General features: G+C 38.8%; 1 protein-coding gene and 1 long non-coding RNA gene across 3 annotated transcripts; both read right to left on the bottom strand.

Moving 5' to 3' along the window:
- Positions 1 to 26,671: 26,671 nt before the first annotated feature.
- On the bottom strand, positions 26,672 to 68,118 carry NUCKS1 (nuclear casein kinase and cyclin dependent kinase substrate 1). 2 transcript variants are annotated; one of them, XM_021002937.2, is made up of 7 exons: positions 68,013 to 68,118; positions 43,048 to 43,097; positions 41,607 to 41,712; positions 33,596 to 33,651; positions 31,261 to 31,413; positions 30,411 to 30,560; positions 26,672 to 28,998 (listed from the first exon to the last, which is right to left on the bottom strand). In XM_021002937.2, exons 1-7 carry the CDS (start codon positions 68,027 to 68,029, stop codon positions 28,799 to 28,801), a joined length of 732 nt encoding a protein of 243 aa, XP_020858596.1. In that variant the 5' UTR covers positions 68,030 to 68,118; the 3' UTR covers positions 26,672 to 28,798. The 2 variants fall into 2 exon arrangements, with proteins under 2 accessions (XP_020858596.1, XP_078012499.1); XM_078156373.1 differs by having other exon boundaries at positions 30,411 to 30,557.
- LOC110219542 (uncharacterized) lies at positions 62,541 to 67,569 on the bottom strand. The gene is made up of 3 exons (XR_013487319.1): positions 66,402 to 67,569; positions 66,159 to 66,221; positions 62,541 to 64,229 (listed from the first exon to the last, which is right to left on the bottom strand). It is a non-coding gene; the product is annotated as an uncharacterized LOC110219542 (long non-coding RNA).
- Positions 68,119 to 72,089: the final 3,971 nt, after the last annotated feature.

Raw genomic sequence — 72,089 nt, 5'->3', positions numbered from 1 at the left:
AGATCACAGATGCAAGAAGTAGGACCAGAGCCTGGAAAAAGAACCAAGAAACCCTAGTTTCTGAAGTCTAGCAATGATGGACAGCAAAGTCTGTCCACAAGGTCCTATAATTTGCTATCATATGTGCTTTGCTCTTATCCATATCTTCATCACCCTCTTGTGCTTAACCTGATATATCCATTTGATAGGGGCCCAGATCTTCCTACCACATAGCTCTGGCAGTTAGATGGTAGATAATAGTTCTGCCTCCTGTCAGCTCCTCACTTTTCCTAGGCCACCAAGATTTACTAATCTTCACTGAAACCTGAAGGGGTTGTGGAGGCAAGGAAGGAAACCTGGATGATGTCCCATTTGGTAAAGGGGCAAGGGCTATTATTAGCTTCCCCAGGAGATCTAATAGAAATCAATCAATCAATAAACATTTATTTAACACCTCCAGGAAGGGGGTGGGGTGGCACAGCTGGGTGGAAAAATGGATAGAGCACTGGGCTTGCAATCCTGAAGACCTGAGTTCAAATCCAGCCTCAGTGATGTCTTAGCTGTGTGACCTTGGGCAAGTCACTTAACTTCTGTTTGCCACTGGAGAAAGTAATGGTAAACCACTCCAGGATTTTTGCTAAGAAAAATCCATGGACTGATGTCCACAGAGTGGACAGTGCCAGGCACTGAGCTAAAGACAAAAATTCTCATCAATCCTCACTTGTAAGGAACTTCCATTCTCATGGAGATGGGGAAAAGACAATGAATACATGTGCAAATATGTATAGCACAAACATAAAATAAAGTATTTCTCAGTCTGATTTCATAATGAATTAGAAGAGTAACAGACTCTTAGAGCTGGAAAGATCATAGATTTCATCTGGTTTAACTCTGTTATATTAAGGATAAGGAAAGTGGGGCCCAGATGGGCTCGGTGATGTGGCTAAGGTCTCACAGCTGCACTCACTCTGATCCAGCACCTCCTGACTCAGCCAGGACACCGACACAGTCTTCTTGCCATCAAGCCATCCTGTCCTCCTGGTTTCAGCCCCAGCTAGGGTACTTAGTATGTGACTTTGGCCTCCACTTGGAGTATATGAGTTTCTCCTCTGACACAGAGCTGGCAAACAGAAAGGAAAGATTATTAACAATTACAGAGAACCTAGGATGGAACAGATCCCCTTCAGAAAGAGTCAATTCCTTCCCCCACTCCACAGAGATCTTTGAGGAAAGTCCATTTGTTAAGGAGGTCCTAGGTGGGATTCAGTTTGCACAGAGCTTTTGTTTTGAAAAGAAGGAAACTGAGGTCCGAAAGAAAGGAAAGTGACAAGTAGGTTTTGAGCAGAGACAGAGGAAGCAGGCAAGTGCTGGATTCAGATTCAGTCTCTGGGTTCAGATTATAACTCTGCTACTCACAGGCTATGTGTGATCTTAGGCAGTCATCTTCTTCAGCCATCTGGGCCCGAGTTTCCTCAGCTACAAAATGAGGGGGTTAGACTAGAGGACCTCCAGGGGTCCCTCCAACTTTCGATCTACAACATACAGACAGATAACAGAACATAGACAAGGCACAGTGTCTGGCATATAATAGGCATGAAATTAATGGCTGCGGATTGGATCAAATGTAATTTTGAGAAAGCGGGAGCACTAAGAGTCGCATGAACTAGCCTCTACGCAGTGCTGTGCATTTCTTTGATTTCGTCTAGGGAGCCATGTCTGTAGGGGCATGGGAAAGGCAGGTGACAGGGACAGGGAGGGAGATGGTCATCTCATGCCTGGGGGGGGGGAAGGTCTTCCAAGGCCACACAGGACATAAGGTGTCCAGAGCTAACTTTGGAGCTCCTTGCCTGAGGGAGAGCCAGGAGAGGGGGGGCTCTCTGAGATGATTACAAGCTCCCCTGAATGCCTTGTCATTAGCAGCAGACTTCATTTTCCCACAGGCTCCTGGCCATCTTGTTAAACTGCCTTTTTAGAAAAAGTCACCAAAGCATACACCAACTACCCCTCTCACAGCTTACATCCAACAGCCCCCAGCAGGATATAAAGCCTAGGAACCTTTCCTTGGTTGCCTCCCAAACATGGAAGCTAATTGTATAGGCCGAATCACTATCCCAAAGGGAAAATTAAGCCTAGACCATAGTGAGAGTGGAGGGCTATGCACAGGGGCATCTCTCCAGGCATTAGTCTTGTTTCTGCTTCCAAAGGTATGGCAAGTGGGCATTGCAGCTCCAGTTCCACCCAGGGCTTTGAATGCCTCTGGCTGGTCTAGCTCAGCTCAGGAAGCAGCTGGAATGCTGTCTGACCTTGGGGAAGGCCCTTACCATTCTGGAATGAAAAGATTGCTGAGGGCTTGCTCTCCCCCACAGAGCTCCTTCTCAGAATCCTTGGACTAGAAAGGACCTATAGAAGTCACCTCACTCATCCCCCTGCCTTCAAAGACTTTGTCCTGGATTGAATTCTGAAACCAGGTTGTGTGTGTGTGTGTGTGTGTGTGTGTGTGTGTGTGTGTGTTCTTTTGTTTTGAGGGAAGTGCTGTCATCAATTTTCCCTCCCCACCAGAATTCCCTGTGACTCAGCTACCTTTAATGTAAAAGCCAGTCAAGCCTGATTCAGGGAGAAGAGGTGAGATGAACGTGTCTTGCAACCTGGTGTGCAAACTGGCTGCCTCCTTCTCTTCCTGACTATTCCTGTTGATTTTACAAAGAAGTTGTCGCTGATTCTCTTCCTCCTTTCCTCTCACCACCCCCACTCCCCACCCCAACCTCAGCTTCAGCTCCAGAGTCCGCCAGAGACATCATAGATGCTTAACGAGGGTCTGAAAGAAATCAGGCAGAGACAAAACAAGCCAATTGTATTTAGGATCTTAGATCTATAGCTAGAAAGGAGCTTAGAAGTAACCCCTTCATCGTACAGAGGAAGAAACTCTACCCTAGAGAGAGTAAGTGACCTGCTCATGGTCACCCAGGTGAAGAAGCCAGGATTTGCCTATGACTCCACGTCAGCTCTTTCCTCAGAACTCCCTGGCCTCTCTGCGACATCCTTCTCAAGGTAATTGCTTTGCATCTTTTCAAGGTGTTACTGACTGCCCTCCTTAAGACTGGTCCTTGGACCGGCTGCGAGAGCTTGAGGAAATCTTGGGGAGCATACCGCAAACTTTATGAATTTGAGACCTTGTTTTGCATTTTGGTCCAGTGACACTAGCCTCCTGGCTATTCCATGAACAAGACAATCTGTGTCTTGGCCTGGGCATTTTCTCTGGCTGCCCCCATGCCTGGAATGCTCTCCCTCCTCTGCTCAGACACTGAACTCCCTGGCTTCTTTTAAGTCCCATCGAAAATCCTACCTTCCATAGGAAGCCTTTTGCAACCCTTCTTAATTCCAGTGCCTTCCCTTTGTTAATTATTTCCTGTTTATCTTGTACATAGCTTGCTATGTACATATTTGTTTGCATGTTGTCTCCCCCATTATATATAAGCTTCTTGAGGGCAGGGAGTCTTTTGCTTCTCTTTTTTTTTTTTATCCCCAGCACGTAGTACAGGGTCTAGTACATAGTAGGGACTTAATGAATGTTTATTGATCTATTGGTTGAATCCCCACTCGTAGCCTGGCTATCTTTTAGTATCCAGCACATTACAGGCAGTTAATAAATGTTTGTTGAATGAATAAACTGATTTCTGTATGCCTGGGTTGGCTCGTAAGAGAAATGATGATCTCTCCCTTCTTGAGTATCTCAGGCCACTTTGCCATCTCCTATGATCTTAATAATTTTAAAAAAACCTTATATAATTGTCTCTCCGTCTCATCCCTCTGCTAGACTGTAAGATCTCTGAGGGCAGAGCCTGTGCCCTCTTCCATCATTGTGTCCCTGATACCTAGCAGTGACTTGCTTTGATTAATACGTTTGTGGAATGGAATGCCGTTCCACTCACCTAGAGTTCAGTAATGGACATTGTTATTACTATCATCATCATCACCATTTATTGCTTTTGGTCAGACCAGTGATTTTACTAGTATGGTGAACTCCCCAGAAGTAATACCCTTTGCCAGTCAAGATTGGCACCTACTTTGCAGCTTATAGTCTTAGAGAATTGTCTGAGGCACTGAGAGGTCGAGTGACTTTCCCCACTCCTAAAGCCAGTATGTCAGAGGCTCTCTAACCAGTATGCCGTGCTGTTCCTAGGATTATATCACCCACGGCTGGGATTAGAACTCAGGCTCTTGATCCCTAGTCTAAATTTTTTAAAAGAAGAAAGATTATTTGCACAAAATTAGCAAAATACTACAGGCAGCTGGTCACTTCTTCTCTTCCCAAGTGGGCATTCTGTCTTGCCTGACACACCTACTATCCATCCCTGCTTTGATAGGCAATTGGCTGGTACCATCCAATGATAGATTTAATCAGTCTTTTGTTCTTAAGTACCAGTAGCTACTCCAGGAAATTTGAACTCCTTTTTAGAAAATATGTCTTTTCATCTAAGGTGAAGAGAAAGTCTTCATTGTCTTAATTCTTGAGCCCCTTATGTTCACAAGGCAAGAATCCACAAGGAACTAAAGGAGGCATTTCTCCAGTCTACTGTGTCTCTGCTGCCTGCCTGGAAGGCTGTTGAATCCATCTATATTCTACCTGCAGGCAATTAGTGATTTTGTTTTCCGGAAGTCTGAGTATGGTTGGTAGGGATCAAGCTGTTTCTTTGCTTTGTTTTCCTTTTGTGTGTGTGTTTTGTTTTGTTTTCTTTAAATATAACTTTATTTTATTTTCAGGTTTGAATTCTTCCCCTCCTATGTCATTCCATCCTCCCCACCACCTACCCCAAGAAAGTAGGAAAAACAAAACCTATTACAAACATATGAACATGAGGTGGGTCATTGTGTTGTTCACCGTTCTCAGGCCTTTCAAATTCGATTGTCTTTAAATATTGTTGTTATTATATAAATTGCTCTTCTGGTTCTGCTCACTTCACTTCGTATCAGTTCGTACAAGTCTTCCCAGGTTTCTCTGAATCTCTCCTTTTCATCATTTCCTACAGTACAATAGTATTCCATCACATTCATATACCATGACTTGTTTAGCCATTCCCCAGTTGATGGGAACCCCCCCACCACCCCAGTTTCCAATTCTTTGCCATCACAAAAAGAGCTGCTATATTTTTGTACATACGGACTCTTTTCCTCTGTCTTTTTACCGCTTTAGGGTATAGACCTCATAGTGATATTGCTGAGTTAAAGGGTATGCACAGTTTAGTAGGAAGGAAGGAAGGAAATAAGCCGTTATTAAGCACCTATTGTATGACAGGCATTGCGCTAAGTGCTTTACACACATTATCTCATTTAATCTTTACAACAACTCTCAGTTGAGGAAACTGAGGCAGTTTGACTTGCACAGGGTTGCACGGTAAGTATCTGAGGCCAGATTTAAACTTAGGTCTTCCTGACTCAAGGTCCTATCTTCTATCCACTGGACCACCTGGATGATTCAGCTAGTTTTTTCAGCATAATTACAAATTGCTTTCTAGATTGCCTGGACCAGTCCACAGCTCCATCAGCAGTACAAGAATGTACTTGTAAGCACCAGCTCTGGAGCCAGGAAGATCTGAGTTCAAATCCAGCCTCAGACACATAACACTCACTGTGTGACTCTGAGCAAGTCACTTAACTCCAATTGCCTCACCAACACCATCATCATCATCATCATCATCATCATCAATATACTTGTTTTCCTCCAGCCCCTCCAGCATTTGATATTTTCCTTTTTTGTCCTTATTGCCAATCTAATGGGAGTGAAGTAGCATCTCAACGTTCTTTTAATTTGCATTTCTCTAATTATTAGTGATTTAGAGTATTCTTTCCATATATCTATAGATAATTTAAATTTCTTTCTCTAAAGCAGTAGTCTTTCCATTGAGATGCCCTAGCCTATTCTTTAAATACTCATAGTGGAGTCAGTCTATAGAATCCTCACCATTCATAGGAATTGGAAAGTACCTCTAGAATAAGGCAGCACTGAGGCTTCCCCAGTGCATCCTGTAAAGGCCTGTGTGGGTCATGATCATGTAATCAGCCAACAGAACCCCCAGCTAAGTCCATAAATAGCCCCAATGCCTACAGTTGAATTGTGTCTCAGGGAGGAGGCCAGCACTGAGGTGACCCAAGTGGGTTTTAAGAAGACAGAAATTGTGGATGAGATAAAATCAAGGATCTCAGAACTTAGTTGATTTTATTTTAGAGGGAGACTCAGATTGTCTATCCTTAATTTCAGAGAAAGGCTAGGAGAGCCACAAAGGAGGATCTGAAAATGATAGAGGGAACAGGACTGGGCGGCTATTATTACAGTCTAGGGGTGGACAGCCACATTGCAAGGGCATGAAGTCAGCATTATCTGGTGGCAGTGAATGCTGAGTGGCTGGCTGCTCCAGTAAGAAGGTAGATTTCAGGAAAGGGCTAGACACCTTTCTGAAAGGGAGGGGTGGAAGCAGTGGTCCAGGGGACGGAAACACAGCAGACTTTAGCTCCTCTAGTATTTAGGCAAGGAGGTGAAGAGCAGGGAGAACATTTAGCAGCAGGCCATTTTCTAAGCAGGATCTTTATTGAAAGACTTGTTTCTCCTGATCCCTGGGCCCTTTATTTATTAAAAAGAAACACTTCACTTTTTAGACACAGAAATGAGAAAGCAAGACTTAGAGCATCCGGCCAATGAGGGGTTGAGCTGGGTCCCTGGACGAGCAGGGATTCCAGTTCTCCGTCATCTCGGTCTCATGTCTCCCTCGGGAGCAAAGATGAATGATGCAGAGTTTTACAGTTATGGAAACCATAGAATCTCCTAGTTGGAGGAGGCTTCAGAGGCAAACTAGTCCTTAGTCTTAGCGCCTTCCCTCTAAGGTTACCTCCAGCTTTTCCTGTGTAGATCTTTTTTGTTCATAGTTATTTGCATGTCATCTCCCTCAATAGGCTGTAAGTTCCTGTCGTTATGGGTTTGGTGGGGTTTTGTTTTTGTTTTTCCTTTGTATCCCCAGCTCTTAATACAGTGCCTGGCATACTGTAGGTGCTTAATAAATGCTTGCTGACTTGAGTGAACTATAAAATACCCAGCAGTGCTAATGCAGGCTTTGCTAGAGGTCCAGGGAGGAGGGAGTCATTGCCCTTTTAGGGGGCTCTAATTATTAGGAAGCGTTTCTTGACACCAAGCTTTTCCACTCTGCAACTTCTACACAATGCTCCTGGTTCTGCTCTCTAGCATCAAGCAGATCGAGTCTAATCTCTCCTCCTACACAGGACGGCTTTTCAAATATTTTAAAGGGAGTATTATGTCTCCCCTAAGTCCTCTATTCACTAGGCTAAACATTCCCAGTTCCTTCAACTGATCCTTTCACCATCCTTTTCACCCTTCTCTGGACACTCTCCAGATTATTGTCCCCTCTGAAATGTGGCGCTCAGGATGCACACAATTATCCAGATGTGATCTGACCACAGCAGAGTACAAAGCGACCATGACCACCCTGATCCTGGCACGGTGCTACTTTTCACGTAGGCTAATTACATTAGCTTTCTTGGCTGCCATGTCACACTCTTGACTTTGTTTTCTAGCCCTCATGCCTCCCCCATCTTGTATTTGTGAAGTGGACTTTTTACATCTACATTTAAGAATTTACATTAATCTCTATTAAACTTCATCATATTTGATTCCACCCAATAGTCTATTCTATCATGATTTTTTTGGACCCAATATCAACTATCATGTTATCTATTCTTCCTTCCTAGCTTGTGGCATCTGCAAATTTGATGAACATGTGACATATGCCTTTATCCAAATCACCAGCAAAAATGATCCACAGCACATAGACAAGCATAGATCCCTGGGGTACTCCACTTCAGACTTGCCAAATTTACATTGAACTAATGATTATCCTTCCTCTTTTTTTTCCTAAATGTTCAGTATTCCCTTAATAACATGCTCTAGAACAAGGATTAGTAACCTCTTTTGTATTACGAATCCTGTTGGCAGACTGGTGAAACCCATGGAAGTCTTCTCAGAATGTTTTGAAGGAAGGAAGGAAGCTTTTTCTAGGCACCTACTATGTGCCAGGCACTGTGTTAAGCACTTTATAAATATTATCTCATTCGATCTTCACAACAACCCTGTGAGGTAGGTATTATTATTATTCCCATTTTTTTTAACAGTTCAGGAAATTGAGGCAATCTGAGGTAGTTAAGTGAGTTGCCCAGGGTCACACACACACACACACACACACACACACACACACACACACACACACACACAGCTAGTGAATGTCCAAGGTCAAGTTTGAACTCAGGTCCTTCCTGACTCCAAGCCCAACCCAGCAACATAAAATACACAGGATTACAAAGTAACTAACTATATTGAAATGGAGTAACACACATACATATATACATATCCACAAATCCACACATACAGATGCACACACACACATATCACAGATTGCCAAGTTAAAAAACTCTTTGCTCTAGAATTTTCCAGGGAATCAAACTAACTGTTCTACTTGACTCCACTGCCTTCCTTTTTGAAAACTGAGGCATAACAACAGCATTTACATAGCACTTTAAGGTTTGTAAAGCACTTTACATGTTCACTTCTGTGGTACTTGCAATCTTCCAAAGATCACTGACAGCAGCTCTTCAAGGACATAACAGTTCTTGCCAGTTTTCAACACCAGGTGTGGATCTAAGCCTGGCAACTTGAACGAATTAAGGTCACTAAATGCTCTCTTTCCTATGTCTCCCGCCACCCTCACCCCCACATTTCTCTTGGGTATCTCCCAATTAGCTGTTCTTGTTCCATCCTATTCAATTCAACGATCATTCTCATTGGCAGAGACAACAGAAGCAAAGTAAGAGTTTAACAGATAGTACTCCTCTCCACTGTCAATTATCATTGTTCCCAAGCAATGATCCTAGACTTTCTTCGATCCTCCCCGTTTCCCTAAGACAGCTTTTAAAAAATCCACCCCTATTATCATTACCTTCAGCTTTTTTGCTCACCAATCTCAGCTCATTCTGGGTTTTAGAAATACATACCCACTTAAAAAAAATAAGTTTTATTGGTGCTCTTAATCTTTTTACATCACAATCATTCCCAGAAGTACCTTTCCAAAAGAGTCTTCTCTTGTAACAAAGGAAAATAGTTAAATAAACCCAGCTGACACTGTGAGCTTGTCATAGCAAATACAGCAATCGACACCTGTAGTTTCTCACCTCTTTACTAAATGGAGGGAGGCAATGCCCATCTCTTTTCTGGGACTAAGAGAGGACCTTATAATCAAGAAGCATCTGACTCAGTTTGTGTTTTAATTTACATTATCATAGTCTCAGTGTCACAAGTATTTTTTTAATCTAAATTTATTGAAGCTCATTTTTAGTGGTGGTGTTGTTTTGCAACTTGGCTAATGTGGAAATGTTTTTCATGACCTTATATGTATAACAGGCATGGTATTTCTTGCCTTCTCAATGGATGGGGGAAGGGAGAAGGGAGTGAGAGAATTTAGAACTGAAAAAATTTTTTAAGTGATCCATGATTTCACTGTGCATCTATTCACATCTCTCCTTTTCTTCTTCACTGGGATGGTTTCTCTTTCTGCAGATTTTTATCGTTGAGAGTTTCCTATCCTTCTCGGGCTGACTTCTCCCGTAAAATTTTAGGTCATGGGATCCTATGTCTAACTTCACTGGGCCTTCTGAAATCAGTTCTCTCAAATTCTAGAGGAGCTGGTCTGGATTCTGGTTTCCTTCTCTATCACAAGTTTTACAATGAACGGTCATTTCCTTACAAGCTTTCCATCATTTCTACCCCCTCACCCCAGTTATTTTTAATTGGCAAGATCAGATCTATTACAGAATAACACTTTGTTGGCTCCTTCAATTTTTGAAGGAAAAACCTATCATTCAGGCAAGTCAAGAAGTCATTAGTTGCTATGCTTTTAAGTGGAGAGACCCCAAGTATCTTTAATGGGGCTACATTCCATCATCACTATTCCATTACATTCCCTCATCAGGGTTTGTGATGTTTTGAAAACTTTGGATCTATTTTCTTTCTGTATGGTTGGTATGCAGTGTATTCCTTTTTTTTTTTTAAAGGCAATTGGGGTTAAGTGACTTGCCCAGGGTCACACAACTAGTAAGTGTCAAGTGTTTGGTCTGAGGCCGCATTCGAACTCAGGTCCTCCTGACTTCAGTCAGGGTCGGTGCTCTATCCACTGTGCCACCTAGCTGCCCCTATGCAGTGTATTCTGATGATAATATCAATAGTTTCTGTTTTCCATGAGCTTTACTAAAATAGTCTCCACCATACTTCCTCTCTGGTTACAGTGTTTCCTCAGGAATATATTTTCTTAATATAACAAGCCTACCTGGCCACTCTTCCTTTTACCCATCTTGTTTCGTTTGAATAAGGCAGACTCTTCCCAAAGCCACATTCTATCCATGAGCCCCAAGCTAATCTATCTCAGAAATACCTTTGAGGTCAAATTTTACAGCTTGAATTAAGATCATGAGTTCATCTTTTTGGTTTCCCATATATCCCAGGAAGACAAGTTGGACCTGGAGTGGTTGAGTCCTGCATACCATTGCTATGTAATACCTGTCAGTTCCCTCTTCTACACCTTCTTAATACCTTTTCTGCCAGTCTGTCTGTTCCCTTACTTTCTTTAGGAAGCCTTCCTCCAACAACCAACCAATAAATAAATAAATGAACGAATGGACAAGGAAGGAAGGAAGGAAGGAAATAAGGAAGGAAGCAACTCTACTCTGCGTGCTCTCAATACTTTTGCATGTAATGGAAGGAATCCTGGTCTCATGAGACCTGGATTCAAATGTTATCTCAGACTTGCTAAGTAACTCTAGGGCAAGAGATTGCCTTGTTTTCTCTTCTGTTAAATGCGGATGATAATACTGGCATTATCAGGTTATTTTAAGGTTATTTTAAGAATTACAAAGCTGTATAGCTGTAAACTAATATTTTTGTTAATCACTGTCACTTAATTTCAAGGGGTAGAGTTGTTTTCACAATTTAATGTAATTCAAAGACACTCCTTTAGCAACTATTATATATTAGAGATATTGGGGTAGCTGGAGATAAAAAGAAAGTCAGACCCAGTAATTTTACCTGGGAGTATACATCAGGAAAGTGTTAGTAGAGGAGGTAAAAGCTGAGTTGGAAATCAGGACCATAAATTTAGGCCTGAAAGGGACCTTAGAGGTCATCTAATCCGCCTTCTTCACTTTACAGCCATCCCTAACTTTGGCAACTTTGCAGGAGAAAGCAGATCAAAAGGGCATTTAGGCCTCCAGGTCAGCTGATAACCCAGGTGGATGTGAAGAGGAAAGACACAAAGAACTTACTTCCTAGAAAGTTACATATTCTGATTTCCATGGCCTCTTCAACTGGCTTGTCTTCAGTTCACTTCAGCAGGAAAGCTGAAGGAAGGGAATGGGAAAGTAACATAGAACAATGATGGGGAAAAGGTGAGAGGGAGAGTGCTGAATGAAGATGCTTCCAGAGTTGGGAAAGGGGAAAGCTGCCTATAGCCTGCACATCCTGGAGTCTGCCTTCTGAGCGACCTGCCTAGGAAAGGGGTCACCCCAGCTGTTTCCCGTCCTCTGTCCTGTTCTTTTATCACACCTATGGTCCAACAGTTTCCCAGAACAACCATCCAAAAACTTCACTGAACGAGAAGCCATAGGGGAAGTAGAAGATCCTGTAGCCTTAAAATGGGACTCCAGCCAACTTTTCCCTCTCATGACTTCCCCTTCACCCCCCCAACAGCCAACAGCCTATAGTCTGAAGTAGCTGTTCCAGTCCCCAGCAGCTGTACCCAGCAGGAATGGGGGTGTGTGTGTGGGGGAACTGCCTGCACTCCAGACCCTTCCTTCTGAATCCCAGGCAGCAGCCAAGAGGGGCCATGGGTGGAAATGTGGGCCTCCTGGTGGGGTAGGATGCTTAAACACACAGATCATCCTGTATTCATCAATTCTGGGAAGAAATACTCCCTACACAAATAACTCTCCTTGCCTCAGCTTTTTTCGAATCATCCCTTTGCATGGCCTGCAGTTAGCCCTATAGGTTTTTCAGGAGTCAGTTTCTGAGCTGGGTTAGGCCAACAAAGGAGGGAAGAGTGAATAGGAGCAAGAGCAGCTGCTTTATTTCTGCCCCATCCTAATACCCCTCAACAAGGAAACACCAGGGACTTTGTTTCTCAACTAAACTGAGTGGAGAAACACTTTTTATTTCAGTAATAAATTATGTAATTATTCTGGGAAAGGGGAGGTCCTCAAGAGTTTCCACCTCCTTCAGATAAACCGGGAAGGGGTGTGAATAAGGAGTGGCTGGTGTTTTGGAGAGTGTTAAGCCACTAGGCTCCAGAAATAACTTTGAACCCACACTGCTTCAAAGATGATGACCCTGGAACCCTAGCACCCAGTTTCCCTGAATTAAAAAAACCTCTAGAATTAGGAGCTACCTTGCAATATGAAGGTTTTCAGCGACCTATACAGAACTTTCAAGTAGGAAGGGACTTCAAAGGTCACCTACTACAATCTAAACCTGGCCAAGAATTCTGGAGTCAGAGGAACTGGTTTCAAACCTTTCTGTCACTTAACTACTGTTGTGACTTTTGGGCAAATCATTTAAACTTTTCTGGTCCTCAGTTTCCTTATCTGTAAAATAACGGGGCTCTAGATGGCCCTAAAGGTCCCTTCCACATCTAAGTCTATGATCCCAGTACAGTCAAGCCTTCAAGCCAAACTTCAAATGAGGGGGAACTTACCACCTCCTAAACCAGACCAATCAACTTTTGAAAAGCTCTATTAGTAAACTTATTCTGACATCACATCTAAATCCCTATTCTTTCTGCAACTTAAACCCATTTCTACTTAGTTCTGTCCTCTGGGGCCAGGAAGAACAATCTAATCCATCTTCTGAGTAACAGCCCTTCCAACTGAATACAATTATCACATCCCCTCTAACTCATCTGTTCTCCAAGCTAAACCACCCTAAGTCCTTACATGACATCATCATACCATGGTAGTGTTCCTTTGAACACACTATCTAGCACGGGGTGTGCCTCCCATATCCAACCTGCCCCAGGCTTCAGCTCAAAGGATGGATGGAACTGGGATCAATGCTACCTTTGTCCTGCCTTGGACTAGCTTTTCCCTCATCAGTTAGTCAATCAACAAACATCAACAAAGCACATTTTTGTTTCCAGAACAGTGCTAAGTGTTGAGAATACCAAGATACAAAATCAGTCAGTTAATAAGCATTTATTAAATGGCTAATATGTGGTTGGCACCATGCTAAGCACCAGGGATAAAATTAAAGTCCTAGATCTTCAAAGCCTAGTTCATGCTAAAGAGCCTCAAGAAGCTCTTTCTAGGCCAGTCTTGTGATAGAGCAAAGGAAAGGCTGGTGGGTTCTGGAAGTCCTAAAAAGACTTTCTCTGAATTCCTGTGAACTCAACAAAGGATTGTCAATCTCAGTGAAACCTATGGATCCTTTCTCCGAATATTTTTAAATATATAAAACACAAAGGATTACAAAGGAAACCAATTATACTGAAAGTTATAAAAGTATTTTTAGAGTTCACAGACCCCACATTAAGAACCCTTGCCCTAGTTGGGAACAACTATGCCTCTGGCTCTTGGATAAACCCTTTGAACAGGAAACCTACAACTGTGAATCACTGGGAAACATTCATGCAAACCAACCGTTTTCTGGCTAGTACCTCGTTCATTCCCCCACCCACCAACCCCCTTTTGGCTAGGAGAATACAAAACCCCCAACTCTCGAGATACCTATTATCAAGTCAGGGGGTCTTAGATCAACTTTTACCCAACTCACTCAACTTCCACTGACTGCATTATGATAGGGGCGTGGTCGGGGAAGAAGCAAAATAGATAAAAAGACATTTCTTTCAAGTAAACAGCAGTCCTGTTTACCTAGGTGGTATAAGCTTCTCGGTGTGTTTATTCTAAAACGTTTACATAGCTCCAGAAGAAAGTCAAAGCAGCTGCACTTGGAAGGGAAATCTCTTAGTACTTCCGCCTACTCAGTATAGTGGGCCTGGGGAAATCAGCAAGACCAGAGTCCTGGAAGCTAAAGTCAGGAGAAGGCATGGCACCCGGAAATGGAACTCAACTCTATCACAGAAGGAGCAATGAGAACCATTTCCAGTTAACGTGTAGCAGCCTGGGCTTCTCCTGAGCAATGAATTCAATGACCACTTGCAATGTCTTACAGCTGGCAGTGCAAAATAAGCTTTTCAACAGGTTATATCCCTTCTCTCTACCCCAAAACCCAATTCTTGTGGGGTCTACCCTCTACAGGAAAGTGGCATATGAGGAATGAAGAAGCTGAGACCCCATGTGAACAGGAAGAGATCTTACAATAAGGCCATGGACCAGAGTTGTAAGTTTAAATTCCAGCGGCGCCCCCCCCAAGAAAAAAAATAAATTCAAAGCACCCAACAATGGGCATTTCCCATGAATCCTGGGTATCCTCTTGTTCACTGTAGGGACTGCTAGGTGGCAGTTATGGTTACATGGCCTGACAATGGGCATCCTATTTCATCTAACCCTACTACTATAGCTTTACCCTAAGCCAGAGTTTTTGGCTCCCAAAAGTTCTCTCACTTAGATTTATAGGATTTAGTTAGAAGGGACCTTTGAGATCTAACCTGACCCCCTCATTACAGATGAAGCACTTAGCACAGTGCCTGGCACATAGAAGGTGTTTAATAAATGCTTACTGTTTGATTGAGATGAGAAAAAAGCCTGAGAGATGGAATGACTTGTCCAGAGTAGGACCTAAGTAGCAGACCTTCTATTTCAACCAACCCCCAGTTCTTCTGACTCCCAAAATATAGAGATTTGTCCTTCACTTAACACCTTGACTGCTGAATAACTTACCTCTCATTTTAGAGAAAACTGTAGTGTTTGAGAGCTATACAGAGGTGACAGCTTGGAGAAAAAAACTCATCTATTTGCAAACAATTCTGTAACTCATCCTTAACCTTTCTTCCTTAGAAAAAATTCCTGCTCTCTAAGCACAGATTCATATATCAGGGACATTTTGATAGACCCTGAGGCTTTTCACAAAGTATATCTTTATCAGGAAGAGACAGGACAAGGGGCATGTATTTGGGGAAGCAGTGGGATATGCCCGGTGAAAGCTGATGGGCTTCCTCAGATTTGGCCCACTCCCTTCAAAGCCCTAAGCACTGAGATGCTAAAGCATCTGGGGTCTATGAAACTGTTTTTTTTTGTTTTTTAATTTTGATGACTATATTTTAATAGAATTTCTTTCCTTTGTAATCCTATGCATTTTATTTTATGCATTTACAAATTATTTTGAGAAGGCCTCTCTAAGTTTCACCAGATTCCTTAAGGGGTCCATGGCACAAAAAGATTAAGAGCTCCTGTGCAAAAGTGTTCCAGGGGTGCCCCATAATCTAGCTGTCCTTGGGCATGAAGTACCCACAAAAGTACTCTATTTGCCAGGTATAACATAGGACAAGAATAAATAAACAGCTAGAGCCTGAGGCAAGGCAGACAAGGAGACAGAGGAACTGAGACGTGTTGGCTTTATGAGGCCCAATTCCCATCACTCCCTTCTATTTACCTGGGGATTGCTTAATCATCCCACCCTCTATAAGAAAATAAAGGCACCTTCAGAAAAATGTCATTTTCCTTTGCACTGGGAATGAAAGGCATTATGGCCCTTGAGACTCAAGCCAGGGTTTCTCGCCTTCTGTTAACATTCAATCAGCTCCTCATCCCTTATAGGATGATTACCAGGGCGTGGATTATCGAGGACACTTTGCTTCTATGCCTATCTACTGCTTACTTTACATTAGAGGCTGAGTAGGGTAAATAAAGAGAGCTGACTCATCCAGCCAATGTTATATCCCTTGTTAGAAGCAGCCTTGGTGAAAGAGGTGATAGCAGCCAAAATATATGCGTGTATCTAAGTATTTAAGGGTAGGGGTGTTGAAAGGATAATCTGTGGGTTTGGGTTATATAAATTCTCTTCATACCACCCTTGCACAAACAATGATCTAGAAGAGGGTTTTTAATATATATCTGTGTGTGTGTGTATGTGATGGATCTCATTGGTAGTCTACTGAAGCCTATGAACCTCTTCTCAAAATTATGTTTTAAAGTTACAAAATATATAGGGTTATATAGGAAAGCAATCATATATATTTTTAAACAAGTTCATGGACTGCAGGTTAAGAACTCCTGACCTGGAATGAAACCACTCCCCAGCACAAGGCCCTGACTCTTTAGAAAGTACACAAACAATAGTTAGTATTTCAAGAGAAAAGCAGTAACTTTAAAAAAGGTGATGATGGGAGAGACCTCTCCACTCCTTCCATACAGGTGGAAGAAACATCTGGACACTGAGAAAAATAATTTCCTAGAATGACACATAGGCACAAAGGAGAAGGATTTGGTCAACATTGCTTAAAAAGCCCTAAAAAAGTGTGTGATAACTGCCTGGTATGGGTAATACCACTCTTAGCCAATTGGCTTTGTCCAGTGGCGGGACAAAGTGGTGAGGACTTGAACAAGCTGATTCTTTGGTATAGTTTTACATGCCCTCTTGTGTAGGACAGAAGGGTTTCAGGTTACAGCACCTCCATGCCTGTTCACTCATACACATAATCTGATGCAGTTAGTTCTCAGTTCCGTTACTAGCCTCCCTACTCCCTCCCACCACACTAAGTAAAAAAATGGTGACAAGGAAGTTAAATTTGAGGCTTATGCAACAGAAATTCACTTTTAAAAACAAAAATCTTAACTGGAGCAGGAAGACAACAGAGCTATTGAGGAGGTAGTTTAACAGGGTTGGAGAGGTAGGAATTCAGGGCTCTTAGTCTGCTCTTCCACAGGCCCACTGGGTGAGTTTAATTTAGTGTCTTGCCTGTTTGAGCTAATTTACTCACTGCACAAAGATGTTGTGAAATGAAAGATCCCCGGGAAAGTATGGCTAGCCTGTCCCTAAAGTTATTTGCGCTAATACTATTCTTAAGGAACAGAGACAGTTCTCACGCCCCCTAAACTGACATCTATCCAAAACTCTTGATGAGGGGCAGGGTTTGTCATGTACAATATTAACAGAATCCTGTGATGGTAACTGGTCTGATAATGTGAAAACTTCACCACGGTCAAGTGGCCAGTTATATCTCCATAAGCAAGATAACATGACAACAGAAACTTTTGGCTTCTGAGAATCTTATCTGTCCAAGCACAAAAATGTTATTAAAATCTGACAGAAAGAAGATATCAAGCTCCTGATCAACTTAAGAGTATTAGCACATTCTGATCATTACACAATTCTTGCATAAATCAAACTTGGTACTTTTTAAGTATTTTAAAACTACCAAACCTCACTCTGTCTGGAGAAATTGGTTTGGTCCATTTTCTTCACAACTCTAGGGTTGATGTGTTGCAAATTTGTAAGAAAGTAAGACCCAATTTTCTGTTTAATCTCAGCATTGCTAACAACACACTTTAATCTTACCATATAACAGAATTCAATGTAACATGCGGTCATGCTGGGCTGTCAGTCCAAGATTTGATTACCAAAGTATCAGAGACTTTAGGAGGCAGTTTTGGCTTGTAAGTAAAGAGGTCCGAGGTATATAAACCCCAGTGACAGCATTAAAGCTCTGAGGTAACAACGACATGAGTGGGCCAGATTCCATGATCTATATCAAGCCAAATTATCTAGACTTTCTGACAAGTGCATTAATGAGCAGGTCAGTTTTATGAGATATACTTATCTCCATGCAATCAACTTATAAAAATAAGCCCTCTTTCATCATACATAAAAAGGTGATGCTATTGACATTCACTCTGAACAGTTTGGTTCCCAACCCCAACCTCCTCCTCTCTTCTCCCACAGCCCCTCAAGTAAGGTGTTGGGTCACAATCCCTTTACCTGATCCTCATGATCACAGGCCTGAAATGTGTACCCAAGGTTAAGAAATGCTGGCTGCGAGCCTACAAGTATCTTTTTTTTCCCCCTACCCAAAGTGCACTCAACCATCATGTTTCATACTCTTAGCCAAGCTTGACAATTTATGCTGGAGAAAACAACCTGAACATAGCATGAGTGACTTAGAAGTAAATTACACGCATACCCCTCCCCCAAATGTGAATTGGTTAAAATTTACCCACTGCAACAGTGTTCCTACTAACGAATAAACTCATTTGTGCTTCAGTGAGAAAAGGGCCAAAGTGCTTCAGGAATGAGGTACTGGCCCAGGGCAGTTGGGTTGCCTAAAGGAACATCATTAGTCTCATTCATCTTGGAAGCTGTCACTGTTCATCATACCAACTCATAACTCAAAGGGACTATTCCTGAGGAGCTCAAAGCACATTACAGACATTACCTCACTCTCACAATGTCCCTTTGAGGTACGGTGGAGCCAGCTCCTTCTTACTATCCCCATTGTGCAGAAAAGGGAAAACAGGCATAAAGGCCTGTTAACTTACCTAGGGTTACATAGCTCATACATGGGGTCTGGTTGGTTGGGTCCAATCTCCTGACCCTGTCTTCACCTACTACTAGCCACTTGACCTCTCAAAAGATCATGAGGTGAAAAAAAAAATTTCAAAAAATATCTATACATGGAACCAAATCCTTTAAATAATACTCTAAGGGGCAAGGCTTCCAATTTCTATTTCTGTTAATCTGATTCCTTTCTCCATATACCTGGTGAATTTTAATCAATATAAGTATTAGTGATTGACAGGTAAATACTTGCAAGAACAGAAGCTTCAGAAATTCTCATTTGGCTAAACTTGATGACTTTAAGTTGTACCCTAAGTTCACTGACCTATTTTTCTTCCTTTGTATAAGTGGGGAGCATGAATACTTACCTGTGTTCCCAAATAAACTAAACTCCCCTGTGGCAAGGACTACCACATTCTTTGGCATTCCTCACTTTGTGTGAATTAATGCAGACATTTGGGGCAGGATCTCACAGACAAGGTCCTAAGGCCCACTGCTTACCTTGAGCATGTGCAAAGACAGGACAGGAAATGGAAAACTTTGACCACCTCAAGACTTTCCTGTTAACTGGTACGCCATTGTGTATCAGAGTCGTGGCAACCACCATCTCCTGTAACTGAACACTGTTTATGAAGAGCCACACCACAAACTCCCTACAACAAAGAATTAGAACCAAAGCTCTATAGTGTTCAAAATAAAAAAAAAAGTGTCTCAGTCTAAGACTGGTGGGCTTCCTATCCATATCTTTGGCTACCCGGTTTAAGAGATTTTCTTCAAAAAAACACCAACCCCATGAAAACAAATTGATTTTATCCACCTCATTCACACACAGAAAGAGACAGACAAAGAAAGGAGACACAGGGATAATGGTGAAGTAGGTCAAAGGCAGGGCTGAAAAGAGGAAAAGCAAAAGTGGGAGGAGGTAAGTCTTTGCAACAGAGCCATGATATATAGTAGATATAAAGTTACTACTGGCTCTGATTCTAGTTATAAGACAAAATCATGGAATGAAAAGTCTTTCAAAACTTGTGAATATGTTTAACAGATCCATTCCACAGCATTATCTTAAAAGGTGAAATTATCTTTGAATAAGAGATACTTAGTACTTTAAAGAAAATGGGAGGAGGAAGGGGTGTTAAAAGACAGTACAAAGCCCAGCTCACAACCGATACTTAGTAAATGTTTATTGAGACCCAATTTGCAACAAATTGACAAGTTCTAATCTACAGCTCTACTGGGCATTTTCCAAAAAATAACTTTCACTATTTTATTCTGATGAAAAGCAACCTACACATGCTTGGCCACATGACCTAATTGGCTACAGTTACCAAATTGCCTAGGGTGCTTCTGTATCTTGTAAACTACCAACTTTTAAAACTGCCTGCCAGGCTGTCCACTCCTATCCTTAAACTGACCACTAGGGTATATCCTGTCCACTCCTAAGTAAAAATGGTTTCCAGAGGTTACACTCCATCCAAGCCAACATAAGGGTTGTCAACCACTCAGCCTTTATAAATGCTCAATTATTGTCCACTCTTAACATTCAACTAAAAATCTCTAGGCAGAGTCTTTAAGATTAACAGTCAGACATTTTGTTACTGCATTTGTAAAGTTATTTGCTTTACTGGAATGAAAATACCAGTTGTACTAGTTCACCCTTTGTCCCCCTAGAATATTTCACAATATTTGCCCCTCATGTTACTACTAAAGGGGGCACACCCACAAGCGATGTGACTGTCGCCACTGGTGACCTAGGCCAAAGTCAGGCACAACAGATATTCCGGCTTTACACTCCATTAAGCAACCTGAGAGGGAATCCCGTCAAGACAATGAGACTTAAGACCACTGGACAATCCTGAAACAAATTTCAGTATTGCCTACATGCTCAACACATACCTGTGCTGTTTGTGTAACAATTCAAGCTTGAGGGCAATTGCAAAAGACAGCACCTGTTTCAAAACAGGGCCAAGAGTTCACAGCTGCTACTACTTGGGAGCTCAGCTTGTATTTCCTAGCTACAAACTACTTGAGAAACACCTGGATGGTAAGAAAGGGCTATCTGAGAAATCTGGTATTTTGAATCAGGTGGTCCCATTCTGGGCTAAAAATCCTTTCAAAGATTGGGTGCAGAATATTATAGGGATGCTGTGTGGACCTATTTACCATGAAACTGGGAAAAGCCACAAAGACAAAACCATCCTCTAGCAGAAGACACTGACATGCAATGGTAAAATTACAACTTCAGACTACCCTGATCAAATAAATCAAGTGAGAACAAACACCTCCCTCTGCTGGCTAAAGATAATCCTTACACCAGATGATGAAGATGACCTTGTGCATTCCTTCTATTAATAACTCAATAAAAATGGATCTTCATACCAATCTCAAGAAATATACCTTTGAATAGAACAACATAAACTTTAACTAATTTTAAAATTGTGCTCTTAAAGATTAGAGAGCCAGGCAATGAAGTCTTCCAAATCTCATCAAATTCCACAGATTCCAAGTTAGAAGGGAACTCCAAGGTGACCTAGTTAAGTTACTACAAACAGTAATTCCCTCTATATCATTTTTTGGTGAGGCAATTGGGGTTAAGTGACTTGCCCAGGGTCACACAGCTAGTTACTGTCAAGTGTCTGAGGCAGGATTTTGAACTCAGGTCGTCCTGACTCCAAGGCTGGAGCTTTATCCACTGCGCCACCTAGCTGCCCCTCTATATAATTTCTAATAGATATTCATTCATTTTCTGTATTAAGGCCCTCTCAGGAGATTGGAAACTCACCACCTCCCAAGGACGCCAATTCCACTTGTTTTTCCTTAAAGCCAAAACCTTTATTTCTGACCTCTGAACAAGTCTAACCCTTCTTGTTAAGTGACAGCTCTACCAAGGCTTCATACTTCCCTTTCCTAAAGAGAAAAATGATCATAAAGCCTTAAGCAGGAAGGAGAAAAGTCAAGCAGTCTGCGTAAGTCCACTTATCAGGCTTGGAAAAATTAAAATTTGGCTTTAATTCTAACAAGTTATAGAATGGTTTCTGTCCAAGTCTCAAGTCACTTTGCCAAATATTAACTTTCAACTTTAAAAGACAGCCAAAATGTATACTTTGCCAAATCTGTTTCAGTCAAGTTGCAAATGTTTCTCTGCTTCATGTGCTATAAAATTCAGTGTCTTCGCTCCTGTATTGTGTGCATTAGAGGTAACAGGAAAATTTGTGCATGCTAATTGTAATATCTAGAAAAAAAATCTTCTACAAGCTGCAAACAAATGCTTGTAGCTCCTATTCCCTTTGAGTCTGAAGTTAACTTTGACTCAGACTATGCAATCCCATCCACAAATAAATGATGGTCAGCTACCCCTGTGGGGGAACACAAAAAGCATTACATTCACAAAATTACAAACTGAGTTTGGTTCAACCCCATTGCAAAGAAGCACAACACTCATATTTATATAGCAAGAAAAATGAACTGAAGCAGACCAAATCAGCACTAAGCTAACAATTCTATTGAACCAAATACTGTCATGTTCTCTATGCTAACAAACCTAGCAAGATTTCTAATAACCTTCATCTTTTTGGCAGATCCAGGGCTCAGTGGATCAACTACGGGACATCCGTGTCAGGAAGACCTGAGTTTCAGACACTGGGGAGCCAAGTGACCCCGGGTAGTTACTCTCTCTCTCTATTTTCTCATCTGTAGAGTGGGGATTGTGACAGCACTGAACTCATGGGGTTGTTACGAGGATCAAATGAGTTAAAACATGTAAAACACTATGTAAACTTTAAAGCTCTACACAAATAATCATCTCAGTATTACACATTTCTAGCAAAGAACCAATTGTTGCATGGGCTACAACAGGGAAGTGGAAGGGGAAAATACTGAATCTTTTAAGAAAAAGCATTTTAATTTTAAAGTTACCTGAAAATCAAGTACATTTTCTGTGAACATGTGTAGATTATATGAATTCAAAAGTCTTGGCAATTTGTGTATTAATTTGTATACCCACAGCACTGAACCAAGCATTATTTCAAACATGTAAATGAGTACAGGGACAAAATTCTCCATAGAATAAAAGAATCCTAGAGCATTAAAACTGAAAGGCACCTTAGGAATTGTCTAGATCAACCCATTTGTTTTAGAGTACAAAACTGAGATGAGGAAGATGAAGGTGATTTGCTTACTCAAGGACAAATTATCAGCAAAGCTGAGATTTGAACCCAATTCTACTGACTACACAGTACTTTTTTCTTTAATAAACACATCATATTCACTGCCTCAGGATGCTTGATGTCATCCAATTCCCCTAAATTAACTCTACAAAAATGAAATAGCAATCTGTTCAATTGATTATCAGAAAGCATAAATTCCTCATTTTCAGACAAGACATGCTTCTCTAGTTGCCAATGACAGAGGTGGTTGCTGTAAATATTTATAAAGGATTATTTAGGGAACACTTATTTTCCAAAGCCAGGACTTAACTATATACTAGAAATATTTTTTGAAAGCCAAGGTCACTTGTTGTAGCACATCAAAAACAAGTCACCACAAACTACCTGAGAGCATGAGAAGAAGTACACGGAGGCGCATATCTGGGTTATAAAAGCCCTTTTATAAAGCCATTTTTAAACAAAACAAAAAAAAGTTTACAAAAGAAAAAAAGATACAGAAAAAGAATAACTTGCTTCATATATTCCAAAAAGAGAAAAAAAAAGAGGGGGGCAACAATGCCAACATGCTCAACAATTAAGGGTTCTTTTTTTGTTTTTGTCTTTTTCTTTTTTTTTTTAATACAAAATACAAGCAAAGGATACACATACTTAAAACAGAGCTCAGGAGCAGGTACATGGTCCTGGAAACTCCTTCAATAAAAGCAAAGCAAAGTTGATTTTTTTCTTTCTATGCAGGTACATACAGAGACTGGAATATGTAAAATTAAGTATCACAAAAGACCATCACACAATTCTACCAATGCATGTTGCATCTATAATTCACGAACATGGTCAACAAAATCATGTTCACTTCAACCCTGTTTTATTTAAAATTTTAAATCTTTTTAAATAAAGCAGTTACATTCAAACTTTTAACTTCCTTAGTACCATGCTGCAGGTGTCAGCATTGTCAAGGTATTGCAAGAATGCCCAACCCTCAAGTGTCTGACCATATGTCCAGCAATGATGCTGAATGTAGGAAAGGCTATTAATAGTCTCAGGCCATGGACAGACCTCTTCTATCCCTTCCTCTTCAATAGATGGAAAAAGATGAGGAACTGAACTGGTGAGGAATGGTTTTTGGGTGTCCTTCTGGCTGGTTATGTGAAAACCCCAAATAGGATGACAAATATTCAAGACAAATATTACCTGCAAATCGTTGAGCTATGTTTGGCTAACCTGGGTGCCATTCAAGGATTACTGCTTATTGTGAATTAAAACAAAAAACAAACAAAAAAAACCTTTGGAGTAGGATATGCAGGGTTTGTTGTGAAGACATGCTTATGGTAAACAAAGTAGTGCTCTTATTTACATTTTTAAAAAACAATTGATTCTGCAGAGGGAAAAAAGTAAAATTCACAAATTTCTAGAAGAGAGAGGATTTAAATTGTCAGACACATCAAACACTCGCATTCACACAAAATATTTCTGGGGATTCTATACATGTTATTTGTGGCATAAGCTGAGTATTTTCCCCCACCCCACCAAAAAACAAACAAAAAAAAGGAACCAAAAGCCCTTAATCCTATTCCCACCCCCAACCCTTTCCCACCCAAATCTAGAAAACCCTCCCCTCACCCTGATAATACAAAGCATATGCACAATGGTGACTTTACACCAGTCACACAGAGCATGCTCAGAGAGATGTCACCATTTAAGTCATTGCACTGGCATTGTGGTGGGCTGCATTAGAGGCTTTCTCCAATAGTGGTTGGATACACAAAGTCAGCACCACAGTGAACTTTGTAACTAGGCTTTCAGGGGAAAAAAAAATCAAGTTTTAATTTGTGGGTTTAGGATTCTGAAAGAATCTTGGTGGCAGAAAATCCATTCCAAGGCAACTGCAATCCCTCTACACACATCTCCAACAAAGGAAAGGAGAAATGGGTTTTATTTTCTCTGCAGAATCTTGAAAGTATAAATATTTTCTTCTTCCAGGACCCAAACTGTTAAATTATCCTATTAAATTTCCCTCAAAAAAAAATCCCAAACCCAATTTTCTTTAATACTATGACGAAGTTTCACACCCCACTATCAGAATAACGTGAAGTAATTTTCTCTAGTTGTGAAGCAACTAGCAAGTTGTAGTATCTTTCTGTCCCTTTGTAAATGACCATAACTTGCTCATTTCATCATTCGTATGTATGTATGTATGTATGTATGTAAGAAGTATTGCAAAAACAACACAAAGAAACAGAACCTGGGTTTCTCATGTTTTTCCAAACCATAAGTTTTTTTTTTAAATGCAGCCACTGAGCATACTCAAAAAGAATAATTCAGCCTTACATTCACTCCTTATTACAACAGACACACACAGTAAAAAGAAGCCATTTTTTTCTCCCACACCTCTAACATGAGATAGTCTGCTCAAGCACATGATCATTTTAAAAAGCTTTCCCCAAAGTTCCCCCATGCTAAATTCTGTTCTGGCCCTCCAAAGACCCTATAACCTGACTAAGTGAAGCTTGTTTAAAAAAAAAAAAGCCCAGAGTGTTCTAAAATTCATCTTTGTTACTTTAATGCTTCTTAAGAAGTAAAATCAAGAAAAGCAGTGAAAAATCTTTCAGTGTCATGTTCAGCCATAGTTGTTCAGGTCTGTAAGCAGTATCAAAGACTTATCTGGCTAGGAGCTCAAAATTCAACTTTGTATTGAATATTTACATGCAAACATCAATAAAAGAAACCCACAGGAAGCCAAACTATTCACAAGAATAAGCTGCTAAATGAGAGTTGAGTTTGGAAGCAGCAACTACATGAGTGAAAACATTATTGGCCATCAAAGCTTCTTCATGGGAATCAATACAACGTACTCCTTGAGATTAAAACAGCCCTTACAAACAATCTTATACCTTCCCTAAATGGGATAAGATCCAAAACTTTCCTTCTTGGAATTAAAGTGTCAGGAAATGGTACAGACAGGATGATGTTTTAGAAAGTAAAGTAAAATGTACTCTCTCTGTTATTAAATTTATTCCTTAGGTCCAATCTCACACCTTCTGGGGAGGGAAGGTAGAACACATTATATATAGACTGGTTTCACGATTTTAACTGGATAAACCATTAAGCACAGCAACATTTCCAGCATATCAAGGACAACCTATCGTCCAAGAGTCTGGATCCAAAAGGTTCTAAAGAACCACAAAACAGTGTCAGAATGGGCAGCTGAAAAACATGGAAGGTAAAATTATTTCAAAACTAAATCCACCCTAGTCAGAGAACTGTGTTCAGGGGATGATACATACTAGCATGTACATGTTTAAATAACCATCCAACTTACAAGTGCTGCAAGTTAAAAAGACAGTGGACCCTATATATATACATATATATGCATATGTATGTATATATACATACAGTTTATAACCATGGACACAGAGCCAACCAATTTGCAAACACTAATGACTATGGTCAACTATACATACTTCCTTAAGCCAAGGTCACAGTATCAAGTACACCTCAACACTAAGCACCTAGGATTCCAGTTTGAATTGTAACTATTCCATTAATAGGGTGGAGAATTTAAGGGAATGACTCAAGTTTGATAAAGTTAAAAAGCTCAACACTTCCACTGTGAAAACATATGACTTTTAGAGTGTAGCTACTCCATCAGGAAATATAGATATTTTTTCCAGTCTATCAGAAATGCATATGAAGAATATTTTCAGCTTTTCCAGTCTAAGAATTAACTGTTTTATAAAAGAACCCTCAAACAAAAAAACCCAACCTGGATGCACATAAGTAACCTAATAGAAAAGAGTAACTCTAATGTACAAGTAGATGACAGTCATACTATGAGCAGAGATGTTTATGGAGAATATATTAAAAAAACCAAATATGTTACACCACCACAAATCATTCTGACATAAGCTATGATTCAGGAAATTCTCCACCCCCATCCCCAAACTCCCAGCTCAAAGAAATAAAATTTAAGAAAACTCACAAATACTGAGAATACAAGAATTCATTTTCACTTCATTAATGGAAGAAGGGGTACATGGATGTATGTGTAGGGGAGCAGGAATTAGCTATTTCTGGACTGAAGCCCAGAATGAAGTTGTACAGCCAAGTTATAAACCCCTAAAAATAGAGGTTTGCAATGGAAACACTGATATATCTTTTATTGTAGTAACACAAATATAAAAAATGAAGGGGGTGTGTGTATGTATAAATTGAAGGGACTGAAACTTGCAGAAACCCACAAATGCAAATTAATCACCCTCATTATGAAGCCCACAGCTATGAATTTAACCATCATACAAAGCAATAACGTCTACACATTTGGCTCTGCACTAAACTCCATGTCCTTCTTAAATGCACAAAGAAGCCATATACTACTTCGAGCATGAGCAGCTAAAAACCAAAGTCTAAAAGCACCTCCTTTGTTGAGTGTGAGGCCTTTGTTCTGAGAACACTTGCAAGATATTGACTAAAAGAGAAAATTCTTACAAAGGTCAAAACAAAAAGACAAAACAGCAAGCAAGGTATTTGGGAGAAAATCCCAGAAAAAAAAAGAGGTTCAGTTTTTCCTTTCATTTCAAATGTACTAGTATATCATATCCCTACACCTTATTTCCATCAGGACTTGAAGGAACAAAGTTCAGGGAGGTGCAGGGGCTTTCATGAAGGCCTGGAAAATAACAATCAACTGCAAACGTGCCTCCTGAATGCTGAGTTGGGTCCTCCCCTCCTTTTCTAATGAACCCATTAATATTTCAACTTTATGTGATCAATACCTAGACAGAGGGCCAACAAGTCAGGAGTAGCAGTAAATAGTAAACCCCCATCGGGGGCAGGATGGGAAGAAGATAAACTGTAGGTGAAGAGAAATAACATCCTAGAATAGGCAATGAAGGGGCCTGTGTCCCATATTGCAGTAGGAAGTTCACAGATGTACATACCACATTTCTGGGGAGAAACAGGAGGGTGGGATAGGAAAACATTCTGTTCCCAAATTACCTTATGAATTAACCAAAGCATGACTCATGGGATCTGAGCGCATGGATATGCCATAACAGAATTCCACTTCTTAAAGGAAAAAGCCCAACTCTCTGTGATTTAGTTTCACATTAACTGGTTCTTTATTGGCTTAAAACCTAAACATTGTCAGTTTGAGAAGAAACCCACTTTGATGTGGTACAGCAATCTTGCTGTTAAAATCTAAATTCCTCTTGATTCTTGGTAAAATTTATTCCAGGAAAAAGAATAGATACATATTTATTTTAAAAACATGAACCACGGATATTCAGATCTGAAACAAAGTCACTTAGATTTTGAAGCACTTGCTCCCCTGATTTTTAGGTTGAGCATCATTTAATTCCCTAAAGATTTTAGTAGGAGAAAAGGAGTTCTTACTGGTTCCTATTCTCCTTGAGATGACCAGGAGTGAAACAGAACAAAACAAAACAAAAAACAACAACAACAAAAAAACCCACACCAAAAAGTCATGTGGCCTGGTTGTTCCCAGATAGGGTTAGAAATATGGGAAATTTAAGGTTGTATTCACATTTATCACCTTCCTGCCTAGTCAATGATAAGTTTAGTTCATGATTAAAAAAATTATACACATTTTTGTCTTTGCTGACTGATTTTTTTTTAAAAATTCAGGTAAATAAGGAACAACCATTGTCATTTGGAATCCTTACTGTTTTCTGAATTCCTGCTCACCTTGGTAACTTTAGTAAAGTTAAAATTCCAATAGGGTTTGCCTCAAATCTTATTGCTTTACCTGTAATAACCCTTTCTTTTTTTTTTTTTTTAAAGTTAGGTGGTAAATTCATTGGATATTTTGTCATGGCTTTTACTAGAGATTGGGAGAGGGAGAGCAGCCAATAGACAAAGGGAATTTAAAAAACATGACCATAATTTTCTCTTAAAAAAAAAAAAGGGGGTGGGGGAATATGCTGTTATCTCTCACCAGTGGGGGGGGGGGAGAATGCGGAAATGGAAGAGGGGAAAGCATTCAAAGCCCATGAGTCAAGCCATAGCCAAAACCATGTTCTACCCCCTAAGTAGATTTTCTTTTTTTTCCCTCTTTTTTTTTTTAAATAAAATCTTCCCAAACCATCACTTTTTAATCTTCCCCAGACTGGGCTTCATCTTCAGACCCTTCATCCCCAGACTTCTCTGGTGGAGGGCTGGCAGACTTTTTCTTTTCTGGGGGGCTTTCTGGCTCCTCATCCTCTTCTTTAGGGGAAGGAGTCTTTTCTTTTGATGCCTTTGATGCTGTGGGACGGCCCACTTTTCCTTTGCCTTTCACTGGACTTGGTGTCACTGAAAGAAAAAAAAGGAAGGATTGGGGAAGGAAACAGAAGTAAAAACAAGTCATTCATGAGGACTAGCCACCCCTAAAAAAGGGAAAAATAAAAATTCTACAGAGCATTTCCCAAGGTCACATGACCACCCACCTGACTCTCAATTTCTAATTTTTTTGAGGCAATTGGGGTTAAGTGACTTGCCCAGGGTCACACAGCTAGTAAGTGTCAAGCGTTTGGTCTGAGGCTGGATTTGAACTCAGGTCCTCCTGACTTCAGAGTCGGTGCTCTATCCACTCTGCCACCTAGCTGCCCCTCTTGACCCTCAATTTCTAAACTCAAAACCAGTTATGATAAATGGCTACATATTTATTTTAACAGAAAACCACTCTACTTCACAAAAACTCACAAGATACAACCCCCCTATCCCCACTTCATCAAACTTCAGGTGGTCTTTGTCAAGGTAAAGTGCAAACTTTCCTATATATTTCCTGGTACAGGAGGAGCTGGGTGGACACTTTCTAACATGGTCTCTGAACCTTGATGCCAGGGTTCCTATCTGCCCAACTTACACAAGATGGCCAGCCCATAGCCTTAGATATGGCCACTATTTAGTGTAGCATTTATGTACTTCTTTACCATTTAACATATATGAAACTATGATTTTATTTATGGTTCCTATCTTTTTAATGTGTCACTGAAGACATTTTTGAGCAATACCCTTGACTCCATTTCCCCATGAGCCCCACACGTTTTTATTGCACAATTTTGCATGACGTGGTACTTTTTGGGAATGCATATGTTGTGTTACAGAAGAGCTGACTGTATATCATTCAGTGACTTTCTGAATGAACTAAAAAATGTGTAATCTAAAAGTTAAAAACTGAAATGATAATCAAAATGAGGTCTTGGTAAACTGGTAAGTAACAGCATGACAAAACCATAAACACAAAGAGCAAATTTAGCACTGCTATGAAGTGAAGGAAAAACTGGCTCTTATCTGGGTGTATGAACATAGATGTGTGACAGAAACCTCAAGGGACTGAAAGAAAGCCACATAGCCTTAGAGGTAGTTAACATTTTAATTTTTATGATGTATGTTTGCACATTTTCATGATTTCAAAATTTTACTAGCAGCTTAGGAGTTGGTATTTTATCACCAATACCAAAATCAAACAAAATTAAAATCAAATGCCTCAGATTCTTGTAAGGATTGTAGTCATTATTCCCCAAGATATATCCTTTCCTGAACTGGACACTCATTCAGTCAAGCCTCATTTCTACAATAGCCATGAGCCTTTTGAATTTCTTGCATTCTTTTTAGGTTAGCTAGCCCAATATCAAGTCCTAATGGAGAATTTCTGCAGATGATAGCTCTTGAATGATCATTTTTTAAAAAGAGCATGTTGGCTTCCCCAATACTGAGCTTACCTGTAGCCTTTAGCCTAGGTTTGGGCATTTTCTTTTCTTTCCTTTCAGGCTTGGATTTCTTCACGATCTTTTTGTTTTTCTTTTTTGAACTTCCATAATCACTATCATCATCATCTTCCATTAGGAAGTCTTCATCACTGCCAGAATCTTCTGAGGAAAAGGAAAAATTTCACTGCCTGGCTTAATTTATATACCATTCCTAGTGAAAAAGGAAGGCATCGGATAATAGAGCAAGGAATTTGGGAGTCAAACATTCCTGGATTCTACCCCCTAGCTGCACAACTGACTTGCTAGGTGGTATCATTGGACCCATCTGTAAAATGGTTATAACATGCACCTCAATGGGGGTTGCATGACTGACTTGTTTGAAGAGAAGTTCAACAACAGGGGAAGATTTATAAAATCTAACATGAACAGAAATTGTTGCTATTAGTTAACTACAGAATACATGGCAAAAAGAAATATGTAAGATTACCCAAACTGAGATTTATAAAATATCTATATGCGATTAATAACATGCCTAAACACGGAAAAACCCCAACCCTACAAACCATCAGCATATTCTTAGGTTTAATTATTACTTTAATAGCATTTTTAGAGTAGAAGACATACATATTTATGAGCCAGTCCTAGTCTTATGACTAAAGGTACAATCTCTTAACAGGATGCATGTATGTCTAAATAGTCCTAATGAAAGCCACCAAATATTTCTAAATCTCCATTTGGTGATCCTGAGGCTTTAAGATGGAGCACCCTAGTTATTATTTGAGGAACTGGTATCTGGGTATGCCATCCCTAAGACCATAGTGATCAAGGTCACCCAACTGGTACTCCAGTCACTTTGACTTACTCTCCTGGAATGGTGCCTCTTCTTCTTCTTCTTGTTCTTCTTCACTGCCCACATCTTCCATGAGCATTTCTCTCTGCTTGGAAGCTGCTTTTGATGCTGCCTGACGCTGCTGGCGAACATTTTTGTGATCTTCTTTTTCATCTTCACTATCCTCTGCAACATTAAAGCCACAACAATACAATGATACAAAATGCTTTGATTCCAGTGGCTAATTAAGGAAGGAAATATATTCTTAGCCAATACGGGATTTAAAAATAAAATACGAAGCAACAATGGATAGCTCACAGCTTGTTAGATAAAAAGGTGTGGTCAAATTTGTTTGGTTGCACAAGAACGCTACCAGTACTTAATTTATATGTGCAAAATTTAATTCATTTAGCTTAACTGAATAAAAATGTCAAATCTGAAAATTCTAAGTACTAACTACAACAGCCTGAAATTCCAAAAATAATGGGCTTAAATAGTACTATCACTGCAAATAAAATGCTATGAAACATGCATTTGCAGATCAGTGGTATCAAACTTAAAGAAAAAAACGGGATCCCTGCTAACCAAATACTGGTTTAGAAAACCACACATTAACATTAATTACGCTGTACTGTACTTTCATTTATTGTTAAACATGTCCCAATTACATTTTAATCTAGTTTGCATGGCAGTTTTGCAGAGTTTGACACTTGTATTGCAAACAACATTATCTGATTTCAACTCCTGGCTCTGTTGTTTACTACTGAATTAACCTCCAACAAGTCATAACCACTCAGCCTAGGAGTTTTCATTTATAAACAGAGATGATAATATTGTCTTTCCTTGTCTCACAGAGTTGTGAGGATTTAAAGATAGAACATATATAAAAGTACTATAAACGTAAATTCTTATTACTGTTGTTAAAATATAAAATGCTTTAAAAATCAGTAAATGTGATATACATTAAAGTTATCACAAGTTTGACGAGTTTTTTAAAAATAAATTTTTATTGATGTATGTTTTTAGATTATTACAGTTATCTCCAGTATTCCTCCCATATGGGAACTACCCCATAATATTTTTAAAAGACACAAAAAAAGAAGAGGAAAAAAAATTCAGCACAATGGATCAAGATCTGAAAACATGGGCAATATGTAACACCAATGGACCTTCCACTTCTACAAAGGAGTAGGTCAGGAATGTCCTCTCATATCAAGTAATGTTCGATATTTATAATTTTGTTACATTTATTTTTGATTTGCTAGCAGATCTTCAGATACTGTAAACATCAAACTGCCAATCAATGAGGAATATGGTTTTTTAACATTTGTATCTTACATACCACAGATAGAATATACTTTGTATATATAAGGAAAGCTTTTAAACTTCACTTTTATTAAAAATCAGGTAGTGTGGTACAACTGTACTGATTAAAAAGCAAGAAATAAAACAGGTCACTTCCACTGGCAATACACTTACTTAAAAATCATCCAAAGGTAGCTATTCCTGATTAAGTCAGGATAAGAGCTGGCTGCTGGCCCTAGGACACAGAGTCAGGTATCCCTGTATTGGTGATCACTTGCATGCTTCTTTTTTTTCAGTTTGGCTTTTTCCCCCTTCAGAGGGCCTCTTCTGGGAGCATTTGTCAGCCTTGCCATCATCATTAGCTTTGAGGTCCATGACCTTTAATACTCAAATTTTCTTACCAAGAGGATGAAGGATCCCCTGTCACCACTTACACAAAACTTAACCTACCAAGCTGGGAACCATGATTAATGCCAATAGAGATAACATCTTGTGTCCTTTGGGCACTCAAAAAATATTAAAGAATTAAAAATTTGGTTTGTGGTCCAGCTGGGAGGTAGTTACCCAATAAAGTCATAGGTGAATGTTACGGGGACAGAGTTCACTGTGAACACTAAAGGTTAATGCAATTTCTTTTGCATTCAGAAGTATGGGTATTACACCTGGATAAAAATAAAAGTGAAAGTACCTGACAGGTCTGAAGTTGTCAAACCCTTGTCCATGCGGTAAAAATGATAAAATTAGTAGTCTCATTTGAAAGAAAGTCTAGCACTGGAAAGACAGGTAAGAAAACAATATGGCTAAACTCCTTCAATAAATAAATAAATAAAACGCATTCAACTCTGGTAAGAAGTGACAAATGTTCATTCACATCCCCTATGACAACAGCCTTCACAAAAAAACCTCTATTAGGTTAAGAAGAGTCCAAACTAAATAACAGAATACTTCAAATGAAATTCTGATTAAAGTATTGAAGATATCCTCTGGGAATTCTTCATGAGAGTGGCTTTCTAAGTGAAGACAGAAAAACTGACATTTCTAGTAAACCTAACTACATAAATACCTGGTGAGTGTGAATCATCCTTCTTGGTCTTCACATCTTTTTCTTCAGAGTCCTCACTGTATGTACAAAAAAATCATGTTAATAAGCTCTGAAAAGGGTAGGAATGACTCAAGGAAGACTAGATACTCTGGAATCTGACATAAACAAAGTCTTGAAGAGTACCACTTTTTGTTAGAAAGAGAGCTAGAAATAAAATGGATATCCATTAACTGACAAAGGATAAACATTATGGTATATTAATATAAATAGAATATTATTGCTCTGCAAGAAATAATGAAAAGGATGAGAAATCTGGGGAGACTTGGATGAACCAAGAGGGAACCCAGTATAAGGACAAAACACTGGACTTAAAGAGTCAGGGAGACCTGTATTTAAATTCCACCTTAAAAACTGACTGTGTGATCCTGAGCAAGTCACATAACCTCTATTGCCCTTAGTTCTTCATGTGCAAAATGAGAAGTTGGACTAGATGATCTCAAAGGTTCCTTACAGCTCTCAATTTCTAAGCTATAAATTGATGAAGAATTAAGTGGCCTGAATCAGTACACAAATGACCACAATAACATAAAGGAAAATAACTTTAAAAGACAACACAGCAGTAACAAAATCACAATCGCAGAACAGTGGTGTCAACCTCAAATTGAAACAAGGGCTACCAAACCTTAGATAACAATCCCTGTGAAACACATGTTAACTTGGAAAACCACATATTAATATTATCTATGTTCTATTGTATTTTTATTTTGTTAAATATTTCTCAATTAAATTTAATCTGGTTCAGGCTGCACTCAGGAGAGCTGTGGGCTATGAGTTAGATACTTCTGCTATAGAAGAACAGATGATGATGAAGCATGTCTCTCACCCAATGTCAGAGAGGTAAAGAACTAAAAAGAAAAAAAAATGAGACATACTATTTTCAGACAATGTGTACATTTGTTTTGCTTGACAAAATCTGCCCTTGTGGGAGACTGGGGGTAGGGTTGGAGATTGTGGGATAGAGTGACAGTGATAACAAAAAAGAACATCAATGAAAACATTAAAAAATACACATGAGAGCAGGGGCAGCTAGGTGGCACAATGGATAGAGCACCAGCCCTGTAGTCAGGAGGACCTGAGTTCAAATCTGGATTCAGATACTTACTAGCTGTGTGACCCTGCACAAGTCACTTCACCCTGCATGTCCCCTCAACACCCCTCCTCCCACTCCAATACACATACGAGAACAGATAGATGGGCAGAAGAGGAGATAGATAGGCAAGGCAGTATGGTATTCCATGAAGTATATTTGTTACTGTTCAGTTGTTTTTGCAGGTGTGTTAGATTCTTTGCAATTCCATTTGGGTTTTCTTGGCAAAGATGCAGTAGTAGTTTTCCACTTCCTTCTCCAGATCATTTTACAGATGAGGAAACTAAGGCAAACTGGGTTGAGTTGCCCAGGGTCACACAGCTAAGAAGTGTCTGAAGGGATAACCAGATGATGCAGTGGAGTCAGGAGGGCCTGAGTTCAAATCCAGCCTCAGACACATGATACTCTCACTAGCTGTGTGACTCTAGGCAAATCACTTAACCCCAGGTGCTTTGCTACCCCTCTCCCCCTCCCAAGAATTGGTTGAGGGCAGATTTGGACTCAGGAGGGAGTCTTCCTGATTCTAGGATCAGTACTCTATTCACTGGGATACCTAGGTAACCTAGTATATAGTTAACACATATTTAGAAAACAAGCTATATTTAAGTTTCACATATAATTTGCATTTTTTGTTCCCTCTAAACTGACATTTTTATGTCTGTTAAATTCAAAAGAAAAGAAAAAGCTACAAAAGTTTCTGTGTCATCCTGGATGGTTAAACTATTATAGAATGAGGGCAACATATTACTCTTGTATTTTTAGCAGACCATCTACTTGAGAAGTACATATATACACATATATATTATAACCTTTATGAAAACTATTGTTTACAAACACCAAAAAAGCAAATGATTCCTCCAAAGAATACATACTTCTTAGGTGTATGTAGGCAAGGCTTCACATAATCTAAGGGTAAATGTGAATACTGGAAAGTGACTTCATAGTGAAATGTAACAATGATAGTTTATTAAACTAATATATTTTCAATGAGTATGTCTTTTATGGCTATCTATTTGGAGGTAGAGGGGAAGTACTTGCCAGTAAGATAAATAAACAACACTGGCTAGACAGCTTAATTTGATGACAGGTCTATACATCTGCCTTAATTTATTGCCAGGAGACACATAGACATCATTTACTTTCCCTGATTGTGCACATCATCCACTTACCCCCCAAAATACTTTAGAATATTTTTTAAGGAACATAATAAGCTATACAATCTAAATACTACTGTATAATCATTTTCTGACCAAGCAAAAGCCAACCTAAAATGAAAGAGCCAGTAAAGTAATAAAAGATGGAGAGAGAGAGGTGTTTTAAAGGTAAACCCATTTCTGCCCTCCTCCCTCAAAAAGAATACATGAAAATAACATGGTACAATGGGAAGAAACCTAGATTTGGAATCAGAAGAAGTTTTATTCTTGGTTCTGTTACTTTCTGTGTGACCTTGGGCAAGTCACAAGCTCTCTGGGCCTCAGTTTCCCATTTAGTAAAATGAGGAATGAAGGGATTGGGCTAATTCTCTAAGATCACATACAGCTCCAATACTCTACCACCTTATGATGCTAAGAAAATTAACTAATCTTTTCTCCCCACACTCTCTTTAGAATCCATTTTGCTTCTGACTACTGACTCCCTCAATCTCTTATTTCCTCCCCTTTCCCTTAACATCTGTCCCTCCTATTTTCTTGTTGGGTAAGATGTCTTTCTGTACCCAACTTTGTTAGTGTATTCTTTCCTCCTTTAACCAGCTCAAATGAGTGAAGTTTAAGTGTCATTTGCTCCCCTCCCCCAGGACTCTTCCTTGCTATATAAACTCTTTGCATAATCCATTTATGTGAGACAATTTTCCTTACTCCTCCTTTCCCTTCTCCCCTCTCCCAATGTGTTCCTCTTCCCCACTCTTTCTATTTTTCTGAGATCATCAAAATAAACAGAATTGCTGCCTGGACCAAGGTTTAATCAGACCTCCTCTATGACCCTGAGTGGCTACATGTATCAACCTCTAAAATAAGAATTTAAAGCAATTTAACTTGATTAATCCCTTGATTGCTCATTCATGTTATGCTTCTATTGACCTCATGTTTACATGTTAAATTTTCTACTCAGCTCAGGTCCTTTCATCAGGAATGCTTGTTTTGTTAAAGGTCCATTTTTCCTCCTGTAGGGGAATATATAATAATACTCAGTTTTGCTGGTTAAATTTTATTCTTGGTTCTAAACCTAGATCCTTTGTCTTATATAAAACTACATTCCAAGCTCCATGGGCCTTTATCATTGTAGCTGCTAAAACTTGTATGGTACCTTGGTACTTGAATTCTTTTTGTCTGCTTGCTGTATTCTTTTTTTTTTTGGTTTTGTTTTTGACCTGGGAACTCTGGATTTTGGCTATAATATTCCTGGGAGTTTTTATTTTGAAACTTCTTTCAGGAGGTGACCAGTGGATTCCTTCAATTTCTACTTTGCCTTTTGTTCCTAAACTATCTGAAGAGTTTTCTTTAATGATTTCTTAAAATATGTCTAGGTTCTTCTTCTCTCTATATATATTTTTTGCTCACGGCTTTCAAAGTAGTCCAATGGTTCTTAAATTATTTCCGTTCAATCTGTTTTCCAGGTCAGTTGTTTTTGCTATGAGATATTTCACATTTTCTTCTATTTTTCAGACTTCTGACTTTGTTTTTATTATTTTTGATGTCTCATGGAGCCATTACCTTCTATTTGGCCAATTCTGATTTTCAAGGAGTTATTTTCTTCAATAAGGTTTTCCCAAGTTGTTAATTCTCTTTTTCTTTCTTTCTTTTTTTTTGGGGGGGGCGGGTGGTGGTGCAATGGGGGTTAAGTGACTTGCCTAGGGTCACACAGCTAATAAGTGTTATATGTCTGAGGCTGGATTTGAACTCAGGTCCTCCAGAATCCAGGGCCAGTGCTCTATCCACTGCACCACCTAGCTGCCCCCGTTAATTCTCTTTTCATATCTTTCTTCCCTAGCTCTTGCTTTTCTCATTTTAAATAAAATTTTAAAGATATAATTCTTCTAGGAATTCTCTTTGGATTTGTGTACAAGCTGCATTTTTCTTTGAGACTTTTCCTTGTAGTTTTTCTGATTCGTACTCTTCTGTGTCTTTAAGCTTCCCTGTCACCATAATGGCTCTGTATTATGAGGTTCTTGCTCATTCTTCTAGTATACTTCTTGACTTTGTACTTTATGTTAGTGCTGGGCCCTATTGACTCTTGTGGGGATGGGGTGGAGGTGTGTGTGCGCACTTGTGAGGGGATGACTAGTCTAAGCTTCTGTCCTCTTATGTCCTGCTGCTTTCACAGCTCTGGCTGAAGAAGGGCTTGCACTTGCAAGCTTTCCACACTTCCAAAGTAGTTTCATCTGGGGAGAGAACTGTTCCCTACCTTCCTGATATATGAGTCCTGCAGGTTCTTGACCCAAGTCTGGATCTGTTGGCTTGTTCCTTGTTGGGAATAGAGTTTCAGGAGAAGCTCTGAAGATTCAAAGCACTTGAACTGCCAGCTCCCCTTTAGTTGGGGAGCTTTGCTTCCAGGATCAGAATCACACAGCCACCACTTGCTTCTGGAAGTTTTTCCTTGCTTGGTACACAGCTCGGTCACTGCTCACAAATATTCTTCTCTATCCTGGGTCTGTGACCTGGCACTAGGTAGTAGATTACAGAACTGCCAGATGACACCTGATGACACCACACCTGGTGCTTGTTCAGTGACCCCTCAGGATTACTTTTTGTGACAGTGCTTCCTGCCTTATCTTGGCCCTCTTGATCCCTAAGTGCCAGGAGGCTCCTGGTAAGATTCCATCACCAGGGCCTTCAACCTTCTCTGGCTCCCAAAGCTGCTCTGGGCTGAAAAAATGATTCACTCAGAATCCTTCCTGATCAGAATCTGTCTGGCACATTTTTTAGACATCTGTCAAGGAGATGTGTCAGGTGAGCTAGACTCTTAATGTTTCCTCTCACTCTACCATCTTGATTCAGCCTCCAGAAAATACAAATCCTTAGACTCCTTCTAATCTTAATTCAGCAACCTGTGTTCTAATCCTGGCTCTGTAGCTAACTGTCAGTTACATGATTTTCGGCAAAATACTTCACACCTCTCTGTGCCTTACTTTCTGTATCTGTCATTGAAGGGATAAGACTGGTTAACCCCTGAGATACCTTCTAGTTTTATAATTCTTTGACTGGTAAAAACCAAAGGAATAGATATTCATGTATAATCCCTTCGACTACTACTTTGTTAAAGGCAGTTCTTATTACTAATTAATTTTTGAAAATAAAAGGGCTATTGGCTCCCCTATGCATACTCAAATTATCCCATTAAGCCTAGAGTAACTAACAAAGAGATCAGATTTTTTAAAACTGAGAGTATCATTTCAAGGAAATTTGCCAGTCTGAAAATTGCACATATTTCTATATCTATACTTGTCAATTATTATTTATTAATATAAGACACACAACTCAAGTTCTAGTAATTCCAAATTTCTATCAAAATTACTAGACCCCCCCCAGTTATCTTCAGTCCTCCAATAGTCCTATTTACAGACTTTTAAGGCAAAGCCTGGAACCCTATTAGGGAAAGGCTGATTTTACAGTGGAGAACGCACAAAGGAAAATCAATTTCGATTAGTATGAAGAAATAAATGTAATATACATTCAATTTGGTAATAGTTCATTTAATTACCATGGGGCAATAGAGAGATCACTGAAGCAAAGGAAAAATTCTTAATAATATAGGCCATTAGTAGACACTGACAATTATTTATGATTTGCAAGGTTTGCAAGGCATTTATACTATAAATTATATTAACTTGCCCCTCACAATAACCACGTTAAGTACAAGTATTATTACCCTCATTTTAAAGATGAGGAAACTGAGGGTCAGAGAAAATTTAACTTATGATCATACAACTAATGAGTAATGCTGGCAGGATTTGAACCCAGGCCTCTCCTGATTCCAAATCTGACACTCTTCCAAATAGGAATCTACAAAAGGAAGGAAAATAAATTTTGGATTTAATTGCAAACACTATGCTACATGAGAAGAAGATACCTCTAAAGCTAACTCTTGGGAGAACTAACAATAAATAAGAGCACAGACACTCATCAAGGTTGGGCTTAAATGCAGTCTGGCCTAGAGGCAGAGGATAAATATGTTCCAGGATGGACAGATTCTGAGATACCTTCCAATTATAAGATTCTGTAATTCCTTCTACTTTTATTTTCTACCCATGAAACTCACTTTAACGATTCTATAAGAAAAGCAAATGAAAACCTTTGGTTTGGATAAGGATAACTACAGACTAAATTAGAGTAAGACACCATACCTAATATTTTAACTCTTACCAATTTAGTACTTTACTAAGTAACTCAAATTGTTTGAATTTTTGTTTGGCCTCATTTTTGTGCAATGATTTCAACACTTCAAGGTTAATAACTTAAAATAACTACAACAAATATTTTTTACTTGGTCTTTCTGTCCAGTCAAACAAGACAAGATAGTTTTAATGTCCTATTTTAAGTCAGCCCTCCTCCCATCATACGTTACCTTCTGTTATAAAGGATACCTATTCCCACCACAGCCATTCTCATCAGGTGACCTGGGATTCCCCCTTTTACTGGTCTCCAATTTAGTAAAAGTTAAAAACTAAAGTCTCTAATCAAGTAAAAAAAAACACAAAAATGTCCATTTTATACAATCTCTTATTCTGGGAGTGGACTTGATTTTAATAACCTCAATTAACAGTGAATGTTGGAGTTCCAAGTTTTCTATTGATGGGATAAGCGAGGGTTTGTTAAATGTTATTAAGTTACTATTAGGACCCAGTTAAGAGTCTCCATAATAAATTAGTTCTTGCAATGAAGCTGGTTATCCAACTCAGATTCAACGAGTTCCACAGTCATCATCCTGACAGTGATGTAATTTTGTGATATAGAATGGGACAAGCCAGATCATCAAAAAGAGGAGATTAGCAATAACTCTGAAGAACTGAAGTGAAAAAGCAAAATGGATGTGAAGCACATTACGTAAACAATTAAGTGGCAAAATAAAAGTTCTATATTAATGTCTCCATGTTTTTCCCCTACGTGGAACTTAACTAAACTTCATGCTTTTCTTACTTCTACTTACAGAAATAACTGAATTTTAGAACTAGAAACAATTATGTGATCTAGTACAACTATTTATAATCTTACAGATGCAACTTGGTTCAAGATCCTTCAGTGAACAGAGCCTGTACCCAAACTCAACTCCTTGACTCGTGATCCAGTCCTTTTAATCAGACCAGAATTTTGAAAATGATCAGAAACAAGCTTGAGTAGTAAAAATTCTAGAGATCCATCCATATAATCTGAATAACTTTTAAAAAAGGCAATTTTTCTCAGTTAGAAACACTAATCAGGTAATTTGACCTCCAAAAATAAATGGTTTAAATACTAAGCACATATATCCTAAAAAAAAAGGTCAGAGAATAAAAGATCTTATATATAAGAAAACAATTATAGCAGCACTTTTCATAATGGCAAAAAGCTGGAAAGGAATGAATAAATTGTGTTCTAAAATTCATAAAAATGACAAACGTGAGGAATTTCAGAGAAACATGAGATGACTTACATGAACTGATAGAGAATGAAATTAAAACCAGAAGGACACGCACAATAACGGAAATCAAAACAACATGTAGGTAAATTCCAATTAACTGCCATGACCAAGCTAATTCCTGGAGAACAGGTGATAAAATACACTTCCCTCCTTTTGGAAAGAGGCTATTTTGCTTAGCTGTGTTTCTTTGTTACAAGGGAGGATTTGATGAGGGAGAAGGGGAGAAGGTACACTGGATAATAAAAACAAAAGAAGTAGCACCCTTCTTACCTATCTTCCTGTGAATTTTTCCCAGATCGCCTCTTGTTTTTAGCCTCTCGCGGGGATGATCGGATTTTCTTAGCTGGAGGGGCTGAATCTCTTCCATAATCTTCATCTTAATGGTTAAAAAATGAAATTAACTGCTTGCTTCCTAGAGTAAAAACCAGCACTACATTCTTATTCAAGATGTTCCTTTACAAAAGATTATTGGGTGGGATGGGGTTTCCCTAACACAGGGGCTCTTAACCTTTCTGTGTGTCATGAACCCTCATCCTCAGGCAATCTAGTGAAGCCTATAGACTCCTCAGGACTAAATGTTTAAATGCATAAAATAAAATACATAGACCCCAACATATTCTATTATTTCAGGCAAATGACTCATATCTATAATTTCAAAGGGTTAAAAACCCTCTGGATACAGAGGCAAAAGATCTTTATTATAGCAAGAGATTTATTATATTTTAAAAAGCATTAACAGAACTTCAGAATTTGTGCTCATTCAGATAAGCTTATTAAAGAAAACCATATCAGAAGACTGAAATCTAAAAGAATGAATTATTATTACTGATAATTTATACATGCACACTATATGCCAGGCATTGTGCTATAAGTACTTTACAAATATTGCCTCATTTGATCCTCACAACAAACCTAGTGGTAGGTGCTATTATCATCCCTGTTTTACAGATGAGGAAACTGAGGCAAACAAAACAAAAAAACACACACCACGGTTAAGTGACTTGCCCAGGGTCACACAGCTAGTACTTGTCTGAGGCCAGATTTGAACTTGAGTCTTCCTGACTTCAGGCCCAGTACTCTATCCACTGGGCCACTTAGCTGCTTATCTACCAAGAAAAGTAAACTTGAAGAAAATCCATGTGACTTAACATACATACAGATCCTAAAAATAGCTTTTCTTTGAACTTAATTATTAACAGTAAAAATATTTTAGAAAAGGTGTGAGACAAAAAGACCATGGAATATTCCATTTTGGGGATTCTTTTCTCTGCTACAAAGTCTAATGAAACATGACATGTAAGAATAAAAGAAAAACACCACCACACAAAAAGCCAATATATTTTTTTAAGATGTCCATATCACACAGTTATAAGCTAGATGGTACAATGGACAGAGTGCTAGACCTGGTGTCAGGCAGAACTAAATTTAAATCTAGTTTCAAACACTTAGCAGTTATGTGACCCCTAGACAAGTCACTGAATTTCTGCCCGCCTCAGTTTCCTTATCTGTAAAATGGGAATAACATCTACTTCACAAGGTTGTTGTAAGGATAAAATGAGATGCTTGTAAAATGCCTTGCAAAATCCTAAAGCACATACTGTCTGGATATTATATAAAAACAGGATTTCCCTCCAACATAAAACTTTTAAAAAAGCATTTAATATCATAGCACACTTTAGCGTATATACTTCTTGAAAGGGTACAATCTTACCTGCATCATCAGATTCCTGAAACTGTGAATAATCGACCACCTTCCTGTTTCTGTAAGGAAGAATTTAAATAGCAATTAATTAGGAACAAAGGTCATAGGGTTTATTCAAGGCACCCAGAATATAAACCACCTGCTTTATTCAACAGAATAAACTGCCTATTTTATTCAACAAAAGACTCTCCAAAAGTCACTTAAAGTTCCCTCAAGAGATTTACTCTATGCATTTTTCTACACTGAAATTAATTTCTTGATAAATACTGCAAAACGGCTATTTTTAGAAGCTATTTTCTAGACAGTATTAAACTGCAGCATATTGAACTATTAAGAACCACCATTCAGTAATAGTCAAGTTGAATAATAGAAACACCTCTTTGTGAATCTTGTAACTATACCTCAAAGATGTAGGGATTTTGAGATCCATGACAAAGAGAATGTCCCAAAACAAATTCCAACTAAGATGATGCTTCTGCCCCTAAAAGGCATTTTAATTTCTTTGGCCCACAAGGGGCATGAAGATACAAAGAAATTCAATCTGTGACAAGTAAAATCTTAAAGATCTTTTTATATTTGAAGAAGTCCCTTCCCATTCACCGGACTAGGGACTACTGCACTAATTTCTAATGCGCTTTCTTATGATCTCATCCAGAAGTTAAAATGAACTTCAAAAACTAGAGTTTTACAGAACTATGGTATATTTTTCACGTTAGTGATAATGCAGATCCATTATCTTCTACAATTAAAGCCCCACATCAAACTAAACAAAATGCAAATCTAGTATAGTCAAGAAATCAAATATACATTATTAACTCAAGAATTAACAATTCTATATATGCCCAAAGGGCTATAAAACCATGCATACCCTTTGATGCAGCAGTGCAACTACTAGGTCTGCATCCCAAAAGAGATAAAAAACAAAAAGAAAAAGGACCTATATTACAAAAATATTTATAGCAGCTCTTTTGTAAGGGTGAAGAATTAGAAGTTAAGGGGAAACTCATCAATTGGTGTATGGCTGAACAAGTGTTGGTATATGATTATGATGGAATACTATTGTACTATAAGAAATGATGAGTAGGATACTCTTAGAAAAACCTGGAAAGATTTGCATGAGCTGATACAAGGTGAAATGTACCATGTACAAAGTAACAGCAACATTGTAAGATGATCAGCTGTGAATGACTTAGCTATTCTCTCAGCAATACAGTGGTCCAAGACAACTCTGAAAGACTTATGATGAAAAATGCTATCCATCCTCAGAGAAAAAATGGACAGTGTCTCAATACAGACTGAAGCACTGTTTTTACTTTCTCTATTTTTTTTTAAAATTAGGCAACTGGGGTTAAGTGACTTGCCCAAGGTCACACAGTTAGTGTCAAGTGTTTGGTCCGAGGCTGCATGTGAACTCAGATCTTCCTGACTATCCACTGTGCCACCTAGCTGCCCCTTTTCTTTGTTTTTCTTGGTTTTTTTTTTTTTGCTCTGTTTTCTTTCACAACATGACTATTACGGATATGTTTTGTATGACTACACATGTATAGCCTATATTGCCTTCTCAATGGGGGAGGGAGAAGAGGGAGGAAGAGAGAGAATTTGGAACTCAAAGTTTTAAAAACAACTGTTAAAAATTATTTTTACATGTAACCGGGGAAAAACAAAATACAAAAAAAAAATTAACAGTTCTAGTAAAGTCTCATGAGAAATTTGACATTCTTTTTGAGATTTATCTCTTTAGTTTTTCACTCAATTTCTACTGCCCTGGTTACTTGTTGACAACTATTCTTACATCAAGTTGGGTGAGTTTTCTTTTTATTGTAAGTTCAGGGGAAGCTAGGTGGTGCAATGGATAGAGCACCGGCCCTGACATCAGGAGGATCTGAGTTCAAATCCGGCCTCAGACCAAACACTTGACACTTACTAAGTGTGTGACCCTGGGCAAGTCACTTAACTCCAACTGCCTAAAAAAAAAAAAGTTCAGCCCTTCTCAGCAATGCAAGGATCTAAGACATTTCCAAAAGTCTCATGATGGAAAATGCCATCCACATCCAAAGAAAGAACTATGGAGTTTGAATGCAGATTGAAGCATACTATTTGCTATTTGTTTTTCTTCTGTTTTGTTTTCTCTTTCTGGTGTTTCCTCCTATTGGTTATAATTTTTCCTTACATCACTAATGTGAAAATATGTTCAACAGGAATGTATATGTACAGCTTTTATCAGATTGCATGGTGTCTTGGGGTGGGAGGGGAAGAAAAATTTAAAATTAAAAAGCTTATGGAAGTGATTGTTGATTAAAAAAAAAAGTTCACCAGATCTTGGTATTTATCCTCCCTAATCTAGATTCCCCAAGTATTACTAAACAATAGGAAAACAGATCAAAATTTTATATTCACTTTTTTATTCCTAGCAATACATGAATACTCAGTTACAAAGCTGATTATTACTAGTGTCATCATGGGAAAAAAAAGCAGCTTTTCTCCTCATAATACTGATATTGTTAACCTTTTTACTTCCTAATACCAATTAAAAAAAACTGGAAGATTAAATCAAGTGACTGCTTTTTATAACTGTCTGAACTAAAAATAAGTTTTCCTAAATGTTTGATATTGATCAAATATTTTAACTAAAGAAATTATCACCGTCCCTAATTATTAAACTTATTGCTCAGAAGGCCAGAAGTTCGATTAAGTGATCAGATTCTCCTTAATCTTCAAAGGATGCTATGTATTATTTGGTACACGGATTGACTTAAAATTTGAAAATATTCTCAACAGAGCATTTCCCACTATTTTAGGAACTTTTCAAAGCATTTTTTTCCAAGCCCTACTTAACACACACAAAAAATCTAAGTAATTAGCATAAATATACTAATATCACTCAAGATATAGATAATTTCAGTTCTAGGTTTTTTTTTTACTTTTCCAATATTCTGCATTTAAAGGACATTAAATTCCTCCTTTAATAAAAAGCTTCAATATTAACATCCAAAATACATGAATCTCAGAATAGCCTTACAGGGAGAACGGTAGGACTACAATTACTTCAATAATAACAGTCCCACAAAGACAGAACAAAAATGAACTGAAAGGATTAAGAGAAGTGCAGTAACATCACTTACAATTAAACTGAGAGACAAGCTGGTCAAATTCAGTTTCATTGTTTCAATGTCTAACCTGAGAGGAAGACTGGGGATTTCTCAAAACATGCTCATGGGATGAGAACAGAGAAAGAAGTCAACAATATACTAACAGTGTTGTAGGTCCCTCCAAATCCTTATTTTTGGTAGTTAGAAGCCTTAAAAAAAACCAACAAGAACAAACCCAACAAAACCTTTAAAGACAACTAACTGAACATAACTGTGGTTAATGAATTGTTCTGTTTGCCTATTATTCTAGTAGGCAAAATGTAAACTACAGAGTAAATCATAGTATTTCAGAGATGAAAAGGACCTCAGCAGCCACATATTCCAACTCATACCTAAAAGAATCCCCGAACAAGTACAAAAATATTTTCAGCAGCTCTTTTCACAGCAGCAAAATCTGGAAACCAAGGAGGTCCTTGCATGCTGGGGAAGAGCTAAACAAATATAGTATATGAATGTAATGGAATATTATTATGCTCTAAAAAAATGAAAAAGAAAAAAGTATCATTTCAGAGGAAGCTGGAAAGGCATGTAAACTGATGCCAAGTAAAGTAAGCAGAACTAGGAAAATAATTTATATGACATTACAGGGAAAAAAATGAACTTTGAGAAACTAGAAATCTGAACGACGAAATGATAAAATATAGTCCAGAGGACTAAAGAGGAAAACATGATAGCTACCTCCTGCCAGAGAGGGGTGGACTTGAAATGCAGAATGAAATGCGTTTTTGGACATAGGGCAACATGGGAATTAGTTTCATTTGATTATGAATATTTGTTAAAATGGAGCCCCCACAAGTGCTCATCCAAACTTTACTTAAAGACCTCTAACAAAGGAAAACCTACCACCTTCCCAAGGCAGCTCATTCCCACTTTGGGATGGTTCTTACTGTGAGGAAGCTTTTCCTGACATTATGCCTAAATTTGCCTCTGCAATTTCCACTCATTTCCATCAAAACATTCCTGATTCTGTGTTCTAGGGCCAAGGAGAAAAAAATTCAAACCTTTCCTCCACGTGATAGCCCTTCAACTATCTGAAGCCAACTATTTTGTTTCCTGAAGTCATTTCTTCTACAAACTAAAACCCCCAATCTTGGATAAGCTAGAAGCCTAATTAGAGCAGGGGTAAAGCAAGGATGCCCATTATCACCTAGCTACAGCAATAAGACAAGAAAATGAAACTGAAGGAATAAAAATAGACAGTGAGGAAACAAAATAAACCCACATAAATCAGCACTTCTATATATTACCAACAAAATCCAGCAGCAAGAAATAGAAAGAGAAATTCCATTTAAAATAACTGCAAACAATGTAAAATACTTGGGAGTCTACCTGCCAAGACAAACCCAGGAACAATGTAACATTTTTCCACACAAAAGTTTCCTGCACAAATAAAGTCAGATCTAAACCTGGTAAATTATTAATTTTCACTGGCTGAGCCAATATAATAACAATGACAAGTCTAAATTAATTTACTTATTCAGTGCCATACAAAGTATCAAAAAATTATTTTACAGAGCTAGAAAAATGTAGTAAAATTCATCTAGAAGGACAGAAAGTCAAGAACATCAAAGGATTCAATAAAAAAAAAGAAGTGAAGGAAAGTGGCCTAGTACTACCAGATCTTAAACTGTATTACAAACTGGTAATCATCAAAACAATCTGGTACTAAGAAATAGAGCACGGGATCAGTTGAAATAGATTAGGCACACATGTAGTAAATGACCACAGTAATCTAATATTTGACAAATGCAAAGATTCAAGTTTTGGAGAAAAGAACTCATTACTTGACAAAAATTGCCGGGAAAACTGGAAAGCAATTTGGCAGAAACTAGGTATAGACCAACATCTCACACTGTATACCAAGGTTAAGTTCAAAATGGACACATGACTTAGATGTAATCAAATTAGGAGAGCATGGAAACTCTTGCTCAACCCACAAGAATGCTGACAAAGATAACTCCATCCTGTTTTACTCAAATTCCATGTCCAAACCCAGCATGAGTGGGATGACCTTCCTTCTTTGGAACGTTCTCCAACTTACTTTTGTACCTCAGGATCACCTGTCTCCTGCCCAACATGAGCAGGTGACCATCTTATGACCACTTGGTTACCAGAGATGACTTGTCCAAGAGCAAAGTCTATCAACCAATGAGATTTTGTGTTTTATCATGCCTCTTTTGCATATTTGGGTATCAAATCTTATGAAAACAAGGTCCTAGGGTATCAGGGGCATCTCAGATCATGAGGAAGATCTGAGGTCCACTTCATTAGAGGGCACTATGGCCCCTTTAATCAAGTGCCACTGGCTCAGAGCTCTGTCTCAGTTTCTTTTATTGTAGGTTGGACAATTTTAAACTCCACATTAGAGAAATGCAAATTAAAACAACTCTGAGGTACCACCTCACACCTATCAGATCAGCTAATATGAAAGAAAAGGAAAATGACAGATTACGGAGGGGATGTAGAAAAACTGGGACACATGCACTGTTAGTAGAGTTGTGAACTCATACAAGCATTCTGGAGAACAATTTGGAACTATACCCAAAGGGCTATAAAACTGTGCATACCTTTTGAGCCAGCAATACCCACTACTAGGTCTGTATCCTAAAGAGATCAAAGAAAAAGGAAAAGGACCTATATGTATAAAATATTTATAGCAGTTCTGGTGATAAAGAACTAGAAACTGAGAGGATATCCATCATTTGGTAAATGGCTGAAACTGTTGTGTGAAATGATCAGATTGATTCTGTGTCTTTTCAAAATTGATCCTAAATTCCAATTAAATGACTTGCCCAGAGTCACACAGCTAGTAAATATGTTATCCACATCCAGAGAAAGAACTATGGAGTCCAAATGCAAATCAAAGCATACTTTTTTTTTGGGGGGGGGTTGGAGGGTGAGTTTCTTCTTTCCTGTGGTTTTTCCCTCTGATTCTAATTTTTTTTTACAACATGAGTAATGTGGAAACACGTTTAATATGACTATACATGTACAGCTTATATCTGATTGTATACTGTCTTGGTGAGGGTGGAAGGAAGGGGAGAAAATTCAGAATGTTCTGTTACTGCCTAAGTCATGGTTCTTTGTCTCTTAACTTAATTCAGAAGTTCAGTTGGCCTGTAATGAGTTAAGTTTAGAAATCCAGTTCTCTTGCTAATCACTGCTCTCAAGGAAATCTGTTACCACTGAGGGAAGTGGATGAAGACCAGACAGTCTTTACACCACTGGCCTATCTTTCAAGGATGTCTGGTTTATTATCCAAAACAGTCTGGTACATTATCTCTGACTTTGCAGGTATACTCAAAACACTGACCATTTCTTGATCACAGGAGGAAAGGAGGGGGTTGTTGATAGCCTCTGGTTCCAATTTCTTTTTTTGTTTGTTTGTTTTATTTAGGCAATTGGGGTTAAGTGACTTGTCCAGGGTCACACAGTGTCTGTGTCAAATGTCTGAGGCCACATTTGAACTCAGGTCCTCCTGACTCTAAGGCCAGAATTCTATCCACTGCATCACCTAGCTGCCCCTCATTCCCAATTTCAAACTAATCATCTTGTCCCCCATACCTCAGCTTGCTTAACTGATCATGGTGATTTAGCTAGGCATGATGTTGAGTTCTTTTAACCAATTATAACTTGTTCCCTGCCTATGAAATCCTGTTCTCTGTTTTGTACTTCCAAAAACTACAAGAGCTCATTTGAGGTCTTAACTTTGCTAAGGAAGCTGAGATCTTATTTACTGGTAAATTTGTACTTTACTAATAAATTTATTATGCTTGGAACATTTATTATGCCTCAGTCTACCTTTTTTGTTTGTTTTCAGGTGAGGCAATTGGGGTTAAATGACTTGCCCAGAGTCACACAGCTAGTAAATATGTTTGGGGCCATATCTGAACTCAGGTCCTCCTGACTCCAGGGCCAGTTCTCTTTCCACTGTGCCACCTAGCTGCCCCCTCAGTCTGTTACATGTGGTATGTAATTTATAGCAGCTCTTTTTGTGGTGGCAAACAACTGGAAACTGAGGGGATGTTCATCAACTGGGGAATGCCTGAACAAGGTGTGGGATATGTTTGAACTGGAGTGCTATATAAGCAATGATGAACAGGATGGAAAGACTTATATGAACTGATGCAAAGTGAAGTCAGCAGAACCAAGAGAACACTGTATACAGTAACACCAATATTGTATGATAACTGTAAATGATTTAGCTATTCTCAACAATACAATGATCCAACACAATTCCAAAGGACTTATGATGAAAAATGATATCCATCTCAAGAGGAAGAACTGATAGAATCTGAATGCAGATTGAAGTATACCTTTTTAATTTTATTTTTTCTTAAGTTTTTTTTTGGAATCTGTTTTCTTTTGTAATATGGAAATATGTTTTGTGTGACTGTACATGTACAATCTATACAAAACTGCCTGCCTTCTCAAGGAGGGAGGAAGGAATCTGGAACTCAATTATCTTAAAAACAAATTTAAAAAATTGTTTTTACATATAATTGAGGAAAAAAAATGAAGGAAAAAAAACTCCAAATTTTTAACTGACCCATATATATCACGAACTCAAAATCCTTCACCATCCTGGTTGCCCCTCTCAGGTCATTCTGTAGCCTTATCAATGTAATTTTCCAAACTCAACACAATATTTCATTGAGGTTTGGCTAGTACATAAAGCGGGGTTATAATCTCTTTATTCCCGAAAATTATAATTCTCTTGCCAAATCACCCTGCTAACTCAAACTACTTGTATTGCCCCCTACCTCTGTGTTGTGTTAGTTGTCCTGTAGAATTTTAGCCCATAGGACAGATCCTACGTATCTTTCTTCTGGATCCTCTCAAACCTGGTTTGTTCAAATCTGGTGTGCATATCAGAATATCACCTGGCTTTCCTCTCCTTTTCAGAAACTCTAGGAAGAAGTGATCACCTTTCCCAAACATTCCTATGATTCCCATCCCAGCAATGAGTTTCTCTTCGTTAGTGAAAATCTGACTAAGTACAGAATTTCCCCTCTTTGGTTTCCTATCTTCTGAAGGATGAAATCATCAAAGAGAAGCATAAAAGTTAATAGTGGCTCTGCTCCAGAATTCCAACTAAGACCATGTTTCTCTACCCACAAGAGGCATTTAAATTTACCTAGCTAAAGAAATAGGGAGGTGGATCAGTGGAATAGGTTAAATATGCAAGACACAGTAGTCAATGACTATAGTAGTCTATTATTTGATAAACCCAAAGACCCCAGCTTCTGGGATAAGAGCCCACTCTCTGAAAAAAACTGCTGGGAAAACTGGAAAAGAGTATGGCAGAAACTAGGCATAGACCCAAATCTCACACCATATACCAAAATAAAGTCAAAATGGTCTCATGACTTAGATATAAAGGCTGATACCATAAGTAAACTGGGAAAACGAGGAACACAGTTTACCTATCAGATCTATGGAGAACAGAAGAATTCATGACCAAACAGGAGATAGACAACATTATGAAAAGCAAAATGGATAATTTTGATTACATTAAATTGAAAAGTTTTTGCACAAAGCCAATGCAACTAAGATTAGAAGGAAGGTAGAAAATTGGCAAAGAATTTTTACAATCAGTCTCTCTGATAAAGGCCTCATTTCTAAAATATATAGAGAATTCAGACAAATTTATAAGAACACAAGCCATTCCCCAATTAATAAATGGTCAAAGGATATGAACAGACAGTTCTCAGATGAAGAAATTAAAGCCATCTATAGTCATATGAAAAAATGCTCTAAATCGTTATTGATTAGACAAATGCAAATCAAAACAACTCTGAGGTACCACATCACACCTATCAGATTGGCCAACATGACAAAAGAGGAAAATGAAATGTTGGAGAAGATGTGGGAAAACTGAAACACTAATACATTGTTGATGGAGTTGTGAAATGATCCAACCATTTTGGAGAACAATTTGGAACTATGCCCAAAGGGCTACAAAAATGTGCACACCCTTTGATCCAGCAATAGCACTTCTAGGGCTATATCCCAAAGAGATCAAACAAATGGGAAAAGGACCCACATGTACAAAGATATTCATAGCAGCTCTTTTTGTGGTGGCAAAGAATTGGAAATTGAGAGGATGCCCATCAATTAGGGAATGGCTAAGCAAGCTGTGGTACATGAATGTAATGGAATACTATTGTGCTATAAGAAATGATGAAAAAGGCTGACTTCAGAAAAACCTGGACTTACATGGTCTGATGCTGAGTGAAGTGAGCAGAACCAAGAGGACTCTGTACACAATAACAGCCACGTTATGCAATGACTAATATTGTTAAACTTAACCCTTCCCAGCATTACAAGGATCTAAGACACCTCCAGAGGCCTCAGGATAGAAAATGCTGTCCACATCCAAAGAAAGAACTATGGAAGTCGAATCACTATCACTTATTTTTACCTTCTGTTGAGTTTTGTTTCATCTTTCTGATAGTTCCTCCTATTGGTTTTAATTTTTACTTACAACTTCACTAATGTGAAAATATGTTTCATGGGTATGTAAATGTACAGCCTATATCAGATTGTGCGCCATCCTGGGGAGGGTGAGGGTGAGAAAAATTTTCAACTCAAAAGCATATGGAAGTGATTGTTGATAAATCAAAATAAACTAATAAAGTTTTTTTTTAAAAGAACAAAAAAAAATAAAAAAAAATAAACTTACCTAGCCTATAAGCATGACGATACAAAGAAAATCAAATTAAAAGTATGGCCACTAAAAATTTTTAAAAAGATGTTTTCATAAAGTATATCCCAATTCCCTGGACTAGGACTAGTAAGATGAACTCTAATGGTATTTCTCTACTTTATTATTTTTTTTCGGTGAGACAATTGGGGTTAAATTACTTGCCAAGGGTCACACAGCTAATAAGTGTCAAGTGTCCAGTCTGAGACAGGATTTGAACTCAGGTTCTCCTGACTTCAGTGCCAGTCCTCCATCCACTGCACCACCTAGCTGCCCCTCTAATGGTATTTCTCAAAATCTCATCCAGAAGAATGCTGGTTTTTATAGCAGGTGCACATATGATTAAAAAACAAAAAATCTGTATAGAAAAGAAGACATTCTTTTTATTCTCACACAAAACCAAGTTTTAAATAAAAAAAGGTATAGAAACAAGATGCAAAGTTAAGGAACTGAGCCTTTAAAACCGTCACAGTCATAATTTTGGAATTATAAGGGATCTCATAGAAGAAGATAAGTAAGGGAGGGGTAAGAAATCTGTGCAGCAAGTTTCTCCGATAAATGCCTCATTTATAAGATTTATAGAGCAGTGGTTAGCAATTTTTGTTAAGGTCTATTAATCCAAATGGATTAACAAGGATCTCTTGTGGGCTGCACAGTGATGTAATTTTAGAATGTAATATTTTTATTTTGTTGACTACTTCCCAATTACATTTTAGTTTGGTTCAGGTCACATTAGGAATGTTTTAAGCAGCATGTGGTTTCATGTTTGACACCTCTAAAATAGGGAACTCATTCAAAAGAGTCATTCCCCAATTGATAAACAGTCAAAAGAATATGAACAGATACTTTTCAGAAGAAATCTTAGCTGATTATCAAGAACTATATGGGGAAAACAACCACCTCTCAATCACTAATAACTAGAAAAATGTAAATTAAAACAATCCTGAGGTTCTATCGCACACAGTAAAGCTGACAAAAAGGGGAAAATAACAAATGCAAAGGGGAAACAGATACATTAAGTAAGGCACACTGTTGGTGGAACTGTGAACTAATCTAGCCAGTTTGAAAGCAATTTGGAACTATGCTCAAATAGTTATTGAACTGTGCATATTGACATGGATCAGTTTTAAAATTAATTTTTTCAAAGTTTTCTGTCTTTATAATAATGCTGCTATTTTATTAATTGTTCTTCAAGTTCTGCTTATTTCACTCCCTATCACCTCCACCTCTAAGATCAAATATAAAATTTTCTGTTTGGAATCTAAAGCCCTTTATAACATTTTGCCCCATGTTATAAAGAACTTTAAATTCCAATACAATAGCAACATTATTATAAAAACAAAAAGTTTTGAAAAGAATTTATTTTAAAACTGACTAATGTCAATATGCAATCATGATTTCAGATAAACATGCTATCTACCGTCAGAGAAAAAGGTGATAGATGGGCAGCTAGGTGGAGCAGTAGATAGAGCACCAGCCCTGGATTCAGGAGGACCTGAGTTCAAATCTGGCCTAGACACATAACACTTACTAGCTGTGTGACCCTGGGCAAGTCACTTAACCCCAATTGCCTAGCGCCACCCCTCCTCCCCTAGCCAAAAAAAGGTGATAGATTTGGAGTATAGATTGATGTTTTAGGGTACATGGCCAATGGGGGAAATGTTTTGAATGACTACATGTTTATAATAGGAGTTTTATTTTTTTCTTTCTTTTACAACATGGGAGGAGGAGGTGGGAAGGGAAATTCAGATTTTGTTGATTAAAAAAATAAGCAACTTCAATTTTACATGATGTATGAACCAAATAGTCTGCTCTAAATACGATAAGCTGTGTCCATGTAATGCATCAAAACACTTAAAAAATTTTTTTTTCTAATATATGCATTCCAATTCATTTATTTTGTATTGAAAATGATATGACACCTTACAGGAAAGATTACTTGTAAACTATACCAAAACTAACCCAGTTTCATTCATGTACATAGCAGCTCAAAGTGCTTTTGCTATCGAAAGTATTTTTATGAAAATTGGGGGATAAACAATTGTATTTAGTCTTGAAACATACAACTGATAACAAACATCAAGTATTAATATCTATCATTAAATCAGGTAAAAGAGTGGGGGATTTTGAATTAGAAGATCTAGGTTCAAAATACTGGCTCTGAGATCTGCTGTTTTATTTATTAGCTGTGTGACAGTGGACAGGTTATTTACTCTTTCTGGACTAGGGTCACTTAATGGTAAAATGAAGCGACTGGATCAGCCAACATCCAAGGTACTCTCTGGGTCTGAATCTTTATGATCCTGTGAAATATATACTCACCATTGATCAAACTAATTAGGTATGGTAACCTAGTGTTTCAAGAATGATAGGAAAACCAGAAAGCAGACTAAGGGACCTTGGATTCAGACCAGCATCTTATTCCACATACCACAAATAAGTTACAAATGGTATAAGACCTAGATAGTGACCTAACAGGTCACATCACTGGGAAAAAAAAAAGAATGGAAAAAAGGGTAACTTCTACAACTCTGGCTATAGGAAAAATTATTGTGAAGAGCAAAGGATAGTAGTGATTACATAAAATGGAAAGTTTTAATTACTTAAAAGGAAGAAGCTTTTACATTAACAAAAGTCAATACTAGAAACGAGAAGCAGTTAACTGTGGAGAATACTTTCTAGCAAATATATAACACAACAAAAGCCATTCCTAAACAAGTAAGCACTCAAAAGAGACAAACAATTGTCCATTTCCCAGCTCCCCCAAAAAAAGCAACCTATGAAAGAATTATCTAAATGTAGTAGATAAATGCAAATTAAAGCAACTCTTAGGTTTTACCTCATAAAAATGTTTTAATGGGGAAAGAGGAAGAAATAACAGGTCATGCTAGAACTTAAAAAAAAAACCCCAACCCCAAAACAATAACAGTAACAAAACAAAAACCCAACAAAACAGGATCATAGATTTAGAAGTGAATGGGACCCTGAGAGGCCATTCAGTCCAAGCCCTTCATTCTACAAATAAGGAAACTGAGGCCTTAAGAGGTGAAGTTACTTGTCCAAGATTAAACACAGTGATTCGGGTTCTCTGACTCAAAAGCCAGTATTCTTTCTACTGCATCATTATTAGAGGACTAATTATAGTTCAGAGAGATCTGAAGACGTAATTTACTTAGATTTTAGCAAAGCATCTGACAAAATTTCTCAGGCTATTCATATGGATAAAATGGAAAGATATTGGCTAGTTGATCCATTTACATAGATTCAGAATTGGCTTAACAACCAAAGAATAGTCACTGATGGGCTGGCATTGGAAAGTGGTCTCTAATGGAGTCTCTCTTAAACCTGGACTGTTAAAAAAATAATATCAATGCATGCTTATCAAATTTGTAGATGACACAAAGCTAGATGGGCAATTAGAAAATTCTAAATGGCAATTTAAAACTTTAGGCCAAATGTTAAAAGATTAAGGATATATAAATTCTTATATTTGGATTAAAAAATAAAACTTTTCAAGTACAAAATGGAGGCAAAAGGGAGGACAGGAGTTCATCTGAAAAAGATCTGGGGTTAAGAAGATTTTAATAAATCAATAGTAATGTGATAGCCAAATAAGCTAATGGGGTCTTAGGGCTCCTTTCAGAGGGACACTGTAGATATTGATCCCTACTCATACCAAATCTACAATACTGGGTTCAGCTCTAAGTACCACATTTTAGGAAGGAAATTGATTAGTAAGCAACAAGGATTGTAAAGGGCATTGAGACCATGCCATAAGGCAGTAGTATCAAACTCAAACAGAAGCCACATATGGACTTTTAAAACCACAAATTAACATTACGTTGTATTTTTATTTATATTGTTAAATATTCCCTAATTACATTTTAGTCTGTTTTGACCATGAGAGTGACACCTATGCGATAAGAGAATCAATTAAAGGAACTAGAATGTTTACCTACAGAAAAATAAGACTTAGTAAAGGCATTACTGCAGTCTTCAAGTATTTGAACTATCATTTAGAAGAAAAATTAGATTTGTCCTGTTAGGATTTAAAGAAAAAAAATGGTAGCAATAGCTAGAAGCTGAAGACAGCCTTACTAACAATTCAAAAGATAGAACAATGGGCTGCTGAGAGAGAGAGAGAGAGAGAGAGAGAGAGAGAGAGAGAGAGAGAGAGAAAGAGTGTGTGTGTGTGTGTGTGTGTGTGTGTGTGTGTGTAAAATAATTTCTTCTCATTAGGATTCTTCAGGTAATGGCTAGATGGCCATTTTAGGTAATAGAGAGGATTCTTGGTAGATGAATTCAACTAGATATTTGAAGTTCTTATCTTATGGGGGGGGGAGAATGAAAACTATAACCCTTCGTGGAAATGGGTCTGGCAATTATCAAATCTGTCTTCAAAAGTGTCAATTAATTAAAATTTAATATCAAGGAAGATTTTTGATATCATACTTTTTATCACTTTTTTATCACTAAGTACCCAGCCTACTGGTGATGAGCCTCTGTATTTAGCTAACCTGATCCTCAGAAAGACAGTCTGCTGCCAGATCACACTCAAAACTTGACCCAGTACCTTAAAGCCTTGTAGAGCTTGACTTCCACAGCACGCATTGCCCTGAGCCAACTCTCTTTCATTATGAGGCACTCAGTAGGACATCTACAAAATCAATGATCTATTGGAGTATTGAAGTAACATTAAGGAATAAAAAGTTAAAGCCTAAGTATGAAGACTACCACATAAGAAATAAATTAAAACAAACTGTGTAATAAGAGAGGGATTCTTATAACATATTCAAAGATTTCCTAAGTAGAGGCCAAAAGATAGAAGAATTCAAAAACTTCTGTTCTAGCAAAAATCTGTTTCTTCGGTAAGGCTACTACTTCAGATTCACTTGAATCATTTTAAAGGAGCAGAAAAATAATTTACCTACATAGCATTTTATTTTTAGCAAAGTCCAAAAACATAAATTCTGAGCTACTCCCAGTTAAGTTTTTATATAGAAAGCCCCTGAGAAAAAACAAATAAACCACAGAGTGGTAAAATGGACAAGTGACATTAAACATTAAATCTGTTCAGTAATTTCCAGCAGCCAAAGATAATTTCTACTTTACAAACTAAATTCACGTGCAAGAGAATTTCTCACCCACTATCTTTTGGAATACAGTATTCCACTTTGCCGTTCTCCTATATCAGTTTATGTGTTGGCTCTCTCTATTAGAACGTAAACACCTTGAAAGCAGGGGCTGTCTTTACTCCTGAATTTATATTCCTTTGTAGTTGGCACATCACAAGGGCTTAATAAAATGCTTTTTTATTAATTCATAATATCTTCTTATAGCTAAATCTTATCTGCCTGGTAATGGGAATTATCCAGTAAATCCTTTCGTAAAATCCCTAGCAGATCCCTCTTACCTTATTCCTGCAAGCACAAGAAATAAAAGCCTTTCAAGGCAAAAACCACTTCCTTGAGAAGATGTGAACCAAGAAGTTGGGAAAAGTCCATTTTTAAGCTGGAAAGAACCTTTGTATAATTAGTCTGACCCCTCCATTTTAAAGGAGAGTAAATGAAAGCCAAGAAAAGTCCGGTTCAGATTTCTTTCATACATGGGATAGTGATGCAGTCATCTCCTACCAATACACTAGATTTCAGGAAGGAGAAGAGAGAAAGAAGAGAACAAAGGCCTGGAGGGCAGCAAGCAGTAAAGATATTCAGTGATGATCTGTGCTGTAAACTACCAAGGCATTAGCCATACCTATGGCATACTTAAATACAAATATGAAACCATCTACTCAAAACCACACACACAATTCCTGGATTCTCCATACCTTCAAGAAATTCTTCCCCATTAAGTCAGATAAAAGAGGGGTGACTACAGTTACACACTGACCTTGAACATGAACCACCTAATTAGAAAAGTCCTGGATAAAAACAACTTCACTTGCTAACTTTTCAGAGTTGTCCCACATCTTCTCAGGTTTTTGTTCTTGAAGAATCTCAAACCTGGCATCAGGAAGGATGAAATCAAACAGCGCATATTATATACATATATACACACACATTATAGATATACTTGTTGGTTGGATTTTTTATGCATCCTTCACCAATTACTTCAGTTGCAAATATCTTATTTCATCAGAATTATGTGAGAGAGAAAACACATCTGAAAAGAACAATGACATTTACAAAGCATTTAGGCTTTGCAAGTACATCTATTTGTTATCTTGGACCACTGATGTCACAAAAATGTCTCTCCTCCCAATTTTCTCTTTTTTAAACATAAGCAAGTCATAACAACTCCATATAATTTGAATGACAGAAGTCCCAAGGCTATTATATGTACTAAGTAATGCTGTGAATTTAACATTTATATCAGATGCTTTCACATTTAATTGCTTAAAGTACAATGTCAGAAAAATTCTAAAATATTCAAAAAATGCACAAGATCATTAAAAGAAGCATAGGCTCTTAGAAGCACATCAAGTAAGCAAAGGAAAGTTTTCAGTTTCTAAAAATGAAATTGGGGAACAGAAGGGAAAAATAAAGAATGGTCTTAGACTAACTTGTTTTTGACATTTTTCAAGTTTAGTTTACAATCCCTATAGCTCTGCATCAATTTGGAAAAGCTATTCCTACAGCTATGTAAACACTGCCTCTTTTATAAGATACAGCTTATTTCTAAGACAATCATTTCCTAAACCTCTCTTATCTTACATCATTTCCCTTAAGCCATACTAAACTTAATTTTGAAATGCTGCAACTGAATTTTAAGTATTTGATAGCTAGCATATGCTAGGCACTATGAGAATGGATTTGTTACCTCCTCAAAGAAAAGACCCGACGCAATCATAGGTTATTTAGAGGAGTAAAATTAAAACCAGCAAAGGATTTAGTTAAGCAGCTTTCAACCCTACTTCTAACCACTATAAAGTCATTACTACCAAAAAGAGGATTGAACTAGATGATCTCTTAAGGTCCAACTCTAAATCTTGATCCTGAATACGTACAAAAGAAATGTTAATTATGACTGCAGTTTCTTGGATGAACTTCTGGAAGCAAAGAGGTGATCTGAGTACACCCAATTAAAAAAAAACGCATTGACGAGTATCTGGAATCAAAGACAATCAAAACTTTTCAGACATCATGTGGCTCTTTCACATGCTACTTCTATATCTCTTCAGGAATTCTAATGTTTACATTAGAATGTTGCTGGGGCTATAGCAGTCAAGTGGCTTTTTGGTGATCATAAATGCAATTATGATAGTCACAAAACTATGAGGCAGTGAGGATCAAATTCCTAAAGATGTAAGCCATGAGAGAGAATGATTATATTCAGAAATGAAAGTGATATAAAAACAAGGTTATCAATAAAAAGGGAACATTTTTCTAAGAGTGAAGCCAAAGTATATAAGAAATTCAGAGAAAGTGGGAAGACTTGTATGAAATGATGGTAAGAGTAAGAAAGCTAACTCAGAACAGTCTACCCAATGACTAAATGAAAGCATTAAGACACATGAGATATCAGATAATGTACAACGTCTAAACTTTGTTCTAAGAAAAATAATTATGAGACTGATACTTTTAGGTAAGTGTTTTTGGCTTAACTGTTTGTTCTTTGCTATAAAGGAGGGTGGGATATTGGCAAATGACAGAGGTATAAAATACCAAAAGCATCAAACATAAAAAGGTGAACCCAAAAGAGTAAAAGAAGAGGCACTGTATAGTTCAGATTCTTTTTAGATAGCATCATTTTCCTCCTCAAGAATGCTTCTATAGCTTGGGATAGTCTCTGAGATAAAATATGCATTTCTTGGCTTGAAATGTATAGTAACCCTATCTTGGTGTGCTTATTCCACATCACTCCTCTTCACATAGCCTGTTACTGCCCAAATAGGCTGGCTTACTCCTGTCCACTTCAACTCCTACCCCATGCCTTTGCACAGGCTGCTCTCTTACATGCCTTGAATATATTCCTCCACCTCCACCTCTTGGAATACTTAGGTTCTTTCAAAAGTTAAGCTCAAGTGCCACCCAACATTTTCCTGATACTTATTGTTAATGCCTTCTCCTTCTCCTCAAATTATCTTCTTTTACTTAAATATGTACATGTTGTATGTAGTCACGCATAAACACATACCTCAAGAGTGGAAGCTCCTTGGGGATAGGGACTGTTGCTTACTTTGTCCTTGTATCTCCACTGCCTAGCACTGTACTTTGCTTAATTGATACTTGTTAAATAAGTCGCTCTACCTAAAGCTACAGCCTCTTGGATATCCTGAACTGGATGTCCAGTAGTCATATCTAAAACTGAATGCATTATCTTCCCTCCCAACCCTTCCCTCTTCCTAATTTCCTATTACAATCAGGGGTACAACCATGCTCCCAATCACACACTCCGAAACTACACTAGGCATAGTTTCTCTCACACACCATATACACCTCCCTCCCCCCACTGCCCCCCATTCAATCTGTTGCCAAGACCTGTTGATTCTTTCATTAGGTCTTCTCTCTTTCAACACTTCTACAACATAGGTGAAGGACATCATTTCCTGACTCTCTACATTTTCACGGACTTCTCCCCAAGTCTGGAACTGTCTACCTCTTTACAACCTCCTGGCTTCACTGAAGTCTTCACTAAAATTACTCATTCTTGCAAGAAGCCTTTTCCAGTCCCCTTAATTCAAGTGTCTTCCCTCTGAGATATTTTTCCAACTTATCCTAAATATCTCGTTTGTACACAGCTGTTCGTGTGTTGCCTCCCTTACTAGATCATAAACTCCTTGAAGTGGAAGGATTGTTTTTGCCTTTCCTTATATACTCAGGACTCAGAAACAGTGCCTGGCATATAGTAGGTACTTGTTGATTTGACTACAGTAATAAAGTTACTTATTTAGTTTTTGAAGATAATCATTTAAACATGTATATGACTATTTTATGGTACATAATCAAGTGTTTTATATTTGTTAGGTTGCCAAATTTTGTTAACAGGACCAGAATTTAAGAATAGTTCAAAGAACCAAGCAGCGTCAACTGACACAGTGAATTTTTTTTATTCATAATACAAAGAAAATAGAGATAGCAAAGTAAGCAAAATTATAATAAAATAATTGCTTCAACTGACACAGCTGGTTCTTCTAGCATTAAGGGAAAACATTCCTTCATCCAAAATGTTTCATGTATAAAATAGATTTCCTTCTTCTTGTGTAGAATCATAACCAAATTCCTCACTTCTCATATTAGAAAAAATGAGGAAACCTCACTTTACCAGAGAAGTGACTTGCCCAAAGTCACAGCTGCAGACCTGAAATTAGAACTCAGCATGAATTCCTAGTTCATTGTTCTTTCCTTCTATCATGATGCCTCCGAGATTGGAAAAGCTACTTTCTGGCAAATTAAAGGTTAAATTACAAAAAACTGAGTTATTTTTAAAAAATTAGGAGCAAAAATGTGCAATCATGCTGAGAGAAACAGACTAAAATGCTGAACCCTAGAACCCACTGCTAAGTATGTATCTCAAAGAAGTCTGACAGTAAGGTCTTATACAGACCAAGATACTTAAAAGCAGTACTTTAGCAGTAGCAAAGAACCAGAAATAAAGCAGATGCCAACTAATTGGGGATTGGCTAAATATAGTAACGAAGCTTACATTTCAGGAAGAGATGAAAAAAATGCACCTCCCCTCCCCCCCCCTTTTCTTTGGAGGGAGAGAGAAGAGTAAGGGGAAAATATAAAGGAAGGCACATATTTTCTTAGGCGATATATGTCAGTTTTACCACACCACCTTTTTTATTCTTTGTCATTAGAGAAAGGAAGGATACAGTTGGGAATGAAAATGGTGTAAGAACAAAAGATAGCAATTTTTAAAAATCAAGAATAATGTTTTTAAATGTTAAGACTGTCATTTACTACAATTGTTTATAAGTACCCTCACTGGATTTTGAACTTGGAAGTCAAGAAGATCTGAACTCAAATTCCAACCTACTTACTAGCTGTGTGACCACAGGCAAGTCGCTTAACCTCTCTCTGACTTCTATTTTCCCATCTGTATAATGAAGACAACACTACCTATTGCACCCACCTCACAGAGTTGAGGGACTTGATGAGATAACATATGATCTTTTGCAAACATTAAGAATGCAATATAAATTGCATTTGTTATTTAGATTTTGCAGCTCAAACATTAAATATAAGCCACTAATTCTAATGTTTTAAACCCTAACTACTTTCTTCTGGTGAGGCACATTTTCCTCATGTCTCTTAGATTTTCTCTCCCTAATATTTTCCTATGTCTTCTAGGAACCTTTTGGCTCTCTTCCCTCAAAACAAAAAAATTCCAAGCCAAACTTTTTTTAAATAACAACAAGTATGACATGGTAAACAAGAATAAAAACATTAAAGCTGCCCAATACAACCAACTCAAAAAAGGCCATCTACATCAACGTCCTCAATTTATATCTGAAGGAACTGATGCCTAGAAGGGTATAGGACAGTAAGTATAATTTTAAAAACCAAGCTGAATAAATTAAATAAGCCATTTATATATTAAATGGGCCAGGTTTTCCTAAAACATTTTGTGTTAGAGCCAGTACCTATGTCTAAAGAATGTACTCAATACCGATAATGGCTCATCAAAATACAGTTTAAGTAATATCAGCTGACCTCTGTTAATTCCTCAAGATACCCATTAACTAGCACTTGACATCGGTGTAAACTGCAAATACTATCTTCAAAATGTATTATTTTCCCCTTCTCACAATGAAAAAAACAAGAAAATTAAGACTGAACATGCCATACTTGCACTGCATTTCAATACACAGAAATTACAAAATGTTCTAACATTAACTTGCCCTATGGCTCATTTAAAATTTTAAAAATTATTACTTTGGGGTAAGTGGATTACAAGAGAGAAAATGCCTGTTTCTTAAACATCAGACTATGACCTTGAATGACTAGAATTTTTTTTGGACAAGTCCTACCTGAATAAAATTTGCACTTAAATGATAATAGGGCTCAAGACATTTTCCCTTTTGTATGTATGTTGTTTTCAAAGAAAAGAAAGATAACGTGAGGCTGGGGTACAGAAATGTAAGTATGAGGAAACAATCTATTGCCCATTTATGAAATAACTTCGGTATGAATCTTTCAAATAAATCTAAGATTTAAAACTATACTGGAGTATCAGAGTGTCACTCATATCTGGAGATAAACACCTATAGAACATTTTACTGTGAATGTTCAACATAATAAATTCCATTACAGTACCTTAAATTTGCAAGCTTCAGCAAACTTCCCTTTTTCCTTTGGCTTTCACTCAGAGATGGTTTCAAAAGCTAGTTTCTGCATTAGGAAGAATATGTTGGAGTTTTATTTTAGATTATGTCCTAACCAAAATTCTTGCTTTTGAAGGAGCAATTAAGAATTGGAAGAAAATTTTGAATTATTTTCCTAAAAATCATATATAAAACAAGGGTAAAATATGGTAAAGTCAGTAATTTCTAAATTTTTTCACAAAACTGAATTTCAAAGTTTTAAATTTAAGCCAGAGCACAGTAAAAGCTCCCTTATAATCTTAAGCTCTCAGGTCCAAGGGGTACAGCTGAAACTACCAAGTCTGGCAGACCTGTGATATCGTGCTACATAGAAAAGGACAAATAGATTGGTTGGTGTTCCTTTAACAAGGAGCCCCACCATTACAAACAGCACCACATTGAGAGTCCTAAGACCAAGATTTTTCTAGTCCAAACAAATCATGGAACTTCTCTACCTCAGCTTCCTTATTTGTTAAAAACAGATTAATACCACTTCTATCTCACAGGGTTTTTGTGACGGTGAAATCAGATAATGAATTTAAAACAGAAAGAATTGTTTCTAAATATTGAAACAAACATTCTTTGATAATTAGGAAGCAGAATGAGAAAAGGATCAGACTGAAAAACCTGGATTCTAATCCAAATTCTACCACCAACCAGCTCTATGACCACAAGCCAACTCCATAGCCTCTCTGGGCTTCAGTCTCCTCTTACGTAAGATAAAAGGGTTGGTCTAGATGAGCCTGAAGATTCTACAACTTGCAAATGAACGCAAGAAAAAGGCACTTAAAAATGTTCATGGGCTATGCTAGGAGCTATGAAAGTATGGGTCCTAAAATACTAGTTTTTGTGAGATACTCAGACTTCTTAAAAATGTACGATATATAGAAGCATCAAAGAACATATTGGTTAAGAGCATTAACAAGCTATAATGACATTCTCTCCTTTTCAAAACCCCCAAGCATCCAGGAGTTAACTGCAACAAAGTACTTTGAGGCATCTAGATGGCTCTATGGATAGAGGGTTGGGCCTGGAGTCAGGAAGACCTGAGTTCAAATGTGGCCTTAGAAACATACTAGCTATGTGATCCTAGGCAAGTCACTTAACCTCTGCTTGCCTTCCACTGGAGAAGAAAATGGCAAACCACTTTAGTATCCTTGCTAAGAAAAACATGGACACCATGACCCATGGGGACACAGAGTCGGACAAGACAACAACTTTCTACCAACAATCACTGAATTCAATGGAAGCCAGAGTAAGCACTTCTTTATTACATTTCTGATTTTCTAACTACTTTATTTAACATTAATAGAGAAGCTAAGGAATTAGTAAGACTTAAGATCTAAATGAAAGACACAAAAATCACAGAATTTATTACAGCATACCATAGTGACAACACCATTAAAATTTCAACGAAGGGGAGAAAACCACTAATTCCATCATTATATGGTTTTGCAGCACAGGGTTGGCCATAATAAAAGATTGATTTTTACCTAATGAGAACAAAGTTGTCAATATTGTTCATTGCTGAACAAAACTAAATTTACCTATCTGCACTCTGGCTAATTATACCTTGAAAGGAAAAGACTCCTTTGTGAGGGCAAGACTCTTGGGGGGAAAGAAAAATCAAGGAACACTCTACCTCTCAGTTTGTTGTTGCTCATAACTTCTAGACATTTATTGGGGGAAAAACAACAACAACACCCCCCCCCCAAGGTAATGAGTCCTTAGCCTCTAAATTCTTCTTTTATTGAATGATTTTTGAATTTATAAATCTGCAGGTGACACACTAAAAAAATCCAACGGACAACATAAACAAGCCTGTTAAAAGTTCAGCTAAGGCCAAATAAAAAAGGCAAAAATCAGTTACATCTCTATAATGCACAATGAAAAACTGATGCAGGTATCACCTATACCTAGAGAAATTTGATGTTTAAGCTGGGCTCCGTATATTTACCCTCATGTGATGGAAGCAAAATCCAACTTCTTGAGCAATAAAGTTCTGCTCTGGTTCCAATATCTAAATTTGGGAGAACAAATCCAGGCAGGTAAAAATACGAAATGGTCACTAAAAACATAATTAAATTTCTTAGGAATACAAAACTTAAAATTCATAAGCAAATACTGATCATTTGAAGCTGTAGTAAGTGCTTCCAGGACATAACAAAATATATAACCCAGCTAAAACAAAGATACTGACTGATTTAGATTATCAAAAATATCTTGCATTTGATAGTAGGCAGGAGAGACAATTTGGTAGGAACTGCATTTCAGTTTTCTTCACCGGGAATCTGTTACAGCTCATCAGCATCAAGGAAGAGGGAAAGAGAGGAGGGTCTAGGGAGTAAAGAGAAGAGCACTGATGAATTTATATAATTAATTTCCTCTCCCACCCTCCAATGTCATTCAATACTAAAGTCTAAAAATATACATTACCACTTTTTGGAAACGCTGTTTGGCGACTGGGGAGTAGGGAGGCCAGCAATGACTTGGATAGGATGATAGAGAGGTAGTGTCTTAAGAAAACCCATTCCTGTTGCCACCTGGGTGGCAAAAGGCCTCTATCCATAAAATGTAGAATAAAAAATGGTAGGCAGCAGGGAGAGACACCGTCCCCTCCCACCACACGAAGAACATTGCTCGAAACACCAGTTCCTCACTTAAAATTGTCAGCAGCACAGCTAAAGACCAAGCTTTCATTTCCAATCTCTTCTATTCAGGCTCCCATTAGTTTTGACAAAGCCACTCCCCTCTAAAAGTGGCACACGCCCCACGAAGTGACAAGGGTCGAAAGGGCAATTCTACCATCTACTGGAGAACAGTAAACTTGCTGAAATTCTGGGAAAGCGTGGGGCCTGATGGGTTACTGAGTTTACCAGCTCCCAAGCTATTCGGGGAAAGGGGGCGGGACCGATTCCGACACATGCTCACCCCTGGGGAGGGGGAGGGGAGGAGCAGAGGGAGGGGAGTCGGGGCCAAGCTCGGCCTACGCCTCTCTCCGCCAACAAGCAGGAGTCAAAGACTAAGGGGACGGCCCAGGGCCGCGCCTCCCGCCCAGGACTGTCATTTGGGGGCCTACAAGAAAAACGCAGATTGGGTCCCTCCCGCCCCCGCGCGGTGGGCGCGGCCTTCGAGCAAGCTCGGAGGTGGGACAAGGGAACAAGCCAAGGCGACGCCCCCACGGCGAGGACATGGCTTAAGACGACGAAGTCCCCCCACGCCTGGCGTCGGACGACGGGAGCTGAAGGCCGGCGTGGGGCGGGGGCGGGAAAGGACTCCACCAGTCACACTCCCGCCCTCTCCTTCCACTCCAGGCTCCGAGGCAGCCACCCAAGGGGGTGGGGCTTGGTGGGGGAGCTAGCTTCCTACTCCCGCCCCCCACCCCCCACCCCCACCCCCACCTCCCTCAGGGCTCGGCACTCAGAGCAATTCGTCCCACACGGCAGCGGCGGCGACGCTCGCTCGCGCAAGGGAGCCCCCGCCCCTCCAAGCCGCAGAAGAGAGAACCCGCGCCGCGCGCGACTGGGGCGGGAGGGGTAGATACCGGGGCACGCGCGTGCGCGCCGCCGCCTCCCCCCCCGCAGGCATCGCCGCGCGCCAGCTAGCCCCCGCCCCTCCCCCATGCAGAAGCGCGCGCCAGCCCCCGGAGGGAAGCGGCGGCGCGCAGCAAGAGAGCGGCCCAGCTCTAACCCGCAAGATTACCCTCCCATATACACTCGCCCCCGCCAAATCCGCTCTCCTCCTATTCTTCCCTAGCCCACTACCACCGCCGCACCCTGGCTTCCACAACGGCCTCTCCCTGCGCACTCACCTGACGGGCCGGGACATGTTCGCAGCCGAAACCGGACCTCCAGTGAAGCCGAGACCAGGCCCCCCCCCCCCCCCCGCGCTGGGCGCCCCTCCCCCCCGGAGCTGCTTTGGCCGCCGAGGCCCGGGCCGTTAGCTTCTCAGGCTCCGCCGCTACTGGATCCAGGCCCCCGGGATCTGCCGAGCCCCCCGCTCCCCCGTCTCTCCAAAATGGATGAATCAAACCAGCCGAAAATGCGCCAAAGCCGCCGTGCAACCTACCCCACTAAGTCTCCCGCACCCCTCCCCCTACCCTCCCACCCATTGGCGGCACCCGCCCGAGGCGTCTCGCCTGTTGGACTATTTGAATCATCACGGTGCCGTGGTCCCGCCCATCCTCCCCTATAGGCTCCGCCCCTTCCGAGGGGAGGAGGGAATCCTCTTTCCCGAAGTTACTGTGAGAGCGCACGGCCGCAAAACAAAAATGGACGCCGCCTGGCCGCGGGCCCCACTCGCGAGCAGCAGATTCGCCCTAAACCGTGCCCTGGAATGACTGAAGAAGGGAATTTACGTGGAATTTACGGTGATCTAATATCAGATAAATTCAGGCTCATTTCTTCTTTGCTTCAGTGCTCTCGATGCTTTACAAGGCCTAAGTCCTATGAGAGGGGCAGCAGATTCGTCAACAAGGGGCTGGTTCGGAATTGGAGGGAAATTTCTATAGGTTCAAAAAAATTGACCTTAAATACACAAGCCCCTCCCCTGACTTCAGTCCCACCCCCCGGAGACCCATAACTCTCCTGGAACTGGAGGGACCGCATCATGATCAGAACTGGCAACGATTTAGGGCCTTTTAAGAAAATCTGCTCATCAGGCTCATGACACTGGCTCTATCCTGGCCTTGCAGGACCCCCTGGATGAGGGTCCCTCAGGACTCTCGGAGCAATCGTCGAGGGGTAGAAGCAGGCCAGATATTGGCGTCTCTAGCTCAGGCCTCCAAAGCCAGAGTCAAGTCTACAGTTGTGGGTTTCTTCATCACTTAAGCAACTTAATCATTTAAGTGCCCGTTATAAGTCAAACACTGTACCAGGTTCTAGGAATATGTTTTTTGAACCAGATGTTTGATTATATTGATATATGGTCTCGGAGAGTAGGGGCTTGGACTGCTTTAAGTGACTTATCCAGGGTCACACATTCAGTATATGTCATTGGAGAGACTTCAACCCAGGTCTTCTTGACTCCAAAAGATAAAGACCAAAATGAAACAGTTTCTGCCTTCGAGAATTTTACATTAGATTTGTTTTTATTCATTGTTCATATTCATTCAAAGTTATTCATGTAAAAGAGTGAGTTTAAATAAGTCCCTTAAAGGATAGATACCTCAATTTTTGTTTATGTCAGTATTGTACCCCCTCTCGGGCTATTTCCCCATTTTCCTAATCTCAATTCCTTACCTGCCCCAACCTCTCTGCTGACTTCCAGTCTCACATTTCCAACTCTCTTTCATACATCTCTCACCAGATTTCCAGTAAACATCTTAAACTCAACATGTCCAAAACTGAACTAATTATCTTTCCCCCTAAATCATAACTTAACAGATAATCAGGTTGAGAAGAACTACACATGCTGTTATTAATAGGCTACATCCCCATCACAAGGAAGCTTTTAAGTAACCATATAGGGAAATACTTCCTAGAAACATTAATGCGCCTCTCCCTTAAGAGCCCTAATTAATTTCTATATAGATAATCCAGGGAGAAATGAAAAGCAAATCAAGGGTGGAACCATGACAAGCTGTCTTTTGCCTCTTATGTCACGTTCCCTTACCTCCAAGCTGGCTGGCAGGCTGTATTACGGTCCATGCTACTGGCAGAGAGCCCATGCAGAGGAAGAAGCAGTACAGTGATTAGTGAGTAGTACTGTTTGAGGTTGTTTTATTGGGACAATTAGCAATTATTTGAGAGAGTACTGTTATTTAGGACTACTATAATGAGGCAGAGGAATTACTTTGCTTAGTTATGAGATGATGAGTGGGTACCTTGTATAGTAAAATAAATAAAAACATCAGCATAGGTATTCATACCCTCCCTAGTGCCTATGTGTTCAGGGCAAGCAGAAAAAAATTGTGAGAATAATAAAATGGAAAGAATGTGAAAAGAAGAGATCTAGAATAAAGGAGAATATGTTAGTGATAGAAGGTTCCATAGGGTAAAGTGGAAAGACAAGCAAAAGCTTGGGGACGATAGAGGTAACTTGAATGAGGTGAGAACGTGAAGAGTGATAACAGGAGAAAGGCTGTACTTTTAGCCCAAGACAGGGATTAGGGGAGCAAGAAGTAGGAGTTTGCTTTCCATAGGACTGGCAATTCATCAGCGTCTTGCTATTCAGGATTATAGAGGGTAAAAGTCAGTTTGGGCATTCCTTCTCCATATATAAGTGGCCTGGAGATAGTGACAACAGAGTCAGTATCTGGGTTAGTAAGTATCTGGTTATTGGGTCCCAAATGCTTGGACTGAACCTACATGTAACTCCAGTTCTGTGGCCTTCTTAATCATGGAGAGGGAAGCAGGAACAACAGCAGAATTGTTGAAGAGGACAATTCTGTAGGGTTGTGTGATCAGATGGTTCAAGGGGAACACACAAAGGTCAGAGCTTCATAGACCCAGACCCTGTAGGGATCTCGGGCTTTCAAGGACAACCACCTTTATTTTACAGAGGAAGAAGCTGAGGCTCAGAGTTGTGTGACTTGCCCAAGGTCACAGAGGTGGTAAGCAGCAGAAGAGGGATTTGAGCATAGGTACTCTGACCTCGGAGCCAGTACCTTTTTCACTATACCATGGAGAAGGCCTTTTGTTCAGGGTTAATGCTCTTGCTTTCATCTTAATGATGCCGGAGGAAGGTGGGAGTTGAGGGGAGTAGAGTTAGGTCAGTCAATAGTTGTTTAACAAATATGTATTAAGTGCTTATTATGTGCCAGGCATTGTGCCAAATTCTGGGGAAAGGACCATTGGTGCCCCTAAAGAACAGCATGTAAATAACTAGGTATATACAGGATAAATAAAGACTAAGTGAAAGGTATTCTGAAATAATGGTCAACAGGCATTGGTTAAGTGCCCTCTATGTGCCAGGAATTGTGCAAAACTCTGAGGATACAAAAAGAGCCAAAAGACTGTCCCTGCCCTCAAGGAGTTCACACTCTAATGGGGGAAATAACAGGCAAATATGTACAAACAAGCTATATACAGGATAAATAGGAAATAATTAACAGAGGGAAAGCACTAAAATTAGAGGGATTGGGAAAGACTGCCTGTAGAAGGTGGGATTTTAGAGGGCACTGGAAGGAAACCAGAGAAGCCAGTGGAAAGAGTTGAAGAGGAAGAGCATTCCAAGGCATGGAGGACAGCCAGAGAAAATGCCCAGAGTGAGAGATGGAATGTATTATTTGAGAAATAGCAAGGAGGCCAGTGTCACTGGATTGAAGAATACATGTTGTGAAGTAAGGTATAAGATAGATGGGGGAGGAGGGGAGGAGGAGTAGGTTATGAAGGGCTTTGAACACCAAACAGAAGATTTTGCATTTAATCCTGGAGGTGATAGAGGATCTCCTGGAGTTTACTGAGTAGGGGATGACATGGTCTGACCTGTGCTTTAGGAAAATCACTTTTGTGGCTGAATGGAGGATGAATTAGAGTGGGAAGAGGCTTGAGGCAGGCAGACCTTGTAGCAGTGGAGTGGTGATAGTATCAGAGGAGAGAAATAGGTATATTTGAGAGATATGGCAAAGGTGAAATTGATAGGTCTTGTCAACATATTAGATATGGAGGTTGAGAGATAGTGAGGAATTGAGGATGACACCTAGGTTTAGAGTATGATGGACCAGGAGGATTGTATTGACCTCTACAATAATAAAGAAGTTTGGAAGGGGGTAGTATTTAGGGGGAAAGATAATGAGATTAGTTTTGGACATGTTGAGTTTAAGATGTCTGCTGGACATCCAGTTCAAAATACCTGAAAGGCAGTTGGAAGTGGGAGATTGGAGGTCAGCAGAGAGGTTAGGGCAGAATAGGTAGATTTCAGAATCCTTAGCATGGAGATGGTAATT

This window comes from Phascolarctos cinereus, unplaced genomic scaffold, assembly GCF_003287225.1.
Source record: "Phascolarctos cinereus isolate Bilbo 61053 unplaced genomic scaffold, phaCin_HiC Scaffold_5;HRSCAF=322, whole genome shotgun sequence".
Classification (NCBI taxonomy): domain Eukaryota; kingdom Metazoa; phylum Chordata; class Mammalia; order Diprotodontia; family Phascolarctidae; genus Phascolarctos; species Phascolarctos cinereus.
Note: the sequence above shows the minus strand (reverse complement) of the source record. Positions and strands in the feature narration are given on the sequence as shown.

Coding starts and splice junctions, on each gene's coding strand:
- NUCKS1 (XM_021002937.2), bottom strand. Junction 33,652..41,606: donor AAAAATTCACAGGAAGATAG/GTAAGAAGGGTG, acceptor TTGTACATACAG/TGAGGACTCTGAAGAAAAAG. Junction 31,414..33,595: donor GGATGATTCACACTCACCAG/GTATTTATGTAG, acceptor TTAATGTTGCAG/AGGATAGTGAAGATGAAAAA.